The sequence below is a fragment of the Arachis stenosperma genome, chromosome 3 (assembly GCF_014773155.1).
Source record: "Arachis stenosperma cultivar V10309 chromosome 3, arast.V10309.gnm1.PFL2, whole genome shotgun sequence".
NCBI classification, from domain to species: Eukaryota; Viridiplantae; Streptophyta; class Magnoliopsida; order Fabales; family Fabaceae; genus Arachis; species Arachis stenosperma.
This window is the reverse complement of record NC_080379.1, coordinates 38,157,033-38,219,087: the sequence shown is the minus strand read 5'-3', so window position 1 is coordinate 38,219,087 and position 62,055 is coordinate 38,157,033. Positions and strand designations below refer to the sequence as shown.

The 62,055-nt window shown below is 33.2% G+C and overlaps 1 protein-coding gene across 1 annotated transcript; it reads left to right on the top strand.

The window, feature by feature from the left end:
- Window positions 1–45,637: 45,637 nt before the first annotated feature.
- On the top strand, window positions 45,638–47,187 carry LOC130967840 (uncharacterized). The gene has a single exon (XM_057892871.1). It carries the CDS (start codon window positions 45,727–45,729, stop codon window positions 46,363–46,365), a length of 639 nt encoding a protein of 212 aa, XP_057748854.1. The 5' UTR covers window positions 45,638–45,726; the 3' UTR covers window positions 46,366–47,187.
- The last annotated feature ends 14,868 nt before the right edge of the window (window positions 47,188–62,055 follow it).

Sequence of the window (62,055 nt, the reverse complement as noted above, 5' to 3'; positions counted from 1 at the left end):
TCCGACGTGGCTGATTGTGGGTGAAAAGGGGATGAAGTTGCCTCTGCCACCGGAAAACCCCGCTGTCGTCGTCGGAAAACTCTGCCGGCACCATTGCCGGAGTCCGGTTGCCGCAGCCGCTTGAGGTGGCTATCGGGCTGCCGTCGAACCGATTCAGAGGCCGTCGCTGTTTTGGTTCAGCCGCCCTTTCTTCGTTTCGAGTTGTTGAGGCTATTGCAAAAGTGGCTTGGAGCCGAGGTTTTGGTTGCCGGTGATTTTGAGTTGAGGCAGAAAGAACTTATGAGGCGTTGGGGTTATGGATTTGCGTTTTGAGGTATGGACGCTTTCCAAAAACTATGTTTTATGTATTGGAATTATTACATATGGATACTGATGTGAGATATTGTGTATTTGGTGATTGTATTTGCCTTATGTATTATTTGATTGTCTCGAATGATTATGGATGTTTGTTTGGCTAAATTATTGTGCGGCTTTGTGAAATGTAATGTTTGAAGTTGATTCTTTAAAGATTTAAAATCTGAGTTTAATCCGTTGAGGATTGATTTGATTTGAGTTAATTATTTTGATGATTTAAAAAGTCGAATGCACTTTTGAATTCAGCCTGGTTTACTTTAATTGACTTGGTTTTGGACAAATGATTTGTTACTGAGCCATTTCTTTAAAGCTTTGGAAATGAGTTAAATCGGTTGATATTGAATTGATTTTGAAATGGTTTCCTTGATATATGCCACTGAGGCGACCGTTGGATTTAGCGTGATTTTGAATTGATTTTTGGATTCTGGACTGTTGAAAGGGATTGAGGAACGGTTTAGTTGGGACCCGAACCGGGTGGCAAAGTCCAAGTTTTAGGGGAGGTGCTGCCGAAATTTCTATAAAATCCGAGTCTTTATTGAAATGTTGTCTGGAAAAATGATGAGTTAAAGACTTCTACTATTCTATTTGAATTATCAAGAAAAGGATGATTCATGCTTTTGAAATAAGTTATTAAAGAGGAAATTGTGATTCAGTCTTGCTTTTTAAGAAAGGCATTATATCTCTTTCAAGAGAAAGTTATTTAGATGAAACTTATGTTTTAAAGCTGTTTTAAATGTGACAAGGGTATTGCCTTTGAATTTGACTTGAGGGTTTCAATTAGAAGAGTTTCAATGACTTTGAAAGAACCTAAATGTCTATTGACAAGTTTCATTTTGAAATGTTTTGAGAAAGGTTTTAAGTACTCTTCGAATTCTGAATTTTTGCAAGACTAAACCAATTTTGAGCAGTTGAAACGCTTTAGAATTTATCATGGGGGTTGAAGCTGATTTTGCCTAAGTAAAGGAAACGGCTTTGAAAGAAGTAAATGATTACATGACTCGGTTTGGCTTAGATCCTATTTTATTACTCAAATCGGGAAGCCAAGGTTTTAATTATTTTAAATGAATTTGGCGAAGTGAGTTATGCTATTCTCCCATAAAAACTTGAGACTCTGTCGAGAAACTTTTGTTATAAAATTCCATTGTTGTATGGATGATTTTGAATATTTCAAAATAAATCTTTAACTTGCCATGGTTATGGAAGTTTTGGAAAGAGGATGCCGAGAGTGGCATTATTTTCAAAGGGGAATTTACCTTGAGTAAAAGTGGCTTATGAGCCTAAGATGATTTGAGAAATGAGATCTTTAAAGCCAAGATTGAAAAGAGTTCAAACTTGATTTCAAAGTGAAATGATTTGAGAAAAGTGATTTATGGCTCAAATGCCAATTTTATGAATTGATGATGTTGAATGTGGAAGTGTTGTTTTATTGTGAGCCGAAATGGCTGTGTATGATTACGAATATTGGCTGGTTCTGGATTGAACTGTGAGCCAAAGTGGCTGTGTATGATTATGAATATTGGCTGGTTCTGGATTGAACCGTGAGCCGGATGGCTGAGATGGATGTTGATCCATAGCTAAGAATGAAGGCATATATGCTGAGATATTGATAATTTGTGATATTGCACTTCCACTATCAGAGATAAGAGTTTCCCTGGGAGAGAGCAGTGGCTAGCCACCACTTGCTCTAGGTTGAGACTCGAAGCTCTTTTGACCCTATGTCGTCAGGGTGGCCGGGCACTGTGAAAGCCCCGGATGAGCTCACCCCCATAAATATTCACCAGTGAGGGTGATGGATATGGATCATGATTATGATCAAGTTTATATTGAGTATAGCTTGAGTTGGGGAGACACGACAGAGGGACAATCTAATGGTTAGCTACCAAGACTTGTTGGATTGGCTCTATAACCAATAGATGATATCATCAGCCACTAAGGACAGGCATGCATCATATGCATCTATGTGACATTGTTTGGGTGTGCATATTATACTTGGTTTGCCTATGTGATTAATTGCTAATTGTCCTACTTGCAATAACTGTTTGTTTGTGCTTGAACTTCCTATCTGTATTTGCATCTGAGACTCTGTTGGTTTGTGGTGATTGGTTATTGGATTGGATTGTTTGGGCCTAGGGCCGTGGTTGAATTGAGATGGACCGATGGTTGGTTTCGGTTTGGTGTTTCTGGTTTGGAAAAATATGAAAGGCTATTTTGGCTCAGTATGATAAACCTTTTGAAAGGCTTTTGAGTTTTTGAGAATTGAATGGTTCCTCTTTTAGAAGAGATTTCCGACTTTACTTTTATTGTAAACTGTTGTTTTTTAAAAAGAGGCATAAGATGGTTATTAATCACTGGTGCAGTTATCTTCACGTATCATATTACAGTAATTCCCAAAAATCCTCTACTGAGAACCCTTTCGAGGATGATGTTCTCACCCCCCTACATTTTTTCCCTTTCAGGATATGGGCGCAAAAGTCACGAAAAGTTTATTTATTTGTTATTGAGATGCTCTGTATTGCTTTAAATTATTATTTTTGTACCCTCGCCTTTATCTCGATATATTCTGTAAGAGGGATAGGATTTGTATTGGATACTGTTTGTAATATTATTTATATATATGTATGTATATATATATGGATGTACTCTTTATGAGTTTCTATAAGTTGTATGGTATGTATGGATGTACGTTGGTGTAGCCAAAAATATTTTTGGGAGCGGTATTGTGATTTAAAGTTTTAAACAGGCTCGTATTTTAGTATTAAATAGTATAAGTGTTGTCGTAATGTCCGAGCTATCAGAGTTACACAGCCGGAAGTGTGAGCTTTGGTAGTTAGGGTGTTACATGGTTCAACATTAATATTAACTAACGGTAAAGAGAAAACTACAGGAGTAGAAATAGGTTGCTGGATATCTGGCAATAAGTGGGAATATATGGAGAGGGAAGGTTGATCATTAGATACATGATAGCAACTGGAAAAACTAACATTCAAAGGATTAGGACAAATTGAAGAAGAAGGGACCTCCTCCAATGACAAAACTTGTTTAAAAGGATCAGAAACATTTGCAGGACCAATAACCACTTCACATGGAATATGGTTGTCTGTAACACTGTCTTGGATGTGATCTGCAATGCAATCAGAATAAACAGGGAGTTCTTTATGTAAAAAATCATGAACAACATGAACAGAAAATGGTGACTCAAGAGGTGATAAGTTATGAAAAGAACTTTGATTAGATTCATTAAGGGAGACATTAATATCTGAAAATTTTACAGAATGTAAAACAGGATTAAGAACATTAGTAGACTCGGAAAGATCTATGACATCTTTAACAGAAATAGATGGCTTAATATCACCAGAAAGCTTAATTGGGGAAAAGCAAGGCTCTTTAAAATGCATATTATGGTCCTCAACTTCAAGAATAAGAAACTTGTCCTTCCCAGCATAACAAATGTTCAACCAACCACCTTGTTTAAGCCCATACAACATGTAAAAATTGTTGTAACTAGCAACAATTATTGCAGTGCGGTGACCCTTCTCAGTGATAACTTGGAGCTCATTGCCAGAGAAATCATAAAAGGATAAATTGATGGATAATTCATCCCTGAATCTCTTGTAAAAAATAGATGGCAATTCGCCCATCTCCTGTTGTAAAACAAAAATTATGATTTATTATGTCAGCATAAACAAACAAAAGATGAAGATGACTTAACAAATAAAAGTAAAAAAAGAACTAAAATAAAGAGATTATTCAATTGATACACTACCATATCAGGATTAACTTCCATGAAAAAATAACGGCCTTGATCATGAAACTTCATTCTGGATAGAAGAGCTAAACGTAAATAATAAGAAAAAAATGTGATGGTGGAGTGAAAAGAAACTAAAATTAACTAAAAATACGCTAATCAGTAACGAACCATGAGAGGGTATGGTAGTATAAATAGAAAAAATGGCTACATAGAAATACTTACTCTGTATTGAAAATAAAAATCAAACCAAGTGTTTAAAAAAATTAAAAAATTAAATTATAATAACAAACCAATGAGAGTGTCATGCAATCTAGAAAATTGTACAACTGATTATGAACACAGAGCAGATAAGTCAGAAGGATTTTGAAATTATGTTAACAATATAAAGCAAGCAACGATGATTGGGCATTGATCAACATGAGCAATCATGAGAAACAGAAAATTGATTGCAATGTAAGTGAAAAAGCAGTAGCCAATTGGCAAAGCAAAGGTGAAGAATATGACAAAGGTTTAAAAATGATAACACTCAGACGTGTATGAAATTTTAAAATTATATGGTTCAGTGTACATGAAGTACTTGGAATGAATATAATGACTGGAAAAAAAAGTTCATTCACGTGTGAGTGGAATCAATACATGAAATAAGTAAACGGTTCATATAGCTATAATAAAATTTGTACTCAGGCATTCTCCTTATTTTACAAATATACTCAAGCTTGCATAATTCTCAACAAAAAAAAAATTGTATCTACTATAAATATCCTTTTGGATAAGATAAATTATGTAGCTGCTCTTGTTAGTATTCACCTAATATAGTTATTTATTTTTTATTAAACATGACATTTAAAATCTTGTAGAATTTTAAAGTGAATTATAGTTCATTATAAAGGGATATTTGTAAATACAAAAAAATAAAAAAAGCAACATATTTAATAAAAAATAAAAAATTTACAATCTAGTAGAAATAAAAAAGGCAAGAGAAAAAAAATAAAAGAGTACATACAAAAGGAAGGTGTATGATTCAACTGAAACATGGCATGTAATGGATGGTATAAACCAATAAGCCAATAAAAATATATGTATGAATCATTGCATGGCATGAGGTGGATGATATACATATCATGAATAGTACATCCATAGTTAAGAGCATTGACACGCTGGAATTCCACTATCTTCAAAATCTTGCTTTATAAGAATGTTATAGGATACTTATTGTTTTTTACCTATTGTCTTTGAATGACAATACTATTATGTTCAATATCTACTGGTCCGTTACAACATAAAAGCACAAAAGGCCACATGTTTCACCAAAAAATTACAATACCGGCAGTTGGTCCAGTAAGCTTTTTTGAAAAAAAAAATTAAACAAAACTCTTACGCTTTATTTGGGATGGAAAGAAATAGGAAGGAGAGAAATTGAGTGAAAAAAAATTGAAAGAAAAGAAATTGAAGTAAAATTTAATTTCTATTGGTGTGTTTGGATGGAAGAAAAATAAGATGAAAAGATATTGAAAGATAATTAATTTATGTTATTTGTTTGGAAAGAAAAGTAGAGAGAAAAATGAGTTAAGTTATATAATGACAATTTTACTCTTCATATTTTGTAAGAATGTTATTATATATAATTATGTAAATATTTAACAACCTCATTAAATAATAATAACAAAATTTAATTATATTTATAATATAACAAGTTAGGAATATAAATTTTATATATAATAATAATGATAATAATCATCATCATAAAATTAGAGTGATCTATTTAGATATAAATTTTATTTTTGTCTATTTCTCATCCCACCACATAAACTGGAAACAATTTCAAGAAGAAAAGATACCTAAATCAATAGTTACATGTACATAGTTCTAAAGAGGTTAATCGACCACATTATATCATTTGATTAATATATTATGTCTTATATTACATTTACAAATACACATAAAAGAAGTCTTACATGATAACACGCTAAGTCAGCTAAAAACAAAATTTAGACATGAAACTAACAAAGTTAATATTGGGATCTTTTTGATCAAGTCATTACTAATAGCATAGATTTCTTTGACTAACTCAGTACTAATAGCATAGTTAACAATAATTATAGTTATGAAAGTCACAAAATACAAAGGCATGAGGTATTATCATTATAAGCCTTAGTTAAGTCATAGATATGTTACCCACAAAATATAAAGATATTAGTACCTTTCTTCATCCTAAAGTTATATTTGTGACAGTCTCAAAATATTAGCCACATTACTAGGACTATTGTTCCTAGAGTGCACCTGCTTTTTTCATCAATTCATATAACGTGGCAAGACGTACGTCAGCTGGAACACCAAAAAATTCTCTTTTAACTCTATCTTCTCTACTTAAAAAGCGATAACACCTTATGCACAATTCTGGCATCACACTTAAATTTTCTAACTCAGACCACACATCATTTTTAGAGTAAATTCGAGGCCTACTTTGCTCAAGAATCACAAGACCCCTTTCAACTATTCACACTTGTTGTTTAGCAATTTGAACTTGCTCCTTAGCTACCTACACTTGTTCTTCAGCTGTTAACACTTGCTTTTCAGTAATATTAATTGATCTCTCATAGAAACAATTTCCATCCTTCATCATCTCAGTCAATGCTTGAATGCCTTAACTTATTCTTTCCATTTCTAATTCTAATTTATCACTCATAGTTGTTTTACGTTTAGTGCCTTTTGATAATGTTCTTTGAGAGCCAGTTGATTGGTTAGATAAACCAATTTCAAGACTATGACCCATTGTAAAACTAGTAGCATGAGGAGTAATTAGCTCATCATTTCACTCCTCTTCCATATTTAAGAAACTATCATCATGATTCAAGTTAATTGTTTCTTTATGCTTCTCCCACCTTTTTACTTTTTCTTTGGCACTTTCAGCATGTTTTCCTGTTGCTTTGTCTATACCATATATCTCAAATAGTTTATCATAGTGTTTGATTGGAGTACGCATCCACTTTTTCACTTCTGGTTTTGCTTAAATCAAATAGAAGAATATTTACTATGAGTGTGTCTATATATAAATATATATTATTGATATAATTCTTCAATATTTACTAGTGAAATTTCTAACCAAAAAAAAAAATAAATGCATAAAGTTTACCTTAATCAATTCTTTCCAAACTTCAGCTTCAGCCTCAAACATCTTTGTAATTAGATTCCAAGAAAATTCACTAAGCCCATGAAAATGATCATAACAAACTCCAAAATGATCTTTTAAAGTCTTGAGTCTATTCTTAAGATTCTCTTTGCGGAGGTGGTTACCATAGATAGATCTCAAAAGTGAAAGTATATTGTCATATGCCATTGTAGTAAATGTGCCATCCACTCTATTTTCTTTACGACATTCTTCGATCAAAGCATCAATGAAGGTTGTATCCATTTCGTCGGTCCATCTTAGGGTATCCCGACTAGTGGCCTCACCTTGGCATGAAGCTTTCTTTGCCATTAACACCTGTCAATCTACAAAACAAGCGGATAGAAACAACATACCATAATCTTAAATCAAATTATTTGTAAACTATCTTATCAGTTATTCAACAAATAAAGATTCAATACACTCCATAAGTATAACATGTGATAAGTTGATTCAATAGTTGCATACCAAAGTCATTAAACAGAATATAATAGCACATCAAGAGGTAACATGAATTCAATAATAACACATCAAAGTTAAAATATCAACTCAGCGCACACATAATACAACTAATAAGTTCATTTGTAAAATTTTTTAAATGAGTGATCAGAGCCCTAGTTAATAGTCAGCCCACATTTGAGCAGCTATTTCATCCTTTAACATGGCTCCCCGCATATAGTCTTCATCTTGTTCATGTCTAATTATTTCATGCTCTTTTGGATTATTTTCTTGTAGTTCTCGGTCAACTTGAGCTATGAGATGTGGATCAAGATCTACACCCATTAAAAAGTTATGTAATATGCAACAAGCTAGCACAATTTCAGTCATAATTTCAAAGTCATAATGTGGTTCAGTGCCACTTGTGATTATTGCAAATCTTTCCTTCAAAACTCCAAATAACCTTTCGATAACATTTCTCAATGACGCATGACGGAGATTAAATAATTCCGTTCCATTTTTTGGGCCACGTCTTGCATACTCTTTAAGGCAGTGTTTGTTTGGCTTCCATGTCCATCAAAGACACAGACACAGTAGTACATGTCCAGTGTTTGTTTTGTAAGACATAAATTTAAGAAAGACACGGATACACATGGTTACACACTAGAGACGTGTAATTTGTGTCTTCTCAAAATGGTGAGACACGGATCTTTTTAGATTGACACAAATTATAATAATTTTTTGGACAATGCCACCCTTAATAAATTTATAAAATTCCTAAATATGCCCTCCCTTCTACATCATTTCCTTCCCTCCTAGTTCAGTTCATCCCTCTTAGGTCTTCCTTCTTCCATCTCCCCTTCCACATCAAGATCTTCTATTGTTGTAGCCATCGCCAACTCTGTTACCGTCATCGACACCGTCATGACCTTTTTCCTCTTTTTCTCTTCTTCATCTTTGTCTATACCTTTTTTTGCCCTTTTCTGCCATTGTTGCCTCTGCAACAAAAATTGCTGCAGCCTCCTTTGCATACTATCGTGCGTTGATGTCCAGATCTACGTTTATTTTCATATTGTCTTCGTTGTCTTCTTCCAGATCTACCTCTATTCCTTACTACCGTCTTCCATGCCATCATCTTCTTCCTCCTTTTTCTCTATTCTTCATCGCATGTACTCTTCTTTTTTTAATGTATATTTAATTTTTTATTATTGTAGAGCTTGACCATAAAAAAATTATTATAAATTCAGATTTGGTTTGGTCTTTGGAGAGTAGATTAGCATGAGTTGATGTTTCCATTGTTGCATGCAGCTAGTTTAGCAATTTGTCTTTCTTCTTTTTCTTGTTGGAGATTGTTATCAATCTATTTGGAATTTGTTTGTAAAAAAAAGAAATTTAATTTATTTGAACTCTTGTCCTGTTTGTTTTTTAAGATGTAAAGTGATATTAGATTAATACACATTATGATCTTGTATTATGTTGTTTGATTGAATTATTTGATTATTCTAATAGTTATAAATTGCAGTAGAGAAGTGGTAGTGATGACAGAAAAAAGTGGTGATAGTGGTATTTTTTATAAGGATAATATTGACATTTGTAATTTAGTGTCATGCCTTATGTGAAGTTACAAAGTAAAAATTGTGTCTCATTATGTCTATGTCTTCAATGTCTATGTTCTTGTGTCTATGTTTTAACCGATACATGAACCAAACACAGCTTAAGTGATACCTTACATCTCAATATGGGGTAATTAATCCATGCTTCAGCATGAATCCAGCATCTCCAAGGTAAAATTTTTCTACAAAATCCATCATTTAAAATGATTAATTTAGTATAAATACACAAACTACTAATCTTTACCTACTAATGAGACAATGATGTTTTATGTATATGCTAACCTCGTGAAAATTTGAGATTATCATCCCTTGATAATGCATTCTTAAGAACTTTTGAGTCAGATACTGTTCCTTCCCAACCCGTTAATACATAAGTGAACTTCATATCAAAATCACATGCAGCCAATACATTTTGTGTCGGACACACTTTTCTCCCTCAAAATTTGGATTGATCTGCTATTGGTACTTTGACACGAAAATGTGTTCCATCTATAGCTCCAATACAATCCTAAATAATAGTCCATTATTTAATAAAGTAACATGAAATTTTATATATCAATCAAAATTATTTATTCCTGTAATTGTACATGTCCATACCTTAAAGGATAAAATCTATGATTGTGAAGGATCGCCAGAGAAATAATTGTTGCAGATGGTTGTCGAAGAAATTCATCTTCTAGGCTGCATTTGTTTCCGAGAACAGGATAGGACAAGACACTGATGGACAGAGACACAAAATTTTGTGTTCTTGTATTCTGTTTGGGGATAAACTAGAACAAATTATGAAAATCCAATTTATTCTCATTTTTTTATTCAAAAAATTTGAGATGAAAAATATAATAATAAAAAATATAATTATAAAAAATTAACAAAATAATGAAAGAAAAAATAAAAAATAAGTTGTGTCCCTTGTTAGTGTCTTTGTGTCCTTCTTGTCAAGATGGACACAAAATACACTAATTCATTGTCTCTGGACACATTGTCTCTGTCCATGTCTCCTCTGCCAAACACGATTTTGTGTCTCTATGTCCCTGTCTCAGTGTCCTGTCTCTGTAAACAAACACATCCCTAGTAAAATAATTGCCCGTAACACAGTATGGAAGTGGCGGCTAACAGTTTCTCCAAACCGGTGGTAGAAAAATGAAACGGTTCTAATTTTCACATTATGAGCTATTATATACAAGAACCTAGCAACTTGCTCCTCTACTGTAACATGTTTTGTATCTCTCACTTGACATGTTGCTTTTAATTTCTCACACAATTAAAGAAATGCATTAGGACCCATGTGTAGGATATCACGACACCTATGAGTTTCACTTAACTGTTGCATTAAAGTAGCTCAAATTTGTTCTCGCCCAACCATTTTCTGGGAGATGGATCTGTCAACTCGCATAGACATCAATCTCAATAAATATAACATGTGCACAATATAACATATCAGTGTTATTGTGCATAATTTCTGTCGTCTTTTCCAATCCTCGTTCAAAACTGTTAATATATGTTCTTGGTTTTCAAAGGTTAACATATTTTCCTTATTATCAACCCCAAACTTAAAGGAATGGTTTAGTGGGAAATCACAATTAAAGATGTCTTCCATATTGGCGACCAAAAAACTTTCTTCATGATCATCCTTATCCATTTAACAAACACTTTGTAGATTCAAATGTACATATCGTAGATTTACAGCACCAAAAAAAGAAAAAAATATAGCATCATATGTTAAGCATAAGCAATGCAATTAAATAACTAGTATTTATATATATGACCTCCTAATCAAAGAATATATTTAATTATAAAAGAATCTCAACCAATTGACAGATAGCTATTTTTTATAACTTTTGAAAAAATTTAAACATAAACTACATATTAAAAAAATAAAAAACATAGAAAAAGAAAGCAATTAATAAGTGTTAATGTGGTTTTGGGTTTAAGTTTACATAAAAATAAAAAAAAATTATGGATATATAGAAAAGAGTATTTTAGAAAAAAATTATTGAACACTATAAAAGAGAATTTTCTTTATATATAGTGACTATTCACATAAAGATAGTAATTAATTTTTTCATATGTTATATCATAGATTTATTTAATCAAATATTTAAAATTGCTTAATAATTTTTAGTTGTCCTTTTTATATAAAAAAATATTTTAATCATCTTCATCATGTATCCCATAATTTATGTGAGAATTACTTATGAATTTTGTGTAAAAATAAATAAAATAGCTGAATAGTTATAAAAGGTGTAGATTATAGAGCAAGTTTGCGAACAAGCACCATGGACCAAGTTTACTTTGTCGTGAAAGGTAAGTTGTTAGTTGCTATCGTTTATTAACTTAGCTCCCTAATAATAATAATTTGTATGTGTCCTGCGAAGTCAATTAGTTTAACTAAACCATGCTTTAATTCAGCAAATTGTTTCGCCTTATATTAAATTATCATATGAAACATAATTTACTGGTTATATTTTCGATTGAAACATTTTATCAAATAGTTTATAGACATAAAAGTTAACAAACTAATAAATCAAACTAAAATATAATCTCTGTCCATATACTTCAAAATTGAATCACAAACACACAGATCCATGAATATATAGAGTGAATGTAAAATAAAAGCAACATAAAAAACTTATCTATAGTCTATACACATGTCAATTCTCCCAACTCTGATTAACTTATGAATCAGTAAATTTGCATTTTTTTGTTGGAGCATTTTATCAAACAGTTTACAAACATGAAACACAAACTAATAAATCAAATCAAAATGTAATCTCTGTCCATATACTTCAAAATTGAATCACAAACACAGATCCATAAATATATAGTGTGAAATGTGAAATAAGAGGAACATCAAAAACTTATCTATTATCTATACACATGTCAATTCTTCCAACTCTGATTAACTTATAAATTAGTAAGTTTGCAATTTTTTATTGGAGCATTTTATCAAACAGTTTACAGACATGAAAGTTAACAAACTAATAAATCAAACCAAAATGTAATCTCTGTCCATATACTTCAAAATTGAATCACAAACACATAAATCTATGAATATGTAGAGTGAAATGTGAAATAAGAGCAACATAGAAAACTTAACTAATTTCACTAGAGTAGATGCAAGCCGTTGTGACTAGACTGGTTGAGTAGTGGTGGAGGAATAGACCGTTGATAACAGCTACAGTGGTTGATAGTATTGGAAGTAGGTAGCATGAACGGCTGAATCCCAGGTTGAAGAAGAGTCTTGGAAGAAAAGAGAAGGGTAGGGTTTAGAATTATGGAGTGGAATGATTTTTTCGTCTGTTTTCTCGCCTAAGTGGTAGAGAAAATTTTTTGGTGGGTCCCTTCTCTTTTTGGCACTATTGTATATTTCCCTTGACATTTTCTTTCAAAACCAAACAGCTGAAACTTCACATTTTCCCAATATTTCTTTCCGTCCGTGTTGAATCCCGCCCTATTTTCTATCTAAACAAATACAGCGTTACTATACCAACATGTGATTATAGTTTAACTATGATCAGCAGCCGACCAACTATGATCAGCCTATCTGCCTCAACCTGTGCTTGCAGACTTTTAAGTTCACAAGTTCCTATGTAACACAGATGAACGAAGTCATGCATCGCTACATGGGAGATACACCTCAGAATCTATTTGTATAGATATTTCCTCCAATCTATACCAGAGACTTTTTTCAAAGAAAAAAGGATTATATATAAATTTATAATTCAGACAACAAATCACCAGAATTTATTTTTAAATAGAAATGGTATTTTATTTGAATATTGACATTTGAAGTGTATTACAGTATTGTAGAAATATTCAACACGTCCCTTTACGTGTTTTAACATGCTCCCCACGTATTGGCTAAGATGTTGCCACATGTTCAACACACCCCCATGTGTTGTAACACGTCCTCCCACGTCTTAACTTCTCACCTACAAAATTCATCCACCTGTAATTACACCAAATAATCCCATTTCTACAAAAAAAAATACCAATATTTTTTTCATATAAAAAAATTAGCCACAAATCACACGTTACAATCTAATCTTATTCTTCTAAATAAATGCGTTTAGTTATCATCATGTGTCAGTCAAATAGGGCGAATATACATAGACAAATACACTAGCAATAGTTTTTCAACTAGCATATGTACTTGTGCAATACATGAGTTTTTTTATTTACATTTCAAGTATTTTTAATAAAAAATATTTTTATATATATTTAATTTTAAATTAAGTTTAATTTATTATTTTTATTCATACAAATACTAAACAAAAATACATAACAAAGAAATTCATAAACTAATTAGATTAATTAAAAAAAATGTAGTATACAATAAATCAACGTCTTAATTTCTATGAGAAAATGTGCGTATATATATTTTTTTGTAAATAACTATAACTTTAGTCTATGTCTCTATCAATGATCATTGCATATTTATAGGATATATCGAAGTATCTCTATTCCTGTATCCAAGTATTCTAACTTTAGGTTTCAAAATTTTATGTCTAGATGCTACCTTGGGATTCATAATAAAATCATACCTGCAAAAAATTAAGATAAAATAAAAGGGCAAAAAAAAATAAAATACTTTAAAAAAACAACATCTAATATCAAACCTTTAAAAGAAGGTTGAAAGTAAGTGAAATGATGACCTCTTGAAGGAGAGGGCATGAGGCCGGATTGGGTTCTTTAAGGTGTTCTTCCTTTTGCATACCTCATCCATGCTCCCTCACTCAATCTATTTATTTATTTAATATATAATACCATTAGTCATTCCTTTCTCTTTTGTTTGTATTTGTTCCTTTTGTATTTAAAGAATCTTAATTGTTCCTTATTATATTAAATAAAAACTTGGTGTAACTATTATTTACGATGCATTATGTAATCATTGTTACCTAGAGTTACTAATTTCTCTTATGTATAGCCACCCTTTTTCATTTCAGACTAATTAGCTACTCTGTTACATGCATGATTTCAATTAATAGTTTCATTTTGTCTTTAATTTCATTCTCAAATCGTTCATCATGTATCTCTTTCTCCCTTCGATTATCGTAATTCCATCATATCCCGTGCTTTCGGAGTTTCCACTCATTAGTTGGCCTTTACAACGGAACATGTAAAGGCTTTCTAATTCAATGTGATTTTATTACAACATGCTTTGGTTATCATTCATATACTTGAATAAATATGCATGCATTCCTTAAAAGCAACATTATTGTCCAACACTAAATCTTTCTCTTTGTTCTTTCCCCCAATAATTGCTTTCGAATTTTCATGCCAAGAATGTATGAGAACTACTTTCAGGCTTCTTCATTCTTTTTGAAAATCAATTTGGATATGGTTATAAATATATTTACATCTATTTTTTATTTTTATTTTTTCACCGTGATCGTAATTTCATATTCATTTTTTCTTTTATGTCATGTTAAAAATTCAGGATGTTGGAGAGCTCCTTGTATTATTCTATAGAAGCTTCATGTATGTTATCTTTGATACTTTAGTGTTCGTAGATGCTTACGATGGTACCATCGACATAAGAATACAGAAAGAAGATCGAACTACAATCATAGTTGAAGGTTACGAATAGCTATTGGAGAAATATCGTCTTGATTATGGTGATTGGCTTAATACCAAGTACGTTAGTAGGGACAAATTTCTAATTAATCAAGAAATGGATCACAACATGTATTTAATTTCTAACTATATAGTCCCCATTAAATCTTTACTGGATAACCATAAATTTTTCATAAAAAACATTAATATGGACTCAACTGATCATACAATTCCATTGATTAACGGGATCCCACATGTTCCTTCAAGTAATGTAGGCCATGCATGTCCAACACAAGCTCCTGATGATTTGATGATATCCTTAGATCATCCTTCTTCTAAAATTCAATCATTTATGTCCTCAATATTATGCAACCAAGTTCCTCTCAATATTCATAATGATATGTCTTTTATGCAGACTTTAGGATTCTCTAATCATAGCATGGAATCCTATTTCATGAATTTTGCCAACTAGGATGCAGCCAAATCATCTCTTAATGTAAACATCTCTGATATTACTCTATGTGCAGAAGTAGTAGATGATAATAATTTGGTATCTTTAGAAGGCATAAATATTTTATTTGACCAGTTGGAGGTAACGGTTGCCAGCAATAATGTTGGTTCCTGTACCTAATGCATATGTAAAGGATTTGCTCAATGATGATTATATTTATGAGATAGAATTAAAATTTAACCTTCGGTACGACCTTAAGCACGACCAGTAGTATAGCATTGTTTTTACTAATTTAAGCGACAAAGACAGCTATGAACAACAACATAGCATTGATTTAAAATATTCAGATAATGATGACAACCAATCTAATGATCAAAATTACATACAATAATAATCAACTAAACCCTTATCTATTTTTTTCAACAAAAAAATACTCCATCCAATACATCATTTTAATCATTATTAACTGTTTAAACTAACTCTATTTTGTTATGAATTTTTTAAGAGATGGTGTACATGTTGAGCACAGGATTGTTATGAAGATAAGTAAATTATAATATACTAGATTGGTAATTAAAATTAGCATAAATATTTATTGTTTGTGTTTGATGTTAGAAGCAATTTTCTATAGATATAAACCAGTTAATGTATTCATTGTTTTTTTTTTGTGTAGTACATTCATTTTTTTTATGAAATGAGCTCAAACCTTTTGGTATTAGAATTGTATGGACTATAATTTGTCCCGACCCTTTCTCTCATAGTAGATTCTACTTCAAGTTTTTCAATAGTTCTGGTAGATAAACTGAGTTTAAGTTCAGTTTTGGATGGAGGAATTTTTCTTTTTATTACAAGTTACAAGTTGGAGATGTTTGTATATTCAAAGTTATATCAACATATCCATTTGAGTTAAAGGTGAACAACATTGTTAGGGATGTGTGAATTCAGATATTTTTCAATCATGTATTTGTTTCTATTGTTGAGCTTAATTTTTTTCCTGCACAACGAACACGAGAAATTATTTTTTGTTATTTAATATGACATGAAGTAGCTTCTTAGTATTTGTAATTTAACATGTAAGGGATGATTTCAGTTTTTTATACACGCGGAGAAATACATGTGTGTTAATTTAATTCGATGAATAGTGCACATTATATGATGAATACATAATGTAAACTTTAATTCCTATGCTTAGCATTTTTCGTGCATGTACATTATATTTGAAGTTTTGAATTTGGTCAATCTGATTTGATGAATATGAAGGTTTATTTATGTATTAAGTAGTTAGATTTGATGAATATAAAGGTTTATTTTAATTTCTTTTTTTTTTATTATTTTTGAAATTTTTTTTATTTATTTAGTTTATTTTGTTTTATTTATTCTACCTAGTTTACCTCACTAGGAATTTTCTTCACTCTAACGTAAAAATTCTCACTTTTTTTATTTTCCGTTTGTTTATGAATAGGAACAGAGACAAAAAACCACTTCTTGATTTTGATCCTGAGATTAAAAGGACAACAATAAGCTAGATGATGAGCGGATAATTTATATGCTTTTTGGCATTATTTTTAGGTAGTTTTTAGTAAGTTCAAGCTACTTTTAGGGATGTTTTCATTAGTTTTTATGTTAAATTCACATTTCTGGACTTTACTATGAGTTTGTGTGTTTTTCTGTGATTTCAGGTAATTTCTGGCTGAAATTGAGGGACTTGAGCAAAACTCTGAGAAGGAGGCTGACAAAGGACTGCTGATGCTGTTGGAATCTGACCTCCCTGCACTCGAAATGAATTTTCTAGAGCTACAGAACTCCAAATGGCGCGCTCTCAACGTCGTTGGAAAGTAGACATCCAGAGCTTTCCAGAAATATATAATAGTCCATACTTTATTCGGGAATTGACGACGTAAATTGGCGCTCAACGCCAATTCCATGTTGCTGTCTGGAGTAAAACGCCAAAAACACGTCACGACCCGGAGTTGAACGCCCAAAACACGTTACAACTTGGCGTTCAACTCCAAGAGAAGCCTCAGCTCGTGGATAAATCAAGCTCAGCCCAAGCACACACCAAGTGGGCCCCGGAAGTGGATTTATGCATCAATTACTTACTCATGTAAACCCAAGTAGCTAGTCTAGTATAAATAGGATAAGTTACTATTGTATTAGTCGTCTTTTGACCACGTTACATCTTTGGTCTCAGTTTTGTTTTATTCTTCATCTGAGGAGGCTATTGATCATGTTTTAGGGGGCTGGACATTCGGCCATGCCTGAACCTTTCACTTATGTATTTTCAACGGTGGAGTTTTTGCACACCATAGATTAAGGGTGTAGAGCTCTAGTGTACCTCAAGTTTCAATGCAATTACTACTATTTTCTATTCAATTCTCCTTATTCTTATTCCAAGATATACGTTGCACTTCAACTTGATGAATGTGATGATCCGTGACACTCATCATCATTCTCACCTATGAACGCGTGTGATTGACAACCACTTCCGTTCTACCTTAGGCCGGGCGCATATCTCTTGGATTCCTCAAACATAATCTTCGTGGTATAAGCTAGATAGATGACGGCATTCATGGGAATCCGGAAAGTCTAACCTTGTCTGTGGTATTCCAAGTAGAATTTTGGGAATCTGGAAAGTCTAACCTTGTCTATGGTATTCTGAGTAGGATTCCGGTATTGAATGACTGTGACGAGCTTCAAACTCCTGAAGGCTGGGCGTTAGTGACAGATGCAAAAGAATCAAGGGATTCTATTCCAACCTGATTGAGAACCGACAGATGATTAGCCGTGCTGTGACAGAGCATAGAACCATTTTCACTGAGAGGATGGGATGTAGCCATTGACAACGGTGATGCCCTACATACGACTTGCCATGGAAAGGAGTAAGAAGGATTGGATGAGTAAGTAGTGAAGCAGAGTTTCAAGAGGAGCACAGCATCTCCATACGCCAATCTGAAATTCCCACTATTGATTTACATAAGTATTTCTATCTTATTTTATTTTCTGTTTATTATTTATTTTCGAACTTATCATAAACCATTTAATCTGCCTGACTGAGATTTACAAGGTGACCATAGCTTGCTTCATACCAACAATCTCTGTGGGATCGACCCTTACTCACGTAAGGTTTATTACTTGGACGACCCAGTACACTTGCTGGTTAGTTGAACGGAGTTGTGGACCATGGTATTGGCACCAAGTTTTTGGCGCCATTGCCAGGGAAGAAAAAAGCAATGGATTTTACAAAATTCATAAACAAATGAATCACAATTTCGTCCACCAAGTTTTTGGCGCCGTTGCCGGGGATTGTTGAGTTTGAACAACTGACGGTTCATCTTGTTGCTCAGATTAGGTAATTTTCTTTTCAAAAACCTGTCAAAAATCTTTTTCAAAATTTTTCTTTTCTTTTTCGTTTTTTTTCCAAAAATATTTTCGAAAAAATTAATAAAAATCCAAAAAAAAATCATAAAGTCATAAAAATCAAAAATATTTTATGTTTCTTGTTTGAGTCTTGAGTCAACTTTTAAGTTTCGTGTTAATTGCATGCTTTAAAAATTTTTTCTTGCATTTTTCGAAAATTCATGCATTCATAGTGTTCTTCATGATCTTCAAGTTGTTCTTGGTAAGTCTTCTTGTTTGATCTTGATGTTTTCTTGTTTTGTGTTGTTTGTTGTTTTTCATATGCATTTTTCGTTTGTTAGAGTCCATGCATTAAATATTTCTAAGTTTGCTGTCTTGCATGTTTTCTTTGCATCAAAAATTTTTCAAAAATATGTTCTTGATGTTCATCATGATCTTCAAAATGTTCTTGGTGTTCATCTTGACATTCATAGTGTTCTTGCATGCATCATGTGTTTTGATCCAAAATTTTTATGTTTTGGGTCATAATTGTGTTTTTCTCTCTCATAATTAAAATTTCAAAAATAAAAAAATATTTTCCTTATTTTTTTCATAATTTTCGAAAATTTGAGTTGACTTAGTCAAAAATTTTCAAAATTAGTTATTTCTTACAAGTCAAGTCAGATTTTCAAATTTTAAAAATATTATCTTTTCAAAATCTTTTTCAAAAATCATATCTTTTCCAATTTTTCCAATTTTTCCTCTTTTTCGAAAATTTCAAAATATTTTCAAAATCTTTTTCTTATCTTTATATCTAATTTTTGAAATTACACTAACAATTAATGTGATTGATTCAAAAATTTGAAGTTTGTTACTTTCTTGTTAAGAAAGGTTCAATCTTTAAATTCTAGAATCTTATCTTTTAAATTTCTTGTTAGTAATTAATTTTAAAATTTAAAAATTAAATCTTTTTCAAAATATCTTTTTCTTAAAAATTTTATCTTTTTATCTTATCTATTAATCTTATCTTTTTATCTTATCCTTTTCAAAATTTTATCTTTTTCAAATTTGATTTTAAAATATCTTATCTAACTTCTTATCTTCTTATCTTTTTCAAATTTGACTTTAATATCTTTTTCAACTAACTATTTGACTTTTTGTTTGTTTCTTATCTTTTTCAAAACCAACTAACTACCTTTCCCTCTCTAATTTTCGAAAATATCTCATCTCTTTTTCAAAATTTCTTTTAAATTTTAATTTTAATTATATCTTATCTTTAATTTTCGAAAATCACTAACTTCTTTTTCAAAATTATTTTCGAATTCTCCCTCTTCTCTTCTTCTATTTATTTATTTATTTACTAACACTTCTCTTCACCTCTCCTCATCTCAAATCACTACATCTATCCTTAACCATTCTTCTTCACTCTTCTTCCCTTCTTTCTTCTACTAACAACAAATGATCCTCTTTACTGTGACATAGAGGATTCCTCTTTCTTTTTTCTTTTTCTCTTCTCTGTCATATGATCAGGAATAAGGAAAAAGGCACTCTTGTTGAAGCTGATCCAGAACCTGAAAGGACTCTGAAGAGGAAACTAAGAGAAGCTAAATTACAACAATCCAGAGGCAACCTTTCTAAAATTTTCGAACAAGAGAAGGAGATGGCAGCCGAACCCAACAACAATAATGCAAAGAGGATGCTTGGTGACTTCACTAAGCCAACGTCCAAGTTTGATGGAAGAAGCATCTCCATTCCTGCCATTGGGGCCAACAATTTTGAGCTGAAACCTCAATTAGTTGCTTTAATGCAACAGAACTGTAAGTTTTATGGACTTTCATCTGAAGATCCTTACCAGTTTTTAACTGAGTTCTTGCAGATTTGTGAGACTGTGAAGACGAATGGAGTAGATCCTGAAGTCTACAGGCTCATGCTTTTCCCTTTTGCTGTAAGAGACAGAGCTAGAACATGGTTGGACTCACAACCTAAAGATAGCCTGGACTCCTGGGATAAGCTGGTCACGGCCTTCTTGGATAAATTCTTTCCTCCTCAAAAGCTGAGCAAGCTTATAGTGGATGCTCAGACCTTCAAGCAAAAAGATGGTGAATCCCTCTATGAAGCTTGGGAAAGATACAAGCAGATGACCAAAAAGTGTCCTTCTGACATGTTTTCAGAATGGACCATATTAGATATATTCTATTATGGTCTATCTGAATTTTCCAAGATGTCATTGGACCATTCTGCAGGTGGATCCATTCACCTAAAGAAAACGCCTGCAGAAGCTCAAGAACTTATTGACATGGTTACAAATAACCAATTCATGTACACTTCTGAGAGAAATTCCGTGAATAGTGGGATGCCTCAGAGGAAGGGAGTTCTTGAAATTGATGCTCTGAATGCCATATTGGCTCAGAACAAAGTGTTGACTCAGTAAGTCAACATGATCTCTCAAAGTCTGAATGGATGGCAAAATGCATCCAGCAGTACTAAAGAGGCAGCTTCTGAAGAAGCTTATGATCCTGAAAATCCTGCAATGGCAGAGGATAATTACATGGGTGAACCTTATGGAAACACCTATAACCCATCATGGAGAAATCATCCAAATTTCTCATGGAAGGATCAACAAAAGCCTCAACAAGGCTTTAACAATGGTGGACGCAATAGGCTAAGCAATAGCAAGCCTTTTCCATCATCTTCTCAGCAACAGACAGAGAATTCTGAGCAAAGTACTTCTAATTTAGCTAATCTAGTCTCTGATCTGTCTAAGGCAACCTTAAGTTTCATGAGTGAAACAAGGTCCTCCATTAGAAATTTGGAGGCACAAGTGGGCCAGCTAAGTAAGAAAGTCAGTGAAACTCCTCCCAGTATTTTCCCAAGTAATACAAAAGAGAATTCAAAAGGAGAGTGCCAGGCCATTGATGTAATCAATATGGCCGAATGCACAAGGAAGGAGGAGGACGAAAATCCTAGTGAGGAAGACCTCCTGGGACGTCTCTCAAACAAGAAGGAGTTCCCTATTGAGGACTTAAAGGGATCTGAGGCTCATATAGAGACCATAGAGATCCCACTAAATCTCCTTCTGCCATTTGTGAGCTCTGAAGACTATTCTTCCTCAGAAGAGGATGAAGATGTGATTGGAGAGCAAGTTGCTCAATATCTAGGAGCTATCATGAAGTTGAATGCCAAGCTGTTTAGTAATGAGACTTGGGAAGGTAAACCTCCCTTGCTCATTAGTGAACTAGATACATGGATTCAGAAAACTTTACCTCAAAAGAGACAAGATCCTGGTAAATTCTTAATACCCTGTACTATAGGCACCATGACATTTAACAAGGCTCTGTGTGACCTGGGGTCAGGCATAAATCTTATGCCACTCTCTCTAATGGAGAAACTAGGGATCATTGAGGTACAGCCTGCCTTATTCTCATTACAATTGGCAGACAAGTCAGTAAGATAACCTTATGGATTAGTAGAGGATGTGTTGGTAAAGGTTGAAGGCCTTTACATCCCTGCTGATTTCATAGTCTTAGACACTAGGAAGGAAGAAGATGAATGCATCATCCTTGGAAGACCCTTCCTAGCCACAGCAGAAGCTGTGATTGATGTTAACAGAGGAGAATTAGTCCTTCAATTGAATGGGGACTACCTTGTTTTAAAGCTCAAGGACCTTCCTCTGTAACCATGGAGAGGAAGCATGAAAAGCTTCTCTCAATGCAGAGTCAAGAAGAGCCCCCACAGTCAAACTCTAAGTTTGGTGTTGGGAGGCCACAACCAAACTCTAAGTTTGGTGTTGGGACTATACAACATTGACCTGATCACCTGTGAGGCTCTAGGAGAGCCCACTGTCAAGCTATGACATTAAAAGAGCGCTTGTTGGAAGGCAACCCAATTTTTATTTATCTAATTTTTATTTTATTTTATTTTTCTTTTATGTTTTATTAGGTACATGATCATGTGGAGTCATGAAAAAATATTAAAAATAAAAACAGAATCAAAAACAGCAGAAAAAAAATTTTGCACCCTGGAGGAAGGACTTACTGGCGTTCAACGCCAGTAAAGAGCATCTGGCTGGCGTTCAACGCCAGAACAGAGCATGAATCTGGCGCTGAACGCCAGAAACAAGCAACATCCTGGCGTTTGAACGCCAGGAATGTGCCCTGAGGAAAGCTGGCGCTGAACGCCAGTAACAAGCATAGAACTGGCGTTCAACGCCAGAAACATGCTGCACCTGGGCGTTGAACACCCAGAACGTGCATCATCTCGGCGTTTAAATGCCAGAAAGCTATGCAAAGGCATTTTACATGCCTAATTGGTGCAGGGATGTAAATTCTTGACACCTCAGGATCTGTAGACCCCATAGGATCATCTCAGGATCTGTGGACCCACAGGATCCCCACCTAACATATTTCCACCTCAATCTCTTTTCCCCATCACCTCTTCACCACTCACATCCATCCATCCTTCCCACCCAAACCCACCCTACATGGCCGAAACACAACCATCTCTCCCTCTCCTCCATATCTTCTTCTCCTTCTTCTATTCTTTCTTCTTTTGCTCGAGGGCGAGCAACATTTTAAGTTTGGTGTGGTAAAAGCATAGCTTTTTTGCTTTTACATTACCATTAATGGCACTGGTGGACGAAATTGTGATTCTTGATTAGTGGCTCCTTGGCATGTGCCAAAGAGAACTAATTTAACTAACTGATTACTTGCTCAGAGCACAATTCCGTTCAACTGACCAGCAAGTGTACTGGGTCGTCCAAGTAATACCTTACGTGAGTAAGGGTCGAATCCACAGAGATTATTGGTTTGAAGCAATCAATATTTATTTTATTAATCTTAGTTAGGATGTCAACAAGGATTAATTTGGATTAAAAGTGAAATTACTGGATTTCATAAAAGAGGGAACAATGTTACTTTGATTTGCAGCACTGGGGAATATGTTGGAGTTTTGGAGATGCTTTGTCCTCTGACTTCAACTCTTCCTTGAAATCCTCTTCTCACACGCAGGTTCCTTCCATGGCAAGCTCTATGTAGGGTGTCACCGTTGTCAATGGCTACTTCCCATCCTCGCAGTGAAAGCTATGCACGCACTCTGTCACAGTACGGCCAATCACCGGTTGGTTCCCGCTCCTACTGGAATAGAATCCCTCTTTTGCGTCTGTCACTAACGCCCAGCAGGTTAAAGTTTGAAGCACGTCACAGTCATTCAATCCCGGAATCCTACTCGGAATACCACAGACAAGGTTTAGACTTTCCGGATTCTCATGAATGCCGCCATCAATCCGGCTTATACCACGAAGATTCTGTTGGGGAACCTAAGAGATATTCATTCAATCTGATGTAGAACGGAGGTGGTTGTCAGGCACACGTTCATGGGTTGAGGAAGGTGATGAGTGTCACGGATCATCACCTTCTCCACAGTTAGGCGCGAATAAACATCTTAGATAAGAACAAGCGTGTTTGAATGGAAAACAAAGGAATTGTATTAAATCATCGAGACGCTGCAGAGCTCCTCACCCCCAACAATGGAGTTTAGAGACTCATGCCGTCACAAAGTATGCAATTCAGATCTGAAAATAGCATGAGGTACAAGATAAGTCTGTAAAAGTTGTTTAAATAGTAAACTAGTAACCTAGGTTTACAGAATATGAGTAAACTAAGATAATTGGTGCAGAAATCCACTTCTGGGGCCCACTTGGTGTGTGCTGGGGCTGAGACTAAAGCTTTCCACGTGTAAAGGCCTTTCTTGGCGTCAAACTCCAGGTTTTGACGTGTTTTGGGCGTTCAACTCCGGATCATGACGTTTTTCTGGCGTTTAACTCCAGACAGCAGCATGTACTTGGCGTTCAACGCCAAGTTACGTCGTCTATCCTTGCGCAAAGTATGGACTATTATATATTGCTGGAAAGCCCTGGATGTCTACTTTCCAACGCCGTTGAGAGCGCGCCAATTGGACTCCTGTAGCTCCAGAAAATCCATTTCGAGTGCAGGGAGGTCAGGATCCAACAGCATCAGCAGTCCTTTTTCAGCCTAAGTCAGATTTTTGCTCAGCTCCCTCAATTTCAGCCAGAAAATACCTGAAATCACAGAAAAACACACAAACTCATAGTAAAGTCCAGAAATATGATTTTTGCCTAAAAACTAATATTATTTTACTAGAAACTAACTGAAACATGCTAAAATCTACATGAAATTACCCTCAAAAAGCGTACAAAATATCCGCTCATCAGGCACCTAAGGCCAGAGAAACCTCCAAAAAAAAGAGAAAGAGAAGAGAAAAGGGAAGACAAAAGCTTCCACCTCCGAATCATGGGAGATGGAGAGATTCATCTCAAGGGTCCATAACTCAGTAGAAGAGCATTTGACTGCAAATCAAGAGATTCTTGAGATACCTCAGGGGATACATTTTCCTCCACAACTATTGGGAGCAACTAAGGGTGGAACATCAAGAGCACTCCATCATTCTCCATGAAATTAGAGAAGATCAAAGAGCAATGAGGGGGGAGCAACAAAGGCAAGGAAGGAACATAGAAGAGCTTAAGAACATCATTGATCCTTCAAGAAGAAGACGCCACTAAGGTGGACTCCTTCCTTGTTCTTATTTTTCTCTGTTTTTTGAATTTCTATGCTATATGTTTATCTATGTTTTGTGTCTCTACTTCATGATCATTAGTATGTAGTAACTATGTCTTAAAGTTATGAATAATTCAATGAATCCTTCACCTCTCTTAAATGAAAAATGTTCCTAAATCAAAAGAACAAGAAGTACATGAATTTCGAAATTATCCTTGAATTTAGTTTAATTATATTGATGTGGTGACAATACTTTTTGTTTTCTGAATGAATGCTTGAACAGTGCATATTTTTGATCTTGTTGTTTATGAATGTTAAAGTTTTTGGCTCTTGAAAGAATGATGAACAAAGAGAAATGTTATTGATAATCTGAAAAATCATAAAATTGATTCTTGAAGCAAGAAGAAGCAGTGAAAAAGCAAAAGCTTGCGAAAAAAAATTTAGAAAGAAAAAGAAAAAGCAAATAGAAAAAGCCAATAGCCCTTAAAACCAAAAGGCAAGGGTAAAAAGGATCCAAGGCTTTGAGCATCAATGGATAGGAGGGCCCAAGGAAATAAAATCCAGGCCTAAGCGGCTAAATCAAGCTGTCCCTAACCATGTGCTTGTGTCATGAAGGTCCAAGTGAAAAGCTTGAGACTGAGTGGTTAAAGTCGTGATCCAAAGCAAAAAGAGTGTGCTTAAGAGCTCTGGACACCTCTAACTGGGGACTCTAGCAAAGATGAGTCACAATCTGAAAAGGTTCACCCAGTCATGTGTCTGTGGCATTTATGTATCCGGTGGTAATACTGGAAAACAAAGTGCTTAGGGCCACGGCCAAGACTCATAAGTAGCTGTGTTCAAGAATCAACATACTTAACTAGGAAAGTCAATGACACTATCCGAAATTCTAAGTTCCTAGAGAAGCCAATCATTCTAAACTTCAAAGGAGAAAGTGAGATGCCAAAACTGTTCAGAAGAAAAAAGCTACAAGTCCCGCTCATCTAATTAAATTAATATTCATTGATATTCTGGAATTTATAGTATATTCTCTTCTTTTTATCCTAATTGATTTTCAGTTGCTTGGGGACAAGCAACAATTTAAGTTTGGTGTTGTGATGAGCGGATAATTTATACGCTTTTTGGCATTGTTTTTAGGTAGTTTTTAGTAAGTTCAAGCTACTTTTAGGGATGTTTTCATTAGTTTTTATGTTAAATTCACATTTCTGGACTTTACTATGAGTTTGTGTGTTTTTCTGTGATTTCAGGTAATTTCTGGCTGAAATTGAGGGACTTGAGCAAAACTCTGAGAAGGAAGCTGACAAAGGACTGCTGATGTTGTTGGAATCTGACCTCCCTGCACTCAAAATGAATTTTTTGGAGATACAGAACTCCAAATGGCGCGCTCTTAACGGCATTGGAAAGTAGACATCCAGAGCTTTTCAGCAATATATAATAGTTCATACTTTATTCGGGAATTGACGACGTAAATTGGCGCTCAACGCCAATTCCATGTTGCTGTCTGGAGTAAAACGCCAGAAACACGTCACGACTCGGAGTTGAACGCCCAAAACACGTTACAACTTGGCGTTCAACTCCAAGAGAAGCCTCAGCTCGTGGATAGATCAAGCTCAGCCCAAGCACACACCAAGTGGGCCCCAGAAGTGGATTTATGCATCAATTACTTACTCATGTAAACCCAAGTAGTTAGTCTAGTATAAATAGGATAAGTTACTATTGTATTAGTCGTCTTTTGACCACGTTACATCTTTGGTCTCAGTTTTGTTTTATTCTTCATCTGAGGAGGCTATTGATCACGTTTTAGGGGGCTGGCCATTCGGCCATGCCTGAACCTTTCACTTATGTATTTTCAACGGTGGAGTTTCTGCACACCATAGATTAAGGGTGTGGAGCTCTGCTGTACCTCAAGTTTCAATGCAATTACTACTATTTTCTATTCAATTCTCCTTATTCTTATTCCAAGATATACGTTGTACTTCAACTTGATGAATGTGATGATCCGTGACACTCATCATCATTCTCACCTATGAACGCGTGTGATTGACAACCACTTCCGTTCTACCTTAGGCCGGGCGCATATCTCTTGGATTCCTCAAACATAATCTTCGTGGTATAAGCTAGATAGATGGTGGCATTCATGGGAATCTGAAAGTCTAACCTTGTCTGTGGTATTCCGAGTAGGATTCTGGGAATCTGGAAAGTCTAACCTTGTCTGTGGTATTCCGAGTAGGATTCCGGTATTGAATGACTGTGACGAGCTTCAAACTCCTGAAGGCTGGGCGTTAGTGACAGACGCAAAAGAATCAAGGGATTTTATTCCAACCTGATTGAGAACCGACAGATGATTAGCCGTGCTGTAACAGAGCATAGGACCATTTTCATTGAGAGGATGGGATGTAGCCATTGACAACGGTGATGCCCTACATACAGCTTGCCATGGAAAGGAGTAAGAAGGACTGGATGAGTAAGTAGTGAAGCAGAGTTTCAAGAGGAGCACAGCATCTCCATACGCCTATCTGAAATTCCCACTATTGATTTACATAAGTATTTCTATCTTATTTTATTTTCTGTTTATTATTTATTTTTGAACTTATCATAAACCATTTAATCTGCCTGACTGAGATTTACAAGGTGACCATAGCTTGCTTCATACCAACAATCTCTGTGGGATCGACCCTTACTCACGTAAGGTTTATTACTTGGACGACCCAGTACACTTGCTGGTTAGTTGAACGGAGTTGTGGACCATAGTATTGGCACCAAGTTTTTGGCGCCATTGCCAGGGAAGAAAAAAGCAATGGATTTTACAAAATGCATAAACAAATGAATCACAATTTCGTCCACCACTAGAGCTTTTAGAGTTGCTGAAAGTCTTAGAAACAATTCTAAAAAGGAAGCTGAAGAAATCACCATGGAGCCAAACAACAACAACAATGTTGCAATTCCTAATGCTACCAATGCTCTTGAGCAACCTAGAAGAACTCTTGATTCTTACACTGCTCCAAATCTCGCTTTCTATGGCAGTAGCATTGTTGTGCCCCTGTGAATGCCAACAATTTAGAGTTGAAGTCTCAGCTCATTACTTTGGTGCAATAAAACTGTTAGTTTCATGGACTCTTGCAGGAAGACCCAAACTTGTTTATCTCTAATTTCTTGCAAATTTGTGATACAGTGAAGACCAATGGATTCCACCCTGATATTTACCGGTTGTTGCTCTTTTCATTTGCTGTATGGGACCGAGCTAAGAAGTGGCTTGATACACAACCCAAGAAGAGCCTGAATACATGGGATAGTGTGGTTAGTAAATTCTTGACTAAATTCTTTCTACCTCAGAAACTGACCAAGCTAAGGATCGATGTTCATACATTCAAGCAACAAGAGGATGAATCTCTCTATAAGGCTTGAGAGAGGTACAAGGTGATGCTCAAAAAGTACCTTCCCGACATGTTTCCGGACAATATACAGTTGCAGATTTTCTATGATAGGAATACTCAGGCCGCTAGGACCTCTTTGGATAGTTATGCAAGAGGATCCCTTCATATGAAGAAAACCACTAAAGAGACTCTAGAGTTGATTGAGATGGTTGCCAACAACCAGTATTTATACTCTTCTGAAAGGACCGCCATGAGAAAGGGAGTCATGGAACTTGATGCCTTAAACACTATTCTCACCCAGAATAAGACTATGTCCTAATAGATAAATGTCATTAATCAACACTTGGGTGGACTACAAGTTTCCACTATTAATACCCAAGATGCTCCCTATGACATGAGTGGTGGATTTTTTCAAGGTGAGACTTTTGATTATGGTCAATTTCCCTCTGAACAGTTTAATTATGTGAGCAATTCCTAATAATCGTTTCTCCAGGACTTACAACTCGAGGTGGATGAATCATCCAAATTTTAGATGGAAAAATCAACCACAGAGGGACCAGAATTTCAATAACAATTAGGGCCATCAAAATAATTTCAATCAAAGTAATTTCAACAAAAATAATCTACCATTCATTTCTCAGAGATCTTATAATTTGGAAGGTTTAATTGCTAAACTCTCCAAAAATACTATTAGTTTTATACAGAAAATGAAAGCTTCAATTAGGAACTTGGAGGTTTAGATGGGTCAACTAGCAACAAAAGTTGCTAAAATTAATAAAAAGTCCACCAATACCTTTACTAGTAACAGAATTTCAAATCTAAGAGAGGAGTGTAAGGCTATCACCTTGATAAGTGGATAAGTGGCAAGTACAGAAGCAAAAGTTACTAAAAAGCCAGTTGAAAAAGAAGCTTTGGAGAAGGCACAAGCCAAGGAGAAGCACGTCCCTGAGAGGCACCCTGATAATCCTTTTCCAGTTGATGTCGAGCAATACAAAGTGAAATCTTCAGTGCCTGAGTATAAACCCAAAATTCCATATCCTCAAAGGCTTCAAAAAGAGACCAAGGACAAGCAGTTTTCAAAGTTTTTGGAAGTCTTCAAAAAGTTGCAAATCAATATTTCTTTTGCTGAGGTTTTAGAGCAAATGTCTCTCTATATTAAATTTATGAAGGAGTTACTTTCAAGAAGAGAACTTTAAAGGGAGATGAGACAGTGGTCTTGACCAAGAAAAGTAGTGCCATAATTCAGAGTAATTTGCCAAAAAAATGTCAGATCTAGGGAGCTTTCAAATTCTATGTACCAGTGGGAGAAAACTTTTGAGAAAGCCTTATGTGATCTGGGTGCAAGCATCAATTTAATGCTCGTGTCTATGATGAAGAAACTGCAAATCAAAGAAGAGCAACCAACAAGTATAGCACTATAAATGGCAAATAAATCTTTGAAGCATGCACATGGAATAGTGAAGAATATCTTGGTCAAAGTGAAAAAGTTCTTCCTCCCAGCAGATTTTGTAATTCTTGACTTGGAGAGGATGAAAACGCCTCTATAATCCGAGGAAGACCATTCCTAGCCACTGGGAGAGCCCTAATTGATGTTGAAGAAGGTGAAATGATACTGAGGGTGCATGAGGAGCATTTGATCTTCAAGGTTTTTAAACCCATAAATCACTTAGGTGAAGAAGAAAATTGCATGAAGACTGAGTTCATTGATCCAAGTCTCTAAGAACTCCCTGATGATGTAAAACAGAGTTTGCAGTTCAAGCCTCCTTTGGTGGGAATCAATACAATCCCCCCTGACATCAAACCTAAGTTTGGTGTTGGGTGTGCGTCATCCACCAAGGAGGAAGTTTCCAAGAAGAAAGTGCCCAGAGATGGAGAAACAAAAAGATTTCCACTGAAGGTTTCTCTCCAGGGTTGAAGGTGGTGTTGACTCGTAATCCAGTGTTTCCTTATACAGTAAATAGAATCCTCTCTCTTGAGCATATTGAGCTACTTTATGGGGACACAGGGAGAAAATTTACAGTGAAATAAGAGAGTTGAAGCACTATTATCAACCCCCACCTTAACAAGAAATCAACCATCAAGCTAGAGATGTTAAAGAAGTGCTTGTTGGGAGGCAACCCAATCTTTAATATCCTTTAATTTTATATTTATTTTGATTTTTTTATGTTATTATGGTTATTTGTAGTTCTCCTTCGTTTTACATGTGTTTTGGTTCATGCAAAGTGTTTAAAATAGGAACAGATGCTTTCAGAATGATGTATAGACCATCATAGAGGGAATACCTTTCGGGTATGCCTTGCCGCCAAACTTGGCCATTTGGCATTTGGAGCCGTGGCACGCACTCCAAAAAAGCTTCTTGCTGGAGGGTTGGAGCCAAACTTGGGCATCTGAAATTTGGCGCCGTGGCACGCACTCCAAGAAAGTTTCTTGCTGGAGGGTTGGCGCCAAACTTAAGCATATGAAGTTTGGCGCTGGAAAAAAAATTAATTTTTCTTACCCTTATATCACTCCCTTCTTCTTTTGCAATATTTTTTGTTTTTGCTCATCTGTGCGCTTTTTATGTCCTTTCCTGTTTTCAGTTTTTCTTTGCTTGGAGACAAGTAAACTTTTAAGTTTGGTATTGTAGAGCGAGCTCTCTGTTTATTTTATCATCAATGGCACCAAAGGGAGGTGAATCATCTTCACGGAGGAGCACATCCTGGAGAGAGAGATACCCACCATGATGGCTTAGGTGGTTCGGTTCCTTTTATGTTAATTTCTTGTTTTTTCTGTTTGATTTATATGTTATTTTCATGAGTCTTAGTAATTCCTAGTCTTCATAGCTTAGTTTAATTATGTTTCAATGCAAGAATGTGTCATGTATCACTATCTGAGATTGAATCCAAAAAGAAAAAAAAAGAAGTGGTGTAATGCATGAGAAATTGAGTTTATATTCAAGTGTTGTCTTAATTATTTAGATGTGGTGGTGTTTACCTGTGAGTTTGAATGCATGATAAGAACAGTGCATATTGAAATTTAATCAAAGAATGTTGAGACATGAGGGACAAGAATTTAGAAAATTATTATGAATTCTCTAATTTAAACAAGAAATTAATCTTGAAGCAAAATAAAATAAAAGAAAAAGCTTAAGGATATGAACATCAATGGCTAGGAAGGTTAAGAATGGTCAAAAGCTCAAAGAGTTGTTTTCCTAGCTATATGCTTGTGGTATGACTGTATCAAGGAACTCTTGAAATAGAGCACTTAGAGTCAAAGCCAAGTGCAATAAAGAGTATGTCAAAGGCTCTGAGCACTACTGATTGAAAAAGTTCAATAGAAAAGATCAGAACTCAAAGAGTTTCCCAGTTAAGTGCTTGTGGTATTTCTGTGCCAAGCAAAGCTTGAGACAAAACATTTAGAGTCACGGTTATGCTCAAGGTGGAAAGCACCAAAGAAAAGACAAGAACATGTTGTGTTCAAGGATTAATCCGAAGTTAAAAAGCAAGAGAATTCATAAGATAATCCAGATTCTAGTTCTGAATGACATCAACACTCCTAAGCTTCAAAGGATCGTGAGATGCCGAGACTATTCATGATCACAGTGTTGTTAACCCCACTCAGAAGATAGACAGGAGCTAAATTGAAAACTCAACTCTCATGCAAACTCACATCTCATGTTCATATTGGTTTCAGTTACTTGAGGACAAGCAACAATTCAAGTTTGGTGTTGTGATGCGTGAGCATCATTCTCATCTTTTTTTAGTGATTTGCATGCGGATTTGTTGAATTAATTTAAGATTTAGGTGTTTTAAGCCACCATGAATGCTACTTTGAGTTGTTTTGCAATTTGATTTATTACAAGTGGCATTCGGACAAGTTTGACAAAGTTCGACAAAGTTCAAAGAGAAGAAAAGCTTCAAATTCAAAGCTGCCAGGCTGGCGCCAAACTCTAGATGGCCAAGTTTGGCGCCAAAACATAGGAAGGGAAGAAGCAAACCTAAATCCCCAAAAGTCTCCAAATTTTATTTGCCCATAACTTTCAATCCGGAGCTCCGATTGATAAGTTGCTTATGGCCACACACTTTTTCTCGTCAAGCTCTTCAATTCTATCCGAACAAAGTGGTAAGAAAATTTGAATTCTGTGCTTAATTCTCCCTCTCTTGCATTTTCACAAATTTGAATTTTAGTATTGAGATATTTTGTGATTTTGGTAGTTTAGGGGTACTCTAGTGTTGAAGAATTGTTGGGTTTTACCCCAATCGTCAATGGATAAAGTAAGAAAATTCTAAACCCTTGTGGTTTGTCCAATTATGTGAACCTTAGTAATTAATTTGGTGAATTTCATAGAATTAGACTGAATTTATATTGAATTGGAGATTGAATCAGTGAATTGGAGCACTTGAAATCAGGATTTAATTAGTGACTGGTTTGACTTGGAGGCTTAAGAGAAAATAGGTTTTTAAAGTGTTTTTGGCTTAGGGAGGAATCGGCCAAGGTATAGTTTTGGTTTCTCGTAGTTAATGTTTAATGTCACGTGAAAACTTAGGCTAGAAAGCCCAAAGATAGGAATGAACTGAATGAGTTGTTGATTTGGATTGTGTATATGGTATATGAATTGTGAATGAAGACTGAGTAAGTTGTATGTGTTGTAGTATGATTTGATGATTTCAAAACAATGGTAATTGTTGATGTGATAAGGTTGGATGGGGTTTGTAAATGATGAATTATAAATTTGAATTGAACAATTAGATGTGAATGATTAAGAAAATAATGTAGGGTAATTTGGAATGTGGTGGTACGAATAAATAAGTGTATGAATCTGGTTAAAGACTATTGGGATTGTTTTGGTTTGGAATTGAGAATTTGAAAAACTAGAGATTTTTGTAAACTTTGGTAAAAGCTGATTTTTGACCAACTTCGGTAGGCTATACTCAAAATTTGTAAAACTTGTTTTGATTAAAAATTGGGTCTGTGAGTTTATAACGTTCAAAAAACAGACTAAAAACGATTTTTAACGAAAAAGTTATGCGCGTTTGAAGTTTGGTATGTAAAAATTGATTTCTGCAGACTTAACAACTTTTCTGAAAAACACAGGGCATGCATACGTGGACACATCACACATGTATGCATACGCGAGTATTTTTTCTGTTTCAACACACTCGTGTACGCATGAGTTGTATGCATACGCAAATTTGTCAAATTTTACTATCATGCATATGCATGAGACATGTGTATACGAGAATGCCCATATTTGAAAGTATGAGTACGCAGAGGTGTCTATGCATACGCGAGCCACCCCCTCTGTTTGGAGAACCCATGTACGCAGGAGGTGCTCACGTACACGAGATTTTCAAAATTTACATCTATGCGTACGCATGGGATGGTATGCATACGCATGACCACCCTATTTTGGAAAAAGTTGTATTTTGAGATTCAAACATATTCTCTAGCTTACCAAACCTCTTTAACACCTGTTTAGAGTCCATTCGCGAGTTTTTAAGCTTTGGAACAAGAGTGAACATGTTGAGCAAGTTAAAAAATTATTGAGGGAAAATTTGTGAAGTGAATAACTAAGTAATGAGGTATTGGTAAAGTTGAATGAAGAGTGAATGATAATGATGAATTTGAGATTGAATGAGATATGATTGAGGATAATGTTGGCTATGAGAATGAAAAATGATGAGAACTGATTTTAAATATGAATTTTGAATGAGTTTAAATGAGGTAGTTGAGCAATAGCAAGGATTGCGGTGTGTCCCACTTGCTCCGGGTTAGTAATTGAGATACTTAGGCAGTAGCAAGGATTGTGATTTGTTCTACTTGCTCCAGGTCAGTGATTGTGATGCCTGGGCAGTAGCAACAGTAGTGGTTTATTCCACTTGCTCTGGGTTGAGTTCTTAAACACCCGCCTGAGTAGTAGCAACAGTAGTGGTTTATTCCACTTAATTTGGGTTAAGCGAGTAGTATCAAGGGGGTTGTGGCTTAGACCCATTTACTCTGCAATGTGGTGTTTCTGTCCAAGGTTAGCTACCAAGACATGTCAAGTTTGGCTATATAACCGACAGATGATATCATCGGCCATAGGGCAGACATGCATCATATGCACTTGTATGTTTTGTTTGAGTATGCTTTATTTTGGCTTGTCTAATTATTTATCTATAATTAACTGCTACTTGTCCTATCTGCTATACTTGCTATCCATAATTGTGCTTTCCTTGATTGTATTGTATGTGTTTGATGCGTGAGCATTTTGTACCCTTTTTCATAGCATTTTCTTAGAGTTTTTAGTTATATTTTATCAAGTTTTACTAGTTTTAGTGCAAAATTCATCTTTTGGATGCTACTTTGAGTTTTTGTGTTATTTTTATGATTTTAGGTGATTTTTGGGCGAATTTGGCAGAATCTTGTTCAGAGACGAAGAAAGGATAGCAGATGTTGTCAATCCTAACCTTCATGCGTTCCAATGAGTATATTTTGAGCTATAGAGATTCAATTGATGCAGTCTTAGCGACAATAGAAAGCTTACTTTCAGAGCTTTCTAGCAATATATGATAGTCTATACTTCTCTTCCAGAATGACTGCTAAAACTGGCGTTAAACGTCCACTTTTGGCGTTTAACACCCAAGAAGAACTAACCTCACAAGTTGAACACCCAGAACTAGCATTCAATGCCAGCCAGGGAGCAGAAGACAGTGAGCTCAGCCTCTAATAGGTGTTCAACGCCCAAAACTCAAGTTGAATGCCGGGCTTGACCAAAGCACATAACCAAAGCGCGCCCAAAGTGAATTTTAGCACTCCTTAGTTTACCTAGTATTATCTTTGTAACTTTTAAATTAAAATTAACATTTTTTAAGGTTAGTATTTACTATTTAAAGAGGTGATCACTTAGGGTTATTCATATATATCGAATCACTGATGAACATTATTTTCAGATCTTATTTTTACTTTTGTAAAGCATGAGTAACTAAACCTCCTAGTTAAGGTTAGGAGCTCTGTTGATTTCTATGGATTAATACTATTACTCTTCTATTTCAATTAATGTTTGATTCTAATCTAAGGTATTGTTTTCGTTCTTAATCTTATGAATCTGGGGTGGATCGACAATATGACCCCTTATTCTACATAAGCACTTGTGATTCTCAACAGAATTATCTCGCTTGGGTTACAGCTTGAAAGCACTCCTCCTAAATCGCAATTATCTGGGATAATTAGATATGTGACATATAATCTGGTTAGTTTTGGGGTAATTGGAATTTTTGTGGCGCTAAACTAGATTTCTGAGCTTCACTCTCTGATCTTAAAGAATTGACCTTGTCTGTGGCGTTTTAGTAAGGTCAGGGGAGATTAACTCGCTAAGACATTAGGTTTTAATCACTAATGGTTTACCATGGAATGAATCACTCATTATTGGAATAGTGAGTAAGAAGGATTAATCCAGAAGGATAAACATCTCTAAGGCCTTAACTGCGTTCATATATTATCTCTTTACCGATCTTTAATTGCTTTTCTTTATTTTCTTGTTTATGTGAATTCAACAACAACAACTCTTTTTCTATTTGTCTAACTAAGTCCTACAAGAAAACTATTGCTTGCTCAATCCAACAATCCTCGTGGGATTGATCCTCACTCACCTGAGGTGTTACTTGGACGACCAAGTGCACTTGCCGGTGAAGTTGTGTGAAGTCAAATTTTGCGCACCAGTGTTTGCATCTGAGAGATCACTCATGTGGCGGAGGTGTGATGAGGGATGTTCTATACTTGGTGGTTAGGAGCTTTGAAAGATATAGAAGGTGAAGAGTTAGATTAGAGCTAAAACCCTTTAGATTGATTACCGAAATTTCTGGTTTAGCATAAACTTTAAGCTTAATCTAAGTGTCGAAATTCTAGGAGTGCCTCTTGCTTTCTCGGGACCTTATATATTATCTATGTGGGCACCTTTGCTATACTGAGAACCCGCAGTTCTCATTCCATACATATTCTGTTGTTTTCAGATGCAAGACGTGAGGCACCTCACAGAGTGTGCTAGAGACTCGGTTGCAAGCAAAGATATACTTTTGGGAGTTTCTTATTATGTATTTATTTATGTATATAAATGTATATTCTCTATCGTAGTATTAAAACTTATATTATGTCCCTCCTAAAGGTTGACTTGGAGAAATAGACTTTGTATCTTGTCTTTTAGGATATATTTTGGGTTGTATATATGTATATATATACTCTAGTCAGCCTTTACTTCGCAGGTCGGGTCTGGAGCTCTTTATAGGTATCTTTTGAAATTCTAATATTACATGTACCTTATCCTATCCGTTTGCGATTATCTATACCTTCCACGATTCACTAGATTGAGTGTGATGCATTTTCTGTTTACTTTTGGTTATCTCTTCTTCAAGACTCCTAGTTTATTTTTTTTCCTTTCAATTATATCTATATATGTATCTTCTTTTTAGAGGTCGTAATACCTCACCACCTCTGATTTACAACTTAAGCATAAAACTTTGCATAGTAGGGTGTTACAGGTTTAGCCTCCTTAAAATTTTTAGAGTAATACCCCAAATAGGTCCCCAAGGAATTCACGGTCGGACAGATTCATCCCCAACAAAATTTAACTAAAATTTTGATCCTGACGTTTTTAGTTATACACCAGATACGTCTCCATGGCAGTTTGACCCGGCCAAGATGTCCTACATGGAGGTCAACGGAATGACGTGTCAGGTTAACTACGATGTGTCACCTCCAGGACAATTTGATCCCTATCCAAGCTGGACAAAATGACGTCGTATTGGATCATGAGGCGAACGACATCGTTTCATGGAGGACAAATTCGTCCCCACCATGGAAGGTAGAGTTGCGAAATAGCAACGTTTTAAATGGGGGACCTATTTGTCTGATAACCTAATGTTTAGGGACCTATCTAACCTATAATTGGTGACATTACCCTCAAATATATTCATTGTCTTTTTTTGGTTTCATTAAAAACACAAGCTGATGTATTTGGACCTAATAGCTTGCAAAATTCTAATCCTGCCTCTCATGACACTCAAATTGAAGATTCTCGTTCACATGTTATAAAAAAATGTCTCAGGCAATCCCAAAGTATGCTAATTTTGAATGACTTAATGCGTATGTTGAAATCTGTATGAAACATCTTCATAATAATTTTGTTAATTCCAGTCTCAGCAACCTTTTAGACGTCCAAAGCAAACAGGGCTCAAGGCTCAAAAGAGTGTTAATGCTGAGACCATGGCAGCTACAACCAGTGGCACAGCATCTAGATTGTTCAAATTTATTCCAACACCGAGATTGAAGTAGTCTATGAAGAAATGATGCTTTTAAGGATTCCAATACCATATTTTGTTACATTGGAGGAAATAGACTTTTTGTTGTTTGGGTTGGTTTGGTTTAGTCTAACAATTTGAGACATTTCAATCTAACAATTTGATAATCAACACAGATTAAAACTTGCCTAAACAGTCACTACATACATACAAAACACAACTACAACTACCAATGCCCCCAATTATTATACCATTAAACAAAGCAAAAATAATATGCTTTTTCACAACTTGGCTATCCTCATTCTTTTTCAACAACAGATCCTCCAACTGCTTCACTCTCTCCTCCAAGCCATCGTTCAACATATGCATTAAGTCATTCAAAATTAGCATACCTTGAAATTGCTTGAGATACTTTTTGTGACATGTGAAGGAGAATCTTCAATTTTAATGTCATGAGAGGGAGGATTAGAATTTTGCAAGCTACCAGGTCCAGATACATCAGCCTGTGTTTTCAATGAAACCAAAAATAGGCAATGAATATATTTGAAGGTAATATCACCAATTATAAGTCAGATAGGTCCCCAAACATTAGGTTATCAAACAAATAGGTCCCTATAGAAGCATAATCATCAGGCAAATAGGTTCTCCATTTAAAACGTTGTCGTTTTGCAACTCTACCTTCCATGGTGGGGACGAATTTGTCCTCCACAAAACGACATCGTTCGCCTCATGATCCAAGACGACGTCGTTTTGTCCAGCTTGGATGGGGACTAAATTGTCCTGGAGGTAGGGGTGGCAAACAGGTCTAAACCCGCCGGGCCGGCCTGCGTAACCTGCCAAAAAAGGCGGGTTGGACTGAAAAATTGGAACCGCCAAATAGCAAAAGCCCGCTTAACCCGCACCGCTTAAACCACGGGCTTTGGCGGGCTTTAGCGGGGCGGGGCAGGCTTTCCCGCCGGGCTTAGTATTTTTTAGCAAGGGGGTATTTTTACAATTTTTTACCGAAACCCAACTTCTCCCAACCCAACTTACAAGAGAATGAAGATGAAAATTGAGTGTTTTGGATTATGTTTATTTTGTTTTAGAGATAATATTTATAATTATGTTTTGGATTATGTTTATTTTGCTTTGGGAACAATATGTATTATTATGTTTTGGATGAAAACTTGGTTTATAATTATGTTTATTAGATATTTATAATTACAAAGATTTTAATGTTTGTGAATATAAAAATTATAATTTGTTTATACTTTTAGAAATTAAAATAGTTAAAAGTAAAAAATAAAAGAAATTTTTTATGCCTTTATATATATATATATATATATATATATATATATATATATATATATATATATTATTTAATAATTAAAAGTAAAAAAAAGAGGATATTTGGCGAGCTTGGCCAGCCGGCCCGCCAGCCTGCCGTTAGGCGAGGCGGGTTGGGATTTTGGGACCGCCTCACTAGGCAGGGCGGGGCGGGGCGGGCTTCCCCGCTTGTCACCCCTACCTGGAGGTGACACGTCGCAATTAACCTGATACATCAGTCGTTAACCTTCACGTAGGACGTCATGACCGGGTCAAACTGCCATGGAGACGTATCTGGTGTATAACCAAAAATGTCAAGTAGTCTTAGACCTCAAGTAAACTTCGACACAAAGCATAAGATAAGTTGACAACCAAAACTAATTTAGTCTTATTTTCTCCACTATGTTGTGTTTCATTTGCATATTATCTTCAATTTTAACTGTTGAATTCTGTTTTACATCAACTATTTGTGGCACAACAAAATATCCCTCGAAATTTTGGATGGCTTCGAATTTGATGAAGTAGCATTAAAAATTTTCGAACCATCTCTAAGCTCAATCCAAAAGAGAATTTGAGTTTATCTTCATCTTCTTTATCGACTTTCACAAGTGCATCTTTTACCTTGACTTTTTGTCGACTACTCTTTTTCTCTTTTGCAATGCACCTAAAGCATATAGTCATATTCATTTTCGACTTTTTTTGTCGAATCAAAAAGTTCAACAAAACTTCACCAACCTTTAGGATATATAAGTATTACTTTAAGCATGCTAGTGTCAAACTTAATTTCTTGTCTCACCATTATATTGACAACAAAAACAATTCCCCCAAATTTAGCAAAGTTTAAGGTTAACTCGAAAGGTTTTGTGCCAACCTTCAAATCTACTGTCTTAATACATCATTTTTTACCTTCAAGTCGGAATATATCACAACTAACAAAGGCTATCATTTCTTCTTCAAAAAAATTCTCATCTTCTTGCTCATTTTCTTTTTGAAGTATTTCAATCTATCAGCCTTTGTCTGCCAATTGCTCGGTTAGAAAAATGAGATATAGAATATAATTGGTGAATTAACTTTATGTTAAAACCTGTCTTATTTAACATATGTTTGGTATATAGCTTGTATAATATTCTGCTTATCAATTTGGGCAATGTTATATTGGTCAAATTGATTTTGTCGAACACTATTCACTACATCATCAAGGTTTTACCCCTTGTTAACTATTACAGATGACTAATGACCTTCCAAGTAAGGTTAGTGACCTCCCAGTAAATTTGGCATCTTATAATTATCGTATATTGTCCTAGTCAATTCATTCATTTGTGTCACTGCTAATTGTTCAAACTTAGAATATTATTTTGTATCAAAGAGTTTAAGACAGTTTTCATTTACTGAGTCAACATATTGACTAAATCGTGATGACTTTTTTGTTATTTATTATCTAAAAAATGCTAAAAAAATCTATAATGTTAGGAAGAGTTGTCCTCAATATTGGTATTTTTCTCGACCTTTTTAAGAATACTAGTCCCTTATGCATTATCTTAGGTGTTGAAGGCACAACTGGAGTTAAACAAGATACCTCCATTTGTGTCAATTGCTGAGTCGACAAATCAATCTGAGTTGATACTCCCCTATATATGATTGTATCGGTGTTGACAAAATACCTTGTTGAGATAGTTGTGATATCATGGATCCTGATATCATCAAACCTAAATAGGGAGGATCGGCCATTAAATATTGAGGTAACCTATGCATAGGCTAAGTAGTTAGAATTAATATCAGGAGAAGCCACTAAAGCCACATTTGTGTTGTTTATATGTCTAATCAGGCTTCTAATAGAAGTCTCAGGCACTTGTATCAGTTCATTGACTTTTGGCTTTAGAGATAGTATTATCTCTTCAAAGTCGTGGTCTGACCCTTTTGTTAAAGAGGACGATTGAGATTACTTAGAAATAGATGTGTATGAACCACTATAGAGTATAACTTTACCACTTTACAAATGCCTACACAATAACCATTTTAGGCATCCAATCTTACTCAAGGTTTCACTAGACGTGCCAATTTGTTTTACTTAGATTTTGGTTTTTTGACTTTGATAGGAGGTATCAACCAAGCTTATATCAATGATTTCAATTCGAGGAGTAGATATAACTCTTTTTTGTGGTGTTGCTTTTAAAATTTACAGATTGTATCGAATAGAAGTATAAAACATAATCATCAAAGAAAGCAAAAAATAAAAAAGATCATGGGTAAAAAATAAAGAATTGCAAAATTACAAAATATAGATTATAATATATAATAAATTGACAAGTGTTTGAGCGAAAATAATCGAATTTAAATTACAAAAAAAAAGATAAAATTGAAATGGCTTAAAAAAAATAGAATCTTCCGATTCTTATATTGATTTATGACTCATATTTTTGTATGTCAGTGTGACTAAATTTTTTAAATAAGTGTGTAAATGAATAGAAAATCTCCTAAATTAGTAAAATAAATTTTATTTATAAAAAAAATTCTTAACTAATTAGTATAATCTTAGATTTCAAACAAATTTATATTCAAACAGTTTTGATCCTTAAATAAACTTAAATTTTAAGTAATCTCGAACTTTAAATAAATTTTGTCACAAAATATTAAGATAATTTGACTAAAAAGGCTAACTAATTATTATTTCTCTATTATGATGTGTTTCATTCGCATATTATATTCTATTATTAATTCTTTCTAACATGATCATTTGTCTCAAATTTGTTGCCTATCACAAGTATTAATATATATATTGATTGGGCTTCTATGTATAGACTATAGAGTGCTTAAGAAAACAAATGCAACATAACTAAGCTAAGGCATCCACCAGGATTTCAGGAAATTAATAGTAAAGTGCATCCAATATACTTTGAAGTGCTTAATTTGAATAATGGATTAAATTCTATATAAAGAACTGAAAAAGTGGACCGAGAGCTTCCAATTGAACTTTAATTTACTTTGGCTAGCTAGCTTTTTCAGCCTATTCACATTAAATTATTAGAACGAGATCTCTTGGAAACTCTAGTATATAAAATAATTTCAACACATTCTAGAAGGAAGAGGATGAGGCTAAGTAAAGTCATATGGAATTTAATTTATTCTTTGTTAAACTTTATACATATTTTTCACTTTCCGTTTCTGTGCACACAAGCTAAGCTAAACTTCACTTGTACCCCAAAAAGCAGCTAAGGATGACCATGGCCTAAACACTGTGCAAAGAAAAAAAGGGAAAAGAAAAAACTTGTGAAAAAGAATTTAATTTCGGGACTTTGTTAAGGCAGCTAAGGAATTTCATTTGCCATCCTTTACGGAAAGAAAATTGCAATTATTAACCTTAAGATTACGACTATATATAGCATTACCACCATGATGGATTTGATCGAGTTTAATTATTTCAAAAGAAGGACAAATTAAGTCTCATAAGGAGGATCGGGAGGATTTACAAATGTCAAATTTTGGTATACTTTATTTTAAAAAGTGTTTATACTTTTCAAAAAGTATAAATAAAAAATTATATGGTTGTGCTTGTAGTCTTAAAAAATTAAAAATATTTTTAAAAATATTTAAGGAGATATTTTTAAAATTAATTTATATTTATTAAAATTAAAAAATTTAATATAATTTTATGAGAAATATTAAAAAGTCATTAAAATTTATTATTTTTTATCATCAATTAATTATCAATGTTTGTAGACTAAAATATGTTATTAGATGATTAAACTAACTGAATTAGATTGAGGGTCAAAAAGAATAAATTCTAATGACTCTCTAGTAATTTTTTTAATTTTATCTATTAATAAATATCTAAATTTATCTTTATATTAATATTTATTATGATTTTTATATATTTTAAAAATTATTTTATTAAAAATAATTGTTATTATTTTTATTTATTAAAAATTATTTTTAATTTAATCTATCAAATACAACTACAATAATATTTAAAAAATTATCTTCCAAAAGTCAATTATAATAAGTTAACTTTAATTAGTGAATTAGATTCAAGTTCCTGAAATTTCCAAAACATTTCAAATAATATTAAAGTATTAATTATCCACTTCAACTTGGTTTATGTTGACAGTGAGATTGTGAGAGAAAAAAAAGGATTCTAATTTAATCAGTAGTTATCAAGAAACACACACACACACACACATATATATATATATATATATAGAAACTCCTATAGCCTATAGTCGTCAAAATTTTGGTGCGGAGAACAATTTTATCAAACCTCAAGGAGAAATACTTCAATTTTAGTCGAGAAATTTAAGTAGCTTCTAACCATTGATTAGGAGTATTATATGTAGAGGTGTGTCAATTGGTTTGGTATGGTCATATAAAAGACTGATACGGATGTCAACTCATCAGTTAGCCACACAAGTATATTTAAAGGATTCATTAATTAATGAAAAATTCTTAGGACCTAGTTAATAATTTTTAATATTTTTTATTATTACTTAACTAATATAAATATTAAATTATTTTTAATAAATAAATTTTATTAATTTATATGTATAAATTTTAAAAAAATATGACTATAAATTATATTGATTTATATATTAAAATTTTAACAAATTATATATTTTTTGTATATAAAATTTTTATAACTATAAATATAATATAAATTATTATTGATTAATTATTGACTAAAAATAATAATATTTAATATTAACTACATAGCATCACTCTTAATTAATTAATGACTTCGTCTACATAAGTACACACACCCCCTCCATTCTTGTGTATTGGTTTAGTTTCCACAAGAATGATATTCCTCTTGCTGCCTCTCAACAAGGGTATATATGACTCTGAGTGTCTACATTATTATCATTTTAATTAAAATAAATATAAATATAAAAAAAAAAGTCCGATGAGGGACTGCTGGTCGTATATATAGAGCAGTAGCAGTCGTTATACATTGAAATAATGAATGCGGTAGAAGATAGGCACCATGTTTCTCTTATGATTGTATTGAAAGGGATCGGAAGGTGACTGTGGATCATGTCTTTCGAGTGGTGATCGATGAACCTGGTTTTAATTGGGGAGTTATCTTTAATCATGTGTATAAATCTATATGTGTTATCCATGGCCATTGCTTAGCTTCTTCTCCTTTTAATTTAATTTGCAACGACTAGTTACCTCCTTTCATACTCTGTATATGTTTGTGTACCTCTTTTTAATTATAATCCAAGTCAATTTTTGAAGCTAAGATATAAAATCATAACATTTATTCCGCGTAAAAATAACTTATATAGCAAAAAATAATAAGATTATTTAAATTAATTCCAACGGGACAAAAATGTGTGTAATTTTAATGTTCAACGTGTTGACGTAGGATGTTTACCACGTGGACTGGAAGTAGATATTATAGATATGTTTATGTATTATTGTTATCAAAAGAAAATGAAGGGCAAAGATGAGATTACGCGGTTGAGATGCATTAATTATATTATTGAATAAGCTAGTCTCCACGGCAAATTCTAATTACACTAGACTACTAGGGAGCGGCCCATCCAATTATTGAAGGATGCCATGAAAAATGGGGCATGAGCTTATATTTTGGTACATGAATATATCAGTTCCTATCAAAGAGACGTCCCAGTAAACTCCAACCCCAATTTCCATGTAATGCACCATGAACATTATACTCCAATTAATTTGGTTTTGGTTTTGGTTTTGTTTATAGTAATTCTCAGCTAGTAGCTAGTTAGTTGGATACAATTTGGTCAACATCCATGGGAATAGTTACGCCTTAGACAATTGATTAATCAAATAGCTAAAAAGTTAATGATTAGTAAAAAAGTAAAGTATTTATTTTTGAAAAATTTTAGAAGTTAACATTTTACGACTACCATTTAATATAAAAAAATATTTAATATTTTTTAAAATAAAAATATCCAAAACTCAATAAAAAATATTTAAAATTTAACTCAACAATACCTCATTTTTAGTAGATTTTATATTAGGTCTATAGTACTCGGTTATAATATTAATTAAAATTTGTTATTATAATATTAGTTTTTTAGTATTACTTTTTATTTTTTATATCAAAAAACATATAAAAAAAATACCAATATCATTTTACTTCTATATTTACTTAAGAACCTCTAAAAATATTTTAAAAAAATTAAGAGTCAATAATTTTAATTTATATTAATTAATATTTTTAACAAATAATTTAATATCTTTAATCTAACCAATTAATATTATATTTTTAGTCAATATTTTTAAATATTATTCGTTACCGTAAGACAAAAATAATAAATGCTAATCCTAAAACATTACTTAATGTTTAATTGCATTTGTCAGTCATATAAAGTTTTATTAATTATACCAGAGTTTAAGCCCCTTATTATTAATTATTAATTATTATATTATATTCAATTGCATGGTACAGGTACCCCTTTAAATAGCTAGGAAGCCCTTTGATGCCATCGTAGACCAAAACACTCGTACATTCCAACCTAACCCAATCCCTTTTTTCTCTCTCTCTCTCTAACACACACACACAAAGAAAGAAGAAAAAAAAGAATAGGCAATGGAAATAGAGGGAAGCCAAGCGGTGGTGGCAAACAAGGTATGGAACATAGTAAGAGTATTATTCTTCATGTTGAGAAAGGGAATAGCGAAGAGCAAACTGGTCATGGAGTTCCATTCCATTCTGAAACGAGGCAAACTCGCCGGTAAGGCTTTGCTCAACACCCTCATCTTCAACCACCATCACCACCACCTCACGTGCCGCTCACACGACACACACCTCTCCTTCATCTCTCCCCGCCTCACCACCGACTACGAGTTCAGCTGCAGCAACAGCCCCGCCGTCAAAGTCAACCGTTTACGCTCCACCATCAAACGCACCAAACACCACTCCAAATACGACGACGTTTCAACCCTCACCGCCGTTCAGAAAGTCCTTGAAATGTTGAATAACACTGATCAAAACAAGGTTGACGCTTCGCCTCTCGTCACATTGTCAGGGTTCGGTAAGAGCCCTATTGGGAAACAGTTGAGGGTTACCGATTCACCCTTCCCTCTCAAGGACGAAGGTGATAACGGCCAAGTTGACATGGCTGCCGAGGAATTCATCAGGAGGTTTTACAAGGAACTCAACATGCAGAAAAAACTCGCTCTTGAGTCTCCTAATTACCATAACTACTACTCTACTTGGGACAGATAGTAAGATGATCAATGAAAACACCACTACTTCACCTTCTTTCTACCTTTAATAATTTGTCCATGTAAATCTCAGCGTATATAAGTCACAAGCATCGGCACCTACCTTCCTTCCACCTATTTTTAGCTGCTATAAATGTCGATCATCATCGTCAAAGTAATTACTTGGTCAAATTGATCATTAGCACGTGGCATCATACTCATCATTACTGGCACAACCGGATGATGATGACTATAATCGCGTGATGAATTTTGGTATTGCTTTGACGACGTTTAATTTAATTAATTTGGTGGTCCATCTCTAGCAGTTTCTTTTTCTCTCTGGATCGGATAATGGATCAAGGCCAGGTTCTTGGGAAGGTGCTGCAATTCTGCATGATGATGATGCTTAATTAATTTCTTATTCTCTGCTTTTGATTATAATCTTGTTTCGGTTCACTACACCCTGATTTGGTGTTTTTGGACTGTTTATTATCTTTTCATACCTGTATTATCACATATCATTGGAGTTTAATTGTTAAGTTGGTTGATGAAATAAAAGCAAAAGATCGAAAAATATAAATGAAAAAAAAAAAGAAGCAGGTCTACATGTATATTGTTTGTGCCTGTCTTGCTGATGTGGTTAAGAATTTTACTCTCCATTCCCAATAAAGGATGCCACCTACTATTATGACTTTTTCAAAATAAAGTGGGAGATATAAAAGCAAGAGCGTTATGTTCGTAGTGGTTGTATGTTTGTAAGAAAATAAATGACCAGCTTTCCAAGGTTGGTGAGTTGTAAAATTCTGCTTTATTAATGACTTCCCTTTATGTGCGTTTTCTTTCATTCATACTCATGTCTTTCTGCACAACGGGTACAGTGTTCCACTATGGTAGTAATTGTATATATATGGTTCATTCTTCATTTCGCAAAACCTCTAATTAATCTCAACCAGCCATGGAAGTACAATACTATAGTAATGGTTGAAAACAGGTATATACCAGTAAGGTTGAGTCAAGTTCAGCCATTAATAACGGGTAATGAAATAATATGCCGATCGAATTAATACACTATAATAATTGATCATAAAACGATATTACCGACGTCTTGTCACGAAAACGATATTAGTAATGAAAATTCAAAAGTAATAATAAAGATTGTAATATCGGTGGTGGAGCTTGTATTGAATGTATGAATACAGAAACCAAATATTTCGAGGAGAAATAGTAGAAAGATGGTGTGAGATGTTGACTAAAGAGAACCACTCCTCAAGAGTCAATTAGACAACTGTAAATACCTAATACTTTTCTCGCTTTAGTGTCCCTTAATAATAACTTAATCAGAATATCATTTGTACGCTAAAATTACTCTCTCTCTCTCTCTCTCTCTCTCTCTCTCTCTCTCTCTATATATATATATATATATATATATATATATATATATATAATTTTATTTATAAATAATTAAAGACATATATTATAACTTGAATATAAATACATACGTACTAGATCCACGTAATACATGTCCACAAATTTAATATTATAAATTTTTGTATATAATTTTTTAGATAATTAAAATGAAAATAGAAAAATTTTTGGTCTTATAATAAATTCTAAAATAATATATATAAAAATCATAAAATAAAAAATTATATCATAATAATTTTGTAATATAATACAATGATATATATAATATAATAAAACTTAAAATATTTGCTTAAGTTAAATTTTTTAATAAAGTATAAAAAGAGAATCAATTTCTTTCTATTTGATTTTGATAAATAATTTAGATTTATTTTTAACAAAAAAAGATGAACATATAAATACAAAAGTAATATATTGACGCTCAAATAAAATGACTCATTTAAATTCTACTTCACTAAAAATATTTTTTATTGTCAAATAAAATTTTATAATCATTTGTATAATTTAAAGAAAATAAAATTATGCAAATTAAAAAAAATCCAAGGAATAATATAATATATAGATTATTTGAAAATTTTATTAAAAGAATATAATATATAAATTATTTGATCTATAATATAAATATATATAAATAGAATAATATTTTAATAAACAGAACTAATGATAATTTTTTCTTAAAAAATAACTTAATAATGATATTAAATTCACTATTTGAAAGATGATGTTAATGGAGGTTATTTATTATTAATATTAGGTAGAAGATAATACTAGTGGATGCGATTGAATTAAGAGCGATAATTAAAAAAAATTTAAAAATTGTAAAAATTATAAGTTAAAAAAATTTACGTGACAATAAAATAATAATAAAATATTAATTATTAGTTGTGGTAAAATTTGTGTATTAATTTTTATACAGATAAAATAGGTAGAAAAACAGAGAAGCACTTAACCTATCGTATTACCGAATTCAAGAATAACTTACATGTTACAATTCTATTTTGACGCTCCAACTAGCTAGTATAGTATTGTTGTATTGTTCTACACATTTAAGTTTTGATTTGAAACATACATCACAGTCTGTATTCCTTTTCGTTATTAATTTTATATTACAATAATGTAATGTTCCAAAAACAGAAAATAATATCTTGCATTGTAAGACTTATTACTCATGCCTTATTTTTTGAAAGAAAATAATCATAAAAAATTAAAACTAGTTGGATCTTACTATAAAGATATTATTTTGTTGTCTATAATTAATTATTTTTAAAAATAAAATCGAATTTTTGCTTTCTTATAAAATCTCTTATCCTAAAAATTTAAAATGTAGAAAGAAATAACATAAATAGTTATATCTATAATATATTAAAAACAAAAATAAAAGAAATTAAAAATATTTTTTTATAACCAATTTGAATTAACTTTTTCTTTTTTTTAAATGATTTCTTTCTACTTATCTTTTCTTTTACCTACACGTACCTGATTTCAATTCCAAACAAATATTACTCATCCAGTCATTTGTTTTTCATGGCTTATGCCTTATAATAAAACCACTATTGATTTTAACAGCAACAATACTAAATATTATGGTTGTTTAAGTCAACCCATCTAACTTCCGTCACCATCAACGTCTATTTCCAAGCTTCGTGACCATAAAAAACGTGTTTTCACACTGAAAAAGAAAAGTTAAAGAAGGTAAAGAACAAAGATGGCCAAAAAAAAAAAAAAACTGAAAAATAAGAAAACAATGGAAGAAACCGAATTAAGTTGGAAATCGTATCGGAGAAAAGTTTTGGATATTCTATTCTACTTTTGGATTTTTTTAGTGGATTTTTTATATTTTATTTGTTACATGTGGTATCAAATGTTTATTTAGATGTTAATGTGAGTTAAACGTAAAAAAAAATGATATTAACTCATAATTAGTTGGTTCTTTAATTGGACTTTAAATTAAAATATATGGCCGAAAGTAAACCAAAATCACTGCCAATTGATTGGAAAATAAACGAACGTATAGATGTAGTACGTATAGATCAATACCATTGGTTTCAAATCATATATATATATTATGTACATTGACAATTCCATTATCAGCAATTATTGATAAGCTTTTGAGTTTAATTGTGTTTATAGCTAGACATATAGAATCTTGAGTTTTTAAAGTCACAAGCTTTTACTTTATTGAACCTAATATTATTGTATATATGTAGGGAAAATGGGGGCTTAGCTTTATAAGCGCATTCTTAGCAAACTTAGAAAAGAGTATCCATTTGGATAAGGAAGCCAGATTAGAATGCATTACTACATCTGATTGTGCCAGAACCAGAAGTACTATAGTGCCTAGTGCGTGTAGGTTTAGGTGTGGGGACACGAGTGATATTTATGAGAACTTTAATTGGTGCATGTATTAGTTTGTCTAATTCTTCCCTAAAGCAGTAGCAATGATATCAAAAGTGGAGCCATTTCTTTTTTGCTTTCTCAAAGATGAAAATAAAGGCCATGTTGCTTTGGGCTTTGGGTTATAGCAACGAGGCCAAGGCGTAGAATTGTTGCTTAGTTACATAGGTAATAATGAGATAAAAAGTCGCTTTGAAGTTACGGTGCATGCATATCCAATATTTTTGCATGGGAAAAAACACTTGGAAAGCTCAAATATCTTCTTTATTTGAAAGAGAAGGAAGAAAAAAAAAAAAGACTTATTGATCGGATATAATAAGGTTTTGATAAAATTTTTTGAAGATGTATTTATATTTTTTTAAAAGTATAAATTTTTTATTTTATGTTTGATAAATTAAAAAAATTATGTGTTTGTAATTATAATTTTTAAAAAATAAGAGTATTTTTGAAAGTACTTAAAGTAGAATTTTTTAAATGACTTATATTTATTAAAACTAAAAAGTTTAATATAACTTCATACCTGAATTAATTTTTAAATTTAGTTTTTATACTAGTATTTTTATCCTTAATAATATTACGGAAATATAAATTTTTTAAAATTACGGTTTACTTTGTTCTGACAGTATAGATTATGCATGACACAAAAGATTTATAAAATCAAACTACTTTTACAAAAAAAAATCGTAGGTTAACAAAAGTCTCTAACTAAGAAGATCAAGGTATCTGTAGATAAAAAATTGAATAATAAGATTTTTAGTTATTATTTTTATATGAAAAAAGTCTAATTTTTTATTAATAATTAATTTTAATATTCGTTATCTAAAATTTAAAACAATTTAACTTGTATACTTTTATATTTAATTAGGTGTTAATTGTTAAGTCTGTTGCATAAATAAAAATAATTAATTTTTATATTTGTTATTTAAAAATAATATTTTTCTCTCTATGTATATAAAAATATAATTAGATATTAGCATAAAAAATTATACTGATAATTATAAAATTAACTCAAAATTAATTTTTTTAAAACAATTGAATCTTGATTCTAACTTTTAATTATAATATTAATATTCTCTCTAAATTATATGTAATAAATATTTGAAAGAAGAGAAATAAAAATATAGATTAGAAAGATAAACGGTGAAAATTTAAACAAAATAAAAAAACTAAAAAACTATGTATATAATAACAATAATAATATTTTTTATTTAAGTTATATTATTTTGTTATTTTTATTTTCTGTAGAAGAGAAAGATAAAAAAATAGAGAATAAAAGAAAAGAGAGAGAAAGATAAATATGAAGAATGAGAGTGAGAGTGAGAGTTTGTTAATTTTAGAAGAAAAAATGTTATTTTAATTGTAAAAAATATCGGATGACATATTTTGATTTGTCAAATTGCTCATATAAAATATAAATTATATATGGATAAAAATAGTAGAGAAAAATAGAAAAATAGAGAGAGGTAGATGAGAGAATTTAGGAAGGGAGTTTATTAATTTTGAAAAAAAATAATGTCTCTCAATTTTAATAAGAGAGTGTCATGTATGACACATTTGATTATTAAATTAGATAGTAATATATGATACATAATATAGGTATATTTCAATTTCAATTTTAATTTTAATGCAATTAAAGAATGTCATGTTGCACGTTTTGATTGTCAAATTAGTAATTAGTCATTAATATTGATAATGATATATAAAATAGATAGATTGGTTGAAAGAATGAGAGAAATAGAGAAAGAAAGAGGGAGGATGAGAGAACTCTTTAATTTTGGAGAGAAATATTTGATTTCAATTGCAATGAGGGAGTGACATGTGGCACATTTTGGTTGTAAAATTAGTAAGGAGTGGGGAAGAATTCTTTAATTTTGGAGGAAAATATTTAATTTCAATTACAATGAGAGAGTGACATGTGACACATTTTGGTTGTAAAATTAGTAAGGAGGAGAGGAGAATTCTTTAATTTTGGAGGGAAATATTTAATTCTAATTGCAATGAGAAAGTGACATGTGGCACATTTTGATTGTAAAATTAGAGATATATAATATATTTATGTCTATTATGATACTTTTAAATTTTAAAAATTATTTTATCAAATGTATTTGTTGTTATTTGTGCTTGTTGAAAGTTATTTTTAATTTGATTTACCAAACATAGATACTATAACTTCTAAAAAATGATCTTTTAAAAGTTAACTTTTATAAGCTATTTTTGAAAAGTAAAACCTTTACCAAACCAAGCCTAAGTTTATCCAAAACCAACTTAAGTTGGTCTAGTGGTAATTGGTTAATTCACTAGTCTGTTTAAACAAATATTAGAGTTTTGAATCCCACCTTATCCATGTAACAACTCATTAGCTAGTATCCTTAAATAGAGCTCAAATCTGCGACGGATTAGTTTTTTGTCTGCTGGGATAAAGAATACTGTGAAAAAAACAAAAAAAAAAGTTATCCAATGAATAAACTACAAAATAGTATTAAAAAATTTACATCACTGACAAAAATAATCTTATCAAAAGAAACGAATGAAAAATAATTCTCAAAAAAATAAAAAATGTGACAAAATAGCTAGATGTTGAATATGTATTCTAAAAAGAAATTAGAGATAAGATTTTGAAGCAATTTTTTTTACAAGAATTATTAGAAAAATAAGATTTTTTATCCATAAAATTTGATAATTTTATGTTAAGTAAATTTTTTTAAAAAAATTACCGAAAATGACCAAGTTTTTTTGGAGAAATATAAAAATTCTAAAGAACAAATTTGATTTTTGTGTGTAACTTCTAAATAATTATTCAAATGTCATAAAAATTTGGATCAAATTGATAAGTCACTTGAAATATAAATTTTTTTTTGTCACTTTATAAATAATATAATATTTGTTGGTCATGTTTGTTACATTTTCAAAACATTCAGATGCTTATTTGTCGTGTGCATTTTAAAAGTTATTCTTTTTCAGCTATTTTGGTAGTTTACCCTTTATCCAACTGATAACACATGATTTAAATATGAAATTATTAAGGCTATTCCTTCCTATCGCTCTCATATAGCGAAAAAAATGTGATTAAATGTTCAAAAATAATATGTGCGTACTAAAATTAACTACCAAATTAGTCAATACATATTTGTGTGTATATATATATATATATATCATCTAACTCATTTTCAATATGTATTTTATATTTTTAATTTGTATTCTATACGAGTGAATTATTTAATGGCTGATTTTTTGTGTATACCTAGCATGATTGTTAATTATTATAGATAGATATTGTTATGAGGTGATACCTGAAACCAAGATGATATGGACCCAGACGTGAGGTCCAGACTCTCGGATGAAGGGTTCTAACTTGTTTATCGGAGCGATGAATCTATCTGACATCCTTTTTTGGATGATGGTGAGGTACTTGCAAGAGACTCTAATGTTTAAGTTAGCAAGAATTTTAGGTATATTTAAGTGAATTGGGATTGAAAAATACCTAAATTTGATCGGGTACTTATAGGAGGTGATGACTTGGTCATCACTTTTGAATTTCTCGACTAGTAATAGTGGTTAGTTTCTTCCTTAATATTTGGAAAGTTACCCATGTTAAGATAGAGGATGAATTGTTGATGGTATCTGAAGTAGTAGAAGACAAGGTCTTACTTGCCATGTCTGAGTAGGTCGAGTAGTTTAACCCATGTAATTTTGAAACAGATCTTTTTGGATATGGACAACCTTGAGATCCATTTAGGATGGACCAGCCCTTTCGAGCTATGGCTTTAGTTACTAAGCCATTGTATGAATAGTATCCCTACTCATGATTGAGTTTAGCAAACTTAGGCACCGACCAAAGGAGTTCACCGAGCTATAGCTTTCATTTTATTGGAGAAGTTGGATAGAATAATTTTTTTATGTTGAAGAAGTTGGTTCTTTCGATGTGATTCAAAGGAATATAGTCGATCAACTCGACGAGCATTTTTGAACCGTCGCTTTATCTTTCTATAACTATTTGCATACCTTTTTAGTTTTCTTGATAATCGTGCATAACATTAAAAACATAATAAAATTATCTTTTTTCCCTTGCTTACACATATATTTGGCTTTTGTCTTCTCTTTTCAACTTTTCATTTCCTTTGTTATGAAAATTTTCTCCCTTTTTCAATTAAAACTCTTCTTCTTCTTCTCCATATTGTGTCTATCACACCTTGCCATCTTCGCCTCCAAATTTCCTTCTTCCGTTACTTTTATTGGTGCTTCTAAAGTTTTCAAACGTACTTACTGTTTCTTTGCTACTTATAATTTAAGGTTGGTTTTTTCTTCCTTCTCTTTACCATTCTGAGCATTCCTTTATTCTTGTTTTTATGATTTTTTTTGCATGCTCGTAATCATTGAAAATTTTTTCTTATAAAGATTGTTTTCTGGTTTGCTTTTGGTTTCTAAGAAATGCTCTTGAGAGGGTTATTTTCTGGAGAAATTTATGGTGGATGATATCTAAGAAGTGATGCCTTTTGCTTGAATCTTTGTTACTATGTATATTGGGCATTTCTTGCCCCTGAGTGGTGCTGTTATCATTTCTGATGAGAGCGCCACTAGTAATTTTGTGTTTCTGGCCACTTTCTTGGCCTCTGGTATCATAAAAAAATGATGAAGATTTTTTGATTCATTTGTTGGAGACAATACCGATTTGTTTTATGTTGTAACCGAATTCTTTAATTTCACATATGTAGTTATTTTTCTTTTGTAGGTATACTGACTTCTGTCTTATTTTGTAGTAAACATAGTGCCTAGTAGAATTTTTAAGGATTTGTACTAGGTAAATAGCATTGTATTAGGAGTTGTTTCTGTAATGGATGGAAAAATTTTAGAGATGTTTTGACTTGTTCATCCTATCTATATGAATAGAGAGGATGAGAAAAATTGTGTTAGTTGCCTATGATCCTAAAGAGAGAATTTATTATTCTCCCCTTAATAAATTGGACCTACACTTTATCTTTATGTACGAATGCCTTTTCCTTAGAATTAGTGTAACAAAATTTTTTACCGACTTCGAGCAAGATGTTCTATTAACTTGCCGAGTCGCTCCTACTCAAATTCACCCGAACTCTTGGAGGTTTCATGAAAATCCACCAACTTGTTAGTGGTACACTTAATCTCCCTCTTTCTCTTAAGATTTTCTTCTATTTCTTTCATTTGACAAAATCTTTTAGCTCTAAGAAACAACAATGAACTTCTCTTTGAGTTGTTCAGGGTAGGAAGCTGTTTTCCAGTTTTGAGTAGTCTTTTCATGACTTCAAAAATTATTACTTTTAGTTCCAACTTCGAGAGGGTCACCAAACTTTTTTATTTTAATGAGAAATACGAATACATGTTTTGTCTGTATTGGGAGGAAGAGTCAACAATCATCAAATACGAGCTTAAGGATGTTGATGAAGAAGAGTAAATGATCGTGAATATTTTTCAAGAATGCCAGGGATGAGCTCCCAACCTCAATACCAAGAAATTCCTCATAGCCAAACCGAGTTAGATAGATAACTTTATTACCTGTATAGATAGTAATAGATACATGTGTATAATGTCTTTGCTGATTGTTTCTTCTTTCAGAGAGGTGATGGTTAACAGCTCGAATACCTATAAAAAAACCTCAAGTTGGCCAAGAAGCGCATAGCTACTCGTTAGGCCAAGTAGCTCAAAGTAGAAAAATCGGTGGCCATCCTGACTCCACCTTTAGATTCTGACCCGACCTCTTCTTAAGTGGGGACATCTCTTTCACCCCTTCCTCAATCTCAACTATAGACTTCTTTTTCCCAAGTTTCTCATGTTCTCAAATTTTCTGCCTCTTCCAAGGATTCGGAATATGGTACTTCTCATAAATAAAAAACTCTTTCCAATAAATACGGAAGCATTTTCAAAAGAAGGTCAAACAGTTTGACTTCAACAATACTTTTTTATATGGTGATCTACCTGAAAAGGTATTTGTGATATAACTCGAGGGGTACACGCTTGGAACAAGTCTAATTTACACACTAGAGAAAGTATTGTATGATTTAAAGCAAGCACTGTTTGCTTGGTTTCTAAAGTTAAGTGGCACATTAAGGAGTTTTGGATTTGAAAGTAGCACCTAAGAGCTTGCTTGTTTGTTAGACAATGTGATACCTTCACTATCTATCTTCTAGCTTATGTTGATGACATTCTAATTATTAGAATTGACCTAGTTGAGGTTAATAACCTTATTTCCTAACTTAATGATGTGTTCACTTTTAAACACTTGAAAAACATGAGCTTTTTTTATGGAATTGAAGTGGATAGAAAACTTGTTGGCTCCTTAATTTTGAAGTAAACAAAATATGTCAAAGACTTGCTAAAGAGAGAAGATATGATAAATACATCCGATGCCAACACCAATGATAAGCCACCTTAGACTTAATATAATTGGGCAGCTAATAATAAGTGCTCTCTATACAAATTAGTGATAAGTGGGCTGGAATATGTGAATATAATGCAGCCAAACATAGTTAGAATGTATTGGCTTTCTCTCTTCTAGTTTTGTTTATCCAGAACTTAAGATAAATCTTATTCAAGATTAATTATTTCATCTTTAAAAAGGATTTCGATGATAATAATAATCCTAGGAGACAATTTGTTAGTCAAAAATTTGATAATCAAAGAGTTTGCAGATTGAAGTGCTGTTAGTCGAATTATAAATGCGAATAACTTGAAGAGAAGGTGTCTATAGAAAAGGGTTTCGATCTGCCATAGCTTGTCGAAGAAGGAGGTTGGCAAACAACATGTTAAGATCGATGGTGTATTGCACAAGGGCAGTTACTTGGCTCTACACTTGGCAGGAACAATTATTTTTGGACTTATCAGAGGTGACATTTGGTAGCATAGGATTGGTTGGATTGATCTATCAATTAAGGAGGCTCAGAAGAAGTAAGGGATTGGAATTTGTCTTTAGAAAGTACTCTTGTATACTCACATACCAGCAAATTTCTGACTCTGCCTCAAGTTCTTTTTTATAGGATTCATTCCATGTCTTTCGATTCTTGTCTTTACATTTTCCTTTTAAATTTCTTATAATTTCTTTTCTTCAATTTATTCATTTTTTACAAAGTTATTTCTTTTCCTCTTTAAATTCTGCATTGTCATTTTCATTCCAAAGTCTTTCAAATGTGTTGAAGGCATTTGTTACTTCTTTTAAATTGAAGTCATTCAATTTATTTTTTGTAATTTTAAATTCAAGTAATTTAATTTCAGTTTACGTATCGTTTTTCTAGTACCCTTTATTTCGTTCAAAGTGGAGTCTTTGGTTCATTTTAAAAAAATGGTATCCGCAAAAGAAGAGTAGCTTTCACTCTTAAATCATAGATATCAAACCAGTTCATATTTATTAAATATCTGCATAATAATATGCAAAGATACTCCAACACTAAGTTAACGGGTATTTTAGAGGTAAGATTTAGTATTGGAGGAGCCCAATGCTCCTTTACTCCTCTTTAGATAGCACTAGTTGGGTAGTTATTAGATCTCAATTCTTCGAGGGCAGTTACAAAGTGAAGGTTCTTTCTGAATTATGAATTCAAAAGCTATTAAGGTGATACCAAACTGCGTGGAGCTGATCTTGGAACGTGTGAACCTTTTGTTGTGGACGTGGAACGTGTGGACTTTAAAGGAGCCCATAAAGTGGTGCGTAGGCTGTTTAGACCATAGGTTGGGTCTAGAATACTCTCCAACCAAACTTTTCTAAAGCCTAATATCCAAGCCATCTCCATTTTTCCATGTTTTTGGAGAAGTCCATAACTCATCTTCCGCAGTGATTCCTAATGAGGCCCCTACAGTCACCTGTTTTCAAATTTATTTTTTGTCGCCCCATCAATGTTGACAAAATCTCCTCCTCCAAAGGATGTTGCCACTTAATGTTTGCCTTAATGCGGTTCCAGATTGTTAGATTTCTCCCTTGTTTTTCGAAAGAGCCATGTATGACTTTAGCATAGTCTTGAATAAGCATATGCTACTTGAGGTCTGTTAAAAGACTGTAAAAAGACTTCCATATTTCTCCAATTTCACAACTTTCAACACCCCACCACGAAGGTGTTGCTCTAATTCACTTGCGATGAGTTTCCCCAATTTAATTCGAGAATTCTGGTACTTCTTTTTTTTTTTGGTCAGGAGAATTCTGGTAATTCAATATATGTATTTTTTATCTTTTGGACCTTCAAATTGTTTTATTTGTTTTAGTCAGAGTTGTGAACAACCTGTCTAATTCACGTTGATAACTGGACCCAGTGTGACAATTAGCCTACAACAAAAAAAGCCTCTGGAATATTAACTTAGTGTATCAGAGATAATATGATAAAAAAAAGTGTATCAGAGATGAGCTTTTCGATATAGAAAAACATGTGGTTGCTACAAATGGATCAATCCAATGTTAGTTCCCCCCCCTCAAAGATACAATTCATTCATTTGTGAATAGAATTACAGGTATGAATTACAAAAAAAAACAACAACAATACATCAAAATGAGTTTCCACAACCAAACCATAAAATAAACAAAACAAAGAACATAACTTAACAAACTTACAAAAGACTCTTGGAAGAGTTCAACTGAGAAGAAAATAATGTTATTATTTGCACGTAGCATCTTCGTTTACTAGAGAGTCTATTATATTTTTCTAATTTTACTATGTTGAGTGTACTTGGAATTTCATTTTCCATGAAAGTTACCTATTTTTGATTTGCAAATATATAGAAGTATGGAACATAAGTTTTTCTTTAAAATAAAGATAAACAAAAACAAGTTTAAATTGAAGATGAAAGTTGAATCGAAGATGACATTAAATTTAAATAAGGAAATTAAACTACTAAGTTGCGAGCTAAATGAAAGTTAAGTATGACCGAATTCCAAAGATATAACGTTATATGGCCTAGAACTACAAGAAAATCACCCATTCAGTCACACTTTTTTTAAGCTACATTTGAAAAGCATAGAATAGGCTACGCTTTTTTCCGAATTACTTATTTTAGGAGAATAGGACACACAAGTGTGGCATCACTTGAAAATTGTCTCCTTAGATATTAAAAAAATCACTTATAAAATGTATCATTTGTTTAATATCTATAGATACACTTTTTCATCAAAGAGAATGCTTTTAAAGAGTACCCTATTTGTTTAAAAAATGTCTCCTAATACTAATATAAACAAATGGGTTAATACTCAAAATTGTCCCTGAAAGATCACGCGATCTCCATTTTCGGCCCTGAATGATTTTTTAAGCAAATTAGTCCTTAACTGAATTTTTTTAAATCACGTTCGTCCTTCCGTTAACTTCGTGACGCCGCCGTTAGAAATCTGTTGACCTGGAACGTGCGCTGGAAGCCCACCCAACCAAACGATGTTGTTTGGCACATTAAGAGTCTTAGTAGTGAAACGCCACCATTTTGAGAGTAAAGTGTAATATTTTACACTTTGTCTATTGAACAAATCCTCACTTGTTCTTCTTCATTCTCATCGTGACTCTCTGTTTCTCTGACCCATAAGCAACCATGACGAAGACGAGGAAGACCGTGCCATCGTTTGCAACCATTAGAGTAGTCGTGGGGCATTGTTCGTGCGTCAGTTCTGGAGCTTAGTGGTAAACTTGAAGGCAACTACACAACATTATTTCTGCATTTGAAGTGAGAGGTAAATTTTTTTGTATCTTGTGAAAAAAATTGGTAACGCCATGTAAACCCCTAGTTTTCCCATTATATGATTGAGTCATCGTTAAGAATCTGTTAGTGCATAGGGTGTAGGGTTTCATCCCATGGTTTATGATCGGTTATATGCGTAACTAAGGAAAGACTCTGTTTTTGTAGCTTAGAAAAATGATAACTATTGTTTGTGTTAATGGAGTAATGGTTACTGGTTTAGTTGTTGTGTTGGTGATGATTTAGTGTTTTGCATGTTCTGTTTTAAATTTTAATAGGGTTTGGAGGCATTGCAAGTCTTAGATGGAGGGTCCTCTGATGACATTCATATTTTATCATGTGAAAATTTTAAAAATGATGAGAAAGGAGGTAAAATCTACGAACCAGATAATACAGAAGTCTTGATTGGGGTTGATGGGGATACGCTTGATGTGTTTTTTGTGAAAGGATACTATAAAGAACTGGGATATGCTGGGGGGGACATATGTTGGTAGAAAGTTCCTTGGCTGTCGCTTGAGAGTGGGCTGAGAAAGTTGGAGACTGATAAAGATCTGATTAAAATGTGTAAGACTTGTAGAAGGAATCACAAAGTCATGAACATATTCTTTGAACATGGAGTTTCAGAGCCACACGTCGTAGAATGCATGAGTGAGGATGATGAAGTAATTCTGCCAACGAATGCCTCTTTGTTGAAGCTGCCCAGCACATAGCCTGCAATGCAGGCAACGAAAATTGCATCCCAGCCCATAAAGAGCCACTCACAACCATTGACAACTAACCCTCTGCATCCAACTTCCAAAAATAAAGCCAAAGCCACTCCCAACTCTGCTGGACCCAATCCTCATCCCAAGAAAATGGACTATGTGCAGCATAAAGTTTAAGGAACTTTATTATCTTTTTATGTCTCTGGTTTGCCATTTACTTCTTTACATATGACAGTGTGAGTGATGCATAAATATAAATATATTTCATTCACAGATGTACTCAAAATCCAAGTTGCCATTTATAACGTCTAGTTTCAGATTACAATAGTTTAGCCATGATACTGGAAACAAAAAAACCAGCTCCCTAAATCACACCACCATATCACATTCACTCACTTTTTCTTATACATATATGACATGCAAAGTAAAGCTCCTACTAACATGACTAGTATCAGACTAGTAAACATGAAACACATTAACCTTCTATGTACTCTGACTTCTGCTTCTAAACTACCTATTCTCCATGCTAATTTAACCTTCCAATCCTCATAATCAATGTCCAGTTCTCCTTCGTTTTCTGGGACTCTCCCTGAACCTTCTGCAACAGCTACATTTTTATTTTTTTTACCCATTTAAAAAAATTGCAAAGACTCCCTTTCTAAAAACACTAAATAAAACTGTTAACCCCACATAAAGAGTGAAAGCCAAGATGATGTTATCATTCATGCAAAATTAAACTCATCCGATATCTTGGACAAGCATGAAACAATCTATCTGGATACTATAATGTCTTTGATTTCTTAATCAAAGTTTTTAAACCACAGAAACAGGTTTCCTCATGGTTTTGTCTTCTTCTTCGCTTGGACGAGCTCGAAGTATAACTACCGTGTGAGTGCGACAGCAACCCACCACTGGGCCTTCCACTTCCGCTCCCCATCATGGCGCCGAGATCAATTTCCTCCTCCCTCAACAGCTGTTGGGTTTGCAACAATGCTCAAACAAGGCAATCATGTTCCTGGGAGGATGGGAATTAGGTTTATTTATTTGAGATTTAGGGACTAATTGATGCAATACCCTAAACATATCTTGTCAGTAACACGCATACTATGTCAGGTGTTATTCGTATTGCCCGTTCACATTCCATGTCAACAAATTTTTAACGGCGGTATCACGAGGTTAACATAATGACGAAAGTGATTTAAAAAAATTCATGTAGGAACTAATTTGATTAAAAAAATCATTCAGGAATGAAAATAAAGATCAGAGACGATTTTGAGTATTAAGTATTAACCCATAAACAAACCAAATAAACACTTAATAAAATTTTGTTTACCCTCAGCATCACTCACGCAACACACACCCTCATCCTCCCTCACTCAACACGCACATGAAAGAGGGAAGAAATCAGAAAGGGGAAGAACGGGAAGAAGAAGAGAAGAAGAGAGGAGAGGGAAGGAAGGAGAGGATGACGCCAGCTAGGGATCTGCCGCTGTCGTCGTAGAGAGCCAGTGAGAGAGAGAGCT

What these genes read in the sequence shown, in the direction of transcription:
- LOC130967840 (XM_057892871.1), top strand. Translation starts at nt 45,727, where the DNA reads ATGGAAATAGAGGGAAGCCAAGCGGTGGTGGCAAACAAGGTATGGAAC.